The sequence below is a fragment of the Ostrinia furnacalis genome, unplaced genomic scaffold (genome assembly GCF_004193835.3).
Source record: "Ostrinia furnacalis isolate ACB-3 unplaced genomic scaffold, ASM419383v2 OfSCF4239, whole genome shotgun sequence".
In the NCBI taxonomy this organism is placed as follows: domain Eukaryota; kingdom Metazoa; phylum Arthropoda; class Insecta; order Lepidoptera; family Crambidae; genus Ostrinia; species Ostrinia furnacalis.
In genome coordinates, this window is record NW_021134478.1 from 496,950 (window position 1) to 569,038 (window position 72,089).

A 72,089-nucleotide genomic window follows, 5' to 3' on the forward strand; every position below is an offset into this window, starting at 1 on the left:
AGAGAATAGGTCCAAGGAACGTGACATTTTACAGGCTGTCGGGATGTCCATTTAGTAGGTATAAAGCGGGTTGCATTTGAAAATGATAAATCGGCTCGTTTCAAAACGCGATTCGTTCCGATCGGCGATATAGCGACAAAAGTCTATGACACCTTCACCCGACTTACTGCCTTCAAAGGTACGATAAAACTGGCATTTTCTGGCCAAACAATTTTAATAGCTACGGTTTTGGAAATATGTTCCATTTTTGAGTGAAAGGGCACCTAAGATTGCAGGATGCAGTAATAGGGCACCGTGAAATCGCGGTCTGTGTCGAATCGCAGAAAAATTCTGGTTTTTCGGTTATTTCTTAGGGATTTGTATGGGCTTTCTTCGCTGATTCGATTCGCTGTACGGGTGTCAGTATTACAAACACATGTCCTTTGATTTAACGTTGAGATCTATAGAAAAATCCGCAACGGCTTTTTCGATTTCGCGACGAATGTCACGCTGGATCCGCGTTACATTGATGTTGACTTACCTTCCGTCACAGCTGCTTGCCATGATTTTTATTGTCGCCAGAATTATGGCAAAGTCTGACGTGCCATTAGGGGATGATTAATATTCATAGGTATTTGTAAGTCTTCGAAGAAAACAGCTACTAAGATTTTCTTTGACGTCAATTGCTGTTATCTGATGAACGTCACCAGTCAAAATCACTTTCCGTGTATTTCACGTTGAATTCACTTATAAATCAGTACGTCACTATACATAAATTACCTATAAATACCATGCAACCTTGTAGGTGCAATCATGCAATCACCATAACCATTTCGTTATCAACGGAATAAGTACATTCATGATCAGATCAGCGACATCCTTTTGAAATTGTATATTCCATTTCGAAGGTATTTTAAAGCAACAAACTGATAACTGAGTTTATTGCGGAGCTTTTTTTCCAGTACCTACTTGGAAAGTTTTCCTCGAAGTGCTGGTAGCTATAATTATACCAATGCCGCCCTTAAACTATGACTAATGACAGTCATAACCCACTACCTACTTAGCTCATGCATGCTTCCAGTAAAACAATTACATTTCGATACCATACATAAGCTAACAAAACAAGCTGCCTATCTGTTTAATTAATAATACTCCAAAACAGCTCCTTGTGTTTTATCTACAGCTTAAGTCCACATCCTCTACAGCCTTAAGTAGGCACATACCAAAACCACCCAAGGATCGTTAGAGACCAGTTGACAAATACGTCCTCTGATATTATTTAAACCCCAACAATGCCGTTTGAAGTCACCGCCGGGTGCCTTTGAGATTAGCGCCCGCCAACTAAGTATGGTCAGCGTAAACGCGTTAGAATTTTCAGCCCAACTAAAATGGTAATAACATCTCAAAGATCATTGCAATGAGCTTCAAGTAATTGCTTGATTGCAGCAGATAATTATTAAATTGCTAGTAATTTTGTCACAGAAATAATTTGTTGAGATAAAGGCAGGTCACGTAGTTTGATATAGATTTGTATGTAGTTAGATTTACAACTTTTGCCTTATTTATGTGTTAAGCAATTATGATATTAGTTATAGCATTAATAACATGAATGTCAATTGAATTCTATTTTTTAGTTTAACTACTTTAAATATTTTGATACATTTTAGTAATAGGTAGTTAAAGGACATGAGAAAAGTTTAGGTTAATTAATTTGCGGAAAACTGAGAAAACTGGCAAGAAAGAAAGGTCAAGCCATCCTTCTGGCACAGTTGGGTAAAAAATGATATAACTATGCTTTTGCAAACGGTACCTACTTATTATTTGTACCCAAAAATTTACACCCCAAAGCCCAGCTTCCATCAAAATGAGACTGTCTTCAAACTCAGGGACCTGTGAAAATCATCAGGAACCCGCCACTTGCCTTGTTAAAATTCACAACTTAAATAGAGCCTTTTGTGTGGAACAGAGCAGCCGTAAGACAAACAAGTCTGCCGTGAAATTTTGATAATGTTGTTGGTACAACCTTATAAAACCAACGTTTATTTGTCACAAAAGTTCTAAATTTTGCTTCCTATACCGTCCTGATAGAGTCTACAAAAATTATATCAACGGTAAAACTATCTTTGCAGGACTAGTTCACGCTTCAGAAATGTTGCTATAGAGGTAACACTAAAAGTGGCGAGATCAACAGTTCTTAACTCAAGCCGTGATAAAGGCTGAAGAGTGCAAATAGTTTACGGGCCCTGACTTTGTAGAGTGATAATTTCAATTCATAGTTGTCAAATCTGGCGTAAACGTTGCCGATGTGGTTGTTAAAATAAGCCGGAGATTATAGATATTATGATTTACAACAGTTTTTGATTATAATAACGTGTGGCTCTATGTGTATTGTAGTGCTATTATACAACTTTTCTTTATGGTAATAGACTTTTGTGAATAGTTAATTGTTTATTTTGAAGTAAATTACGTAACTAGAGGATTACCTATGATTTTTCATTTTCAATCATAATCACTTCAAAAATTACAATATGGTCAAGTACAACCTTTCTTTTTGGGCATGACACAGAATTTCTTTCAAAAATTTCATGACTCATCGACTTAATTTTGGATTTAAAGAGTCAATTGTCAACCCCAAACTATTTTAAGGTAGTTTTGGAAAAAAGCCATATCAAAATAAATGCGTGTGAAATCGTAGACAGAAGCTAGTTATTGTGTGGACCTAAACAGCTGCTTAAAGACAATCAGTGTAACAATACAAAACAAGCCACAACACTAAGTTCTACAAAAAGGGCAATATAACTTCAATAAGTGCAAACCGTTTTGGGTATTAGGTTTGACGCTTTAAAGTTTTACAGCTTTTGTGCTTTTGTTCTAAGAGGGTTCTTAAGACTGGCAGTTTTTACAGCCTTTAAGTGACCACTTAACAGCATTGCACCTCATGCACCTTGCAAAGTGACATGAGAATTCTTTTAGGATTTTATGGAATGCGTTTTATGCATTTTTGTTTGATTATTTTTATTAAAGAAGGAAACTTTGTATTGCCTTGTATGTACATTACAAGAATAATCAGAAACAAAGCATAAATAGTTACGTGAGATTTTTTTTGAGTTTGCTACGTTATTAGATCCTCGTCTCTACATTTAATTACAAGCTTTTTATTACTTTCACATGTCTGGTGTCTGTCGTCAAATCTTGCAACTTAAAATTGACCCACTTCCCGGTTTCCTATTGAGCTGAAATTTTGCATACATGTGTAAGTCCGATGACAATGCAATATTATGGTACCATTGAGCTGGTCTGATGATGGAGTCGGGAGGTGGCCATAGGAACTCCTAAACAAAACGGCGGAAACTCATCGAGTTTGGGTTCGTTGGATTTGTCTTTTCGAGCACTTTAGTGTTAGATAACGTCCAGGGTCCTGAGATTAAGATATAACTAAAAAGTGTAAAATAAAATTATAATAAAAATAAACTTTTTTAAAAACAAGCTTTTATTCTGAATTTCGAAAGCTTGTAGCGCAAACAGAGAAAAAGAGGAATAAATTCCATGCGCGATACAAACTTTCGAAATTCAGAATAAAAGCTTGTTTTTAAAAAAGTTTATTTTTATTTTTTTACAATTACCCACGACCTTTCACGGGAAGCTGAAATGAAGTTCTTGTTTTTCGTTACTTACTCGTATAATTTGCTCTCCATTTAAGGGACTTAGGTAGGTACGAAGTTCACAACACATTATATTAAATAACGTCCTAAGTATTTACAAATTTTAATTAATAATGCGTATCTTATGTATGTTGGCAGATATCTGAAGCTGAACTGTCGGTTAGGTTAGGTTAGAAAAAAAAAAAAAAAAGGTGAGATACAGGCCAAGAGCTTCCTCGTTGTGGATAAAAAAAAAATTTGAAAAGCAAGCTTGGCTCCCAAAAATACTAAAATGTGCCAATACTCTCTCGTAAGTGGCACTTTGTTCTAGCATCTCAAGGAGACACAAGATTCCCATTAGCGTAACCACGTCTGCATGGGAAGTTACACTTCGTAAGGATTCCGTGCAAAGTGCCAGGAAGTCGTTACTGCACATAATTAGGTGCGGTTTTGTAACACTTAGCCGCTTCCGATTGGATATGGGGTGACAGCGAAATTTTAAGTGTTCTTGGCCCCGTGTTTTGTAACGATGCTAAAAACTTCAAGCACAGATTTAAATTGTGATTGTCCTTTCAAAGAATGGACCTTATACATACCTACATACAGACTTGTATCAACAACACATTAGAAAGATTCAGTCTTTTGGGACTCATGTCTTTAGAATCGAAGTTATCGCACTCGTTTAGATAGGTAAAACCATTAAGATCACATCACAATCATATTTAATTGATTGCTGGATATTTTTTTAAATATTTTATATTTTTTTTATCCAATAAACAGTTTACTTAACGTTATGATAGTAACACAATTAAATACCTATTTTCAATAAATAAAAGTCCACCCACAAGGTGGACCGACGACCTGATAAAAGTAGCAGGAAGGCGCTGGATGCAGGCCGCTACCAACCGTGCGATGTGGAAGTCATTGGGGGAGGCCTATGTTCAGCAGTGGACGTCCTGTGGCTGAAATGATGATGATGATGATGAATAAATAAAAAAACTTTCTGGTTCAATTAAAGACACAATTAAGGCGCTAACACTTGTCGCACAACACGAGCAAAAGGAAGTAAAGCGGACCCATTAACGCAAATCAAGCCCACGTGGGCCAAATATTTGCCGCCAAAACTATTTTTTACTTCCAAAAATGAAGTTGCAAGTGGAAAAAAAACATTTTGCTGCACGTGTATCGGCAATTTCGTGCGGTGTTAAATTACAGAGTAGTTTTTTACCGGAAACCGCGGATTTTTGGATTTCTTGGTGACGAAAAGGACGCGAGATTTTTCGACAGTTAGTTACTGGTGGCGAAATGTTTTTGCACTTCCTCTGTCTTTTTATAACAGTTATAGCGTTAGATGTGGCTGTGTCCCGCTCAGCACGTGTTCAAATAGGTTAACGCACATGTTATTAGGTTAATGGTTAATAGAATTTAGTTCAATAATTAAGAGTACATAAAATACTTACTTATATTGTGTTTCTGTAATTAATGTCAATGTATGACTGCACGTTTTGAGCCTAGTCTTTGAATAGGACTTATGTAGATGTCTAAGTACTCGTATATCGGCATTGAAACTCAGAGTTAACATCTACCTTCTACCCAATTTAAGAACATATCAATGAAATCACGATATGGAAAAGACACCGAACCATATTCTAGAGTTTCTAACTATGGCTGCTCTATGACAGTATTTTTCTGTCGCCGTTAAAAGTTCCCAAGTGGACAATGTAATATCAAGGAAGAAGGAAATAATAAATGCTGCTAAAAACATTTTTATCTCAACAAAGTAAGGGGCAGGTGCTGAATATCTTTTTACACAAAACTCGCGGCTACTTCATCTCACAGAAAACGCATCTATTCAACTGGAACCGAAAAAAATAAAAATCGCCATAGACCTTCTCAAAAAGCGGTATACCTCCAAAAAGTTTTGTCCCTAAAAAAATTGCGGACCCATTATCAAAGGTTTTAGTAACACAAACCCACTGGCCGTTGAAAAAACGTGCTTAAAAAGTTTAATTGTATCGCAAAAATTCGAAATTCAAAAAAATCTTGCTGGCCTAAGGGCACAGGAAATGATCAAGCGGTGACGTCCAATAAAGGCCCATAGCTGTCTCGGTGATGGATCGCCGAAACACAATAATTCGATGGAAACTCGGCCTTTAAGTGCCCCTTAAAAATCAAGTGATATTCTTCACTTTTATGCTTGTTATGGGCTAGCTTTGTAGTTATTGAATCCAATCTCCAAAAGATCTTCCCACCTTTACATAAGGTATACATTTCTGTAACTGTGTTCGATATTCTGTTACATTTTCACATGAGGAACTTTTAAGCTATTTCTTCTTTACCAAACGAAAGTGAGCTTTGATGTTATTACAAGTAGAGTTCCAAATCGTTTGAAAAACGTTTTAGAGATATGACGTTTGTTTTCAGTATACTACAATAACAATATACCCGAACACGTGTTGGATGGCCACTGGAGAGGCATAGAGCCTTGTTTATGGTTATCTGCCATAATAACTATGGTGCCACGTTAATGTTCAGGTAGCAGACAAGAATAGTCCTTAAAGTTTTCTAGGGTTTTGTTGAAGCTGGCCTTTTAAATATTCCAGATTATATTGAACTGATTCTTATAGAGTCTATGATATAAAGTTAGGTTTGACTACATAGGTATATTATAGGAAATTCAGCAACATTAAATGAATCAAAGTATGGAAATAATTACTTACATTATTTTTAAGAAGTAAAATAAAATATAAAGATTTTTGTAAATATGTATGTACCTAACTAAGATTAAAAGTATAAGTTGGCGCAACATGGCGACATGAGAAATATTATGCTGCTACAAGCGGAAAACCTTATAAAATCATAACATCGTACCTATTTACTACTTGTAATTTTTTCCAACTTCCAAAAGCCCCTGGCGATCGAGATTACGATCTACAGAATGGCAAGACGCGAATAAATGTTGCCTATAAATAATATTCCTCCAAAAAAAATAGTAACCTAACCTTATTCCATGATCTTTAAAAAGTTTTGAACGGTCCAAAAGAATTAAAAAGTGGGCGTAACTCTTACTGTCATTTCGGCGCACGTATAATGCGCTCGCGCCGGCCTATTATCTACTTTCGGAAAAAATAAAAATGGATGATACAATCTTGGGCCGCGTGAAACGAGGGACGCTGCGGGGTTCCGTTGCGTTGGATAAAAAGGGAAAACTGGATTATTTTTATATTTACACGATTCACTATTTCCTTTTTGTTTTTAAAACTTATTCTATGAAATATTTTAAACTATTATGTTGCATTTTTACTATAGAATTATCACTTCATGACCATGACTCGTGCAACCGAGCCGAAACGTCGGGAGGGTAAATATTTTATTTACCGTTAAAATAGATATTGTTGCAATAAATCCCGTGAAGTGATAATTTTATTCTATGAAGTACACACATGCAAATACAACAATCTTCTTCTTCTTCTTCTTTTCAGCCAAATGACGTCCACTGCTGGACAAAGGCCTCCCCCAAGGTTTTCCACAATGAACGGTCCTGCGCTGCCCGCATCCAGGCTCTTCCCGCGACCTTTACCAGATCGTCGGTCCACCTAGTAGGAGGCCTGCCCACGCTACGTCTTCCAGCCCGTGGTCGCCACTCGAGAACTTTCCTGCCCAACGGCCATCGTCTCTACGAGCTATGTGCCCCGCCCACTGCCACTTGATTTTAGCAATTCTGCGAGCTATGTCGGTTACTTTGGTTCTCCTGCGGATCTCCTACAAATAAATACAACAATATCTTAAAAAAATACTCCTTAAAGTGTAAGAGAAATGACATACTTAGGTATATTTATCTTTTAAAATAGAGGTATGTCCCTGAGAGGTAGATGAGAGATTGACGTTTAGTGTGTTAAAAAATATTTGAATTCTTATTGATATAATTTAGTTTATTAAATTTGTTGTTGTCATTGAAAGTCATAAAACTTTTTTCAGCGGCTAACTTTTGCGAGTCCAACGGAACCCTAAACAGAAAGAAAGACTGGCCTCACAATGAGATTTGAAAAGGAAGCGTGGCCTTGCGAATCCGGCCAATAAATCCTATTGATTAGTTTCGGCCCCATGCAGAGATACGGGCTCATTATATTGCCGGTAATTTCGTTTTTTGCATTTAACGTACATTTTGATTGCAAGAAAAACGCACCTATGTCCTATGTTTCAGAAATTTCAAGACATGCAATAAGACAAGAGGGGTAAAGGGAGAAAAAAAGTTCAGTAAAAGAAGATTATGTAAAATGGAATTTCAGGACAGAAAAGGAGTTATAAAATAGGTAAAAATAGGTGTATCATGTCAACTACCTGCAATTTAAGATGTTTTGAGAGGTAAAGTCAATACTTTATCTTAATCTTAGCTCAATAGCTAAAAGAAAATACTTACGCTTTTCTTTTGGGGCTTCTGGAGCGCCATTATCTTCATTTCTGGACACTAAAAATAAATCTCTAGTTTATAAGTAGGTAATGAGTAGGAGTAGTTGCAATACTTGCAATCAATCTATCAGTAAGCTAAAAAAAATCCTTTTACCTTGCCTCTATGAATCACTCATTCATTTCCAAGGAAAAAAGCTCATGAATGAATTGCGCGCGCGCACCGATTAGCCAACGGTCAGCGGTGAATGGCGGATGGCGCGTAAGGCTTCCCGCAGACTATGCGAAATTCGTTACACGTTTTATTAGCTTCTGTGTGAAATTCCGGCTTCCTTTACACTTGCACGTACAGTTGGAAGTATATTTTTTGGTATATTATTCAAAAGTCCATGTACATTTAATACTATTCTGCGGGCTCTATTTTGTACCTTAAGTTCGCTACTAGCGAACACTTAAAACATTTTTATGATCTATTTATTAATCATTGAACATTTTTAAATCTTACTTCTTCTTCTAAATATGGCGTTTTCAACAGACGGCTTAACGTACCTGCCAATCAGGTTGATATAAACAATGTCCAATCCAACATAGTAGAACAAAGTTATGGTCACATCGAGAGTAGGTTAATCCATGCAATGAGTCCCAAATTATCTTTTAACACGAAAAATACAGTCCAACTGTACTGTACCCACTGATATGTTCTAACCGTATCATCAGTTACTTGATACACTGTTTAACATGCCACTCATTGTGCCAAGTGTAAATTTGAATGAAAGGACATTTACTAAGGCTAGTTCATACATTTGACTGTTACCAATTTGGTACGCAAGGATCGCATCACTATACTTTTAAAGCTATTGTCACTGCCATTCAAGTGTCCTCAAGACATTTAAAGTGGGAATATATAGAAAAGTCGGTTTTCTTAAACGTATTGAGGATGGTTTTAATATACTACTTATGTTATTCATACTCATATGAGTAACAAAAGAAACACTAAAGTTTACAACATAAAAAGGTGTATTTGTTCTACTGGGTTGAAGCATAGGTATAGCATAAAATATGCTGCTATAGGAATTTGACATGACTCAACCAGAATGTCGGCTTAACGTGCTCTCAAAGCACGAAGCTAAGCCCGGTTTATCCAGATCAGACCCCTTATATGGTAAATCCAGAAGTAAATGTATGTCCTGGAGCCGTTGAGTAGGTGTTCCTTTTATCTTGACACTCATTGTACTACAAAGAAGGTACCTACACTTACTGAATGAACAGTTCGTACAGTTCATATTCATTGTCCATTCGTTCTGCTCGTAACTACTATCCAGATACTATTGTAGTGGATTGCAAATGAAGTGTCCTGCTATCACTTTTAAAGTGTGAATGAAATGCGTCTCTAAAAATGGGTGGTGTCGCCGTTTTATTTTGTGTTTTGGTCTTTTTGTGCCATTTGGAGTACAATAAGTTCGCGGTACTTGCGATTCAACTATTGTGTAGTTTATTGGAACTGCGAGTTTAATGTGTTGCACGTGTGCATTTCGTTGTAGGCATGGAATTTCTTTCTATGCTTATTGTACTGAGTAACGGAAAAATTGTTTCCAAACCAGGAAATGTTCTTAGAACACGTTGGATAAACGATAGAAAGGAAAGGAAGTACATACAGACTTAGTTAAGAGGCAACATTGCTTTAATATATGGAAATATTAAATACTTTAATTTAAAGTCTTCGTCGCAAGTGACCTGGAAAATAGTACTGTATTTACAAAAAAAAGAAATTAAGTCACGAATTAAGTACAAGTGATAGGTATTTAGAAAAGTAAATAATTTATCAGAAATAGATGTTTGCAAAGACCCCCAACTAGAACGCTATTCGCCAAAAGTCAAATCGCTCCGTTCATCAAAAAGCAATGTAATCAAAACACGCCTCAAAGCAATAGGCAGTAACGCAAACATTTGGAAATCCTAAAATACCTTGGGCCCAACATTTCTGCCCAATATACAAACATTGGCTCAAGCCTGTTTGCAATGATAACAACCCAGGCCCAGGCAAAACAAATATGTGCGAAGGTCTCAAGGACGAGCTCACTTGCATTGGAATTAGAGGATTTTGACCAACGTACGGCCTCTTACCACTCGTGTGGGCTGTAACTTGTTGAGAGAAGCTTTGAATTTAAATATCAGGACTGATAATATATTTGTCTTATGCCCGTTTTCACTATCAAACCCTAATTTTTATTCTTTTACATAGGGGTCACTTAAAAAATTAGGGATTTCATGGTGAAAATGGGCATAAGTCTGTATTATAAAGCTGTCCATTAACTTCTACTAAATAAAGTGTCTTTTTGGATTAGCACTATAAAATACATAGTTTATCTTATCACTTTGGATACTGTATTACTATAATGGGTTAAATAAAGTAAATAATATACTACAATTCATATAATTAGTAGAAACAGTGGTAAACAAAACTCCTTTACTTAACTGTCATAATTAAGTATTGTATCATCAGCACATGATAACCACAAATGGTGTAATTGCCTAACTATTTTCTCAAAAACAATTTGACTAATAGCAAGTTTTACTACATCATTATGTACACATAAAATACGATCTTGCGGTCTCGTAGACTATTAATTTCATGACTAACATTTGTTTCTATGAAAGGATCATTCTCAGAATGAATCTGACGAATTCCCAAAATCTCTTACTCTGTTTAATGTAGTGGTATTTCCTTATAATTTTTATAGTAAAAATTTTTCTTTACATAATGGATAGGTACTATATTAAATTCATATTATGCAACACTGTCTGTCTTTTCATTTCATAACACCAAAATATTTGTTAGTGGCAAGCCTACTGCAAAAGATACAAGAACACGTTGTGTACTTTACAATAAGAGCTACACTTAGGGGACAGGACTTATTACCTTTCAGACCTTTGGACTTGTATAAGTTTCATTATTGCCCTATATTTTTTATTATACCTAATTAAGTATCACATTATTATAAGAACACGTCACGTCATTAACCACACTTGACCTAACTTTACAAATATTATATTAACTGCCTAAGATCCATAATTACCAAATCGGATCACTGTCCCCGCATGCCCATAATTCAATTAACCGTCCCATGTTTGTGGCCCTTTGAACGCGCACGTGGGCCCACAATGCTAACCATCGCTGCGGGTAGTCGGGCCAAGTGAGAAACTTCACAATAGTGTCACAGCAATGGAGCAGGGCTGCCACGTAATAGTTTTGGTGGTTTGCTAAAATCTTGGCAAAATTGGTCTGGGATTATGGATACTGGATATCTACTATCAGTCGTAGTATTTTCTCGTAGCACCTATAAGTACTGCGTAAAAGAGCGTAGAATACTACGCTATTTTATTAAGAAATAGACCTAAAAATTTTTATCAATGTCCATATCAGGTCAAGTGCAAGAGTACGACCGTCACTCTAAGTTATTTGTAATTTCCATAGAGATAGTGTAGACCAGGGATGGCGAACCAATGGCACGCGCCACAATATTTAGGGCACGCCACCAATCACAAAATTTAACTTGTACTATCTATACCCCTCATTGATAGCATTAGGTGTTATTTGATGGCACGTCTATGACTACATCAAACATTTTTTTCGGAAAAGTGGCACGTTGAGACATAAAGGTTCGCCATCCCTGGTGTAGACTCTACCAATACTGTGCAGTGCTGGCAGGGTTATGGCGGTCTTTGTCGATTTTTGTGTCATATTTTCTTCCCTTCGCCTTTTACGACATCTATGGGAGAAGACAAGATGTTAATAAGTCAAAATAACATTTTTATGTCCTAATTATCTGTAAGGCTTGTAAATCCTACTTTGACTATCGATAGAAGACAATTATTGAAATATTAGTGGACTCAGTAAATTTTAATAATGAGGATTAATTTTCTTTGAATCTGCAAAATCGTCGACAGCCCTACACCCAAGATAGGTGTGACGGTTATACCTCACAATGGCACAGTGTGACGTCATTGCTCGTCTCTGATTAAAGAACCGCTTGTATTGGTTAGATCTATTTAGAGCATAAAAGAATTCTTGAGGCTGCTTAAAATTGTCTGGAGCGCTTTCAATTGAACTATAGATTGGCATGTCACTAAGAAGTGTTTGAAAAATTATTCTTAACACTTTTATACAGATGATCCTATAGAGCGTTGTCGATTAATTATTTTGAAACTTTAATAAACAACAGACAGATAGGTAAAGTTTTTTTAGCAACGTCTCAGTCATAACAATCAGTTACATGACTCAGTTATTAAATTAATTTTGAATCTTTAAAACAATTGTTGTAATTACAAGATTGATGAAATTGAAGACAAGATTAATGAGATTTATTCGTCATAACGTGTTTTACTTCAGAAATCTTTGAAAAGACTTTATGAAATTGTCTCTACATATTGAAATTAATTAACTTCTTGCAAACCGTTTATCAAGTTTTCATAAGTCGTGATGTAATAAAAAATGGTTTATATAGTCAATTTAATAGTATCTAAAATTCTAAATTCATGGTTAGAGACAAATAAAATTGAAACCCTAAAGGGAATTAATATTGAAAACATCCATTAATTCCTTTGAAAAAGCCAAGTATTAGCTATTAGCCAGTAAAGCCATAAAATAAATATCCACATTGACAACACCGTCAACAAAAACTTTACCAAGCAATGTCATTGCAGATCACGCTCGTGCTGTGGACGATCAATCGAAAAGAAAAACCAACACTTATGGCTTCGTGGTTCCGTACCAGTATTTTAAGCATCTATTTATGATGGAAGTAACTGTGAGTATGTCAATTTTAATAATATGCAGATAAACAAAATAAATATTCTAGTAAGCATAAAATAAAGTTGGTATTTTATTGATTTGTCTAACATTGTCATAGCCTGAGCCTGAGCCCATAGGGCTTTGACCAGCAGTGGACGTCGTTTGGATAAATGACCACCACGAGCGTCTTAGACCATAGGCAATTGAATGAGACTCATCTATAGACAGTTCATCATCATCATTTATTTGCTTTAAAATGTGTTACAAAAGTTAAGATAGTTACTCTGAACCCGAGGGATTTGATTTTTTTAACAGCTACATGAAGGCATTATAAAGATACAATCAAGAGTTATAATCTCTTCCTGCTGATCCCCGAAACTACCCAGAACGATATCAATAAATCTTTTGGACAAGAAGTGACTCTTCAATTGGAGGACGTGCGTGATTGAAAAGGCGCGGCGGTGGCCGAGCCTCCCGTAGGGTCCCGTGGACGTGCCAACATAAGCGCCAAAAGGTGCTTTTTCATGGGTGCGATTTCTACCCCCTTATTACAATAAGTTAGACTGGGTGGCAACATCTTACTTTGACTGTAACAAACGTCAAAAATCTGTCAAACTCCATACAAAAATCACCGGTTATCATTAGACTCTTGTAAACTCTGGTTTACATTTAGTATGAAATTGTAGATTTAAACCAGTGTTCGTCCTGGGTTTAATTTTTTTATAATAAGGAGGATAGAGTATGTTTTAGTTTGATTCAGTTTGTCCACCCAGGAAATGCTCGAATGGCACCTACATATCAGATCAGAAGCTCAAGGAAAAATAATTTTCCCATGAAACAAAAGTCTTTGTAAGATAAGTTTTTATTTTTATTTTATATCTTTACTGAGTTTATCAAACACGAACCACCAGATGAAATGCCTAATTTGTAAAATAAATTAACATGAGTCAATGAAATTGACGTTAAACAGCCAACTTAAACTTGCTACACGCCCATGGCCATAGCATTAATAAGCTTGATATCAATTAAAATATCACAGACCTTACGAATAAAGAAGAAATAGCGAGACAGTCGAGAACAGTCGAGTGTCGTTTAAAATTCGTGTCAACAAAACCACCCCTTACCATTATTGTCCTCGCTCTTCGCACGAAAAAGCTAACTGTCCCATAGGAGCCATTGTTTCTTTCAGACGTTGGCCAAATATTGGGCCAGGCTATTCAAGGCGTTTGCAAACATAGCGTACTGGGTGGCGTCCACAAAGCCCTTCCCGGAATATTCGTGATCGTGACAACACTTCAAATATAGTGATTATGCTCTAATTGTGAGCGCACCTGGCTTTTATTTAGTTTTTAGCGTGAACAACTATTTCGAGTATTGAGCTGTCGTCCGCAATTGATGGGAAGGAAGAAGTAACCAGCTCGCGAACATTGGAATCGTCGTTATTTTAACGCAGGTGCAGTTTGGACACCGCGGTGTTGGTGGCGGGAGGTCTCAAGATGTTTGCTAAACATAAGAATTTGATTACCGGATACTAAACATAGAAGTACAAAAAAGTCAATGTCGGAACTTACAGTACGTGCTTAAATTTAAAGAAATATGCCTGAGGCGATCCTAGAGAAAAAGTTCTAACGAATAGTTGTAACGACTTGAACAGTACAAAATCTTAATCTTTTTTTTATCCACAACGATCTTATGATCAATAATCTAATCAAGCTACAGATAATTATCCTACTTTTGTGTGAATTTACGCTATAGAATATCACAAATCTAAATAAATTATCTAAGAAGTGAGAAAAAGAAGAGTCCCCCTGAACCCATTTTAATTAACGTGGAATTTATATTTTATTGTACAGTAAAATAACCCGTGTTTATGGGATATTCTATTTTAAATAGCAAAGAATTTCCTGTTGTGATTATAGTTTTAGATACTAACATCTGGTTAATGTTATATTTGTGTTGTTAATATGTACCTTTACCAAGATAAGTCTTTAGAGGTATGAAACCTATTATTAATAGAATCAAGTTCGTTCGTTCGTTCGTTCGTTTCAGCCGAAAGACGTCCACTGCTGGACAATACAAAAGAATCAAGTACGAGTATATTAAAAAGATTTACAATAAGTAGTTTTTTATACGAAATTCTTAAGAATCGGGCTCATTTTATTGACCTCTCGATAAAAAAATATAAATTTCACTTAAGATTTCCAATCGATTTCGTTTTATATAAAAAATAACGATGCCTTATTATGTCTAGCTATTTATTGGAAAAGGGCCAACAGTTCCAAACATAAACGAGAGTTACGTCACTTGACTAACATTAAAAGAAATATTATCTCAATAAATATCATCATCAAGCCTATTTATTTATCCAATCCCACATAGCTAGTTGACTCTGGCAACGAATAATTCATATAATATTTGTTGGCAGCACAATAAACACAATCTTTTCTGTATCGTCCTTGTTACTTGAAAGATTTTTTGTATAATCTCCACAATGACAGCGAAGGATCTTTTCTGGCCAATGTTTGGTTAGCTGCGCATGCTTTGTCGTCTCGGAAATCAATTTACGATAATTGTCATTTATTATGAAATAAATATGATTCTTTATTCGTCGCCTTTTGTGATTTTCTAAAGGCGATCTCGTTCTTAGCCCTTCGCTCCATTCAGAAGGCATCATTGGGCGTAGATAATTTTTATATTTTGCACAGAAGTTCGCTGGGGCGTACAGGGATGTGAGTTTGACAATAATTATTGAAGAACTGCATGCCTTGGGAGATATTAGCCGAAACATGTAGGGTTTTGACGTGAAATGATGTCAAAGAATGTTTTCTCAGCTTTTGAGCAGATGTACGTTGGCATTTTCTTGATCGAATATGACCTGGTGTTACATACCCTTCAGGAAGTGTTAAACAAGTAGAATTGAAACACTTATGAGCTGCTGAACTATTAGGTTGAAAACGAACCAATTACGGACTATAAACTAGCCGGCCAATTATTCATCTGTGTAGGTATATTACAATAGTACATATTATATGGGCCTATCCTAATAAAGTTATGACCATCAAAATTCAGTCAGTCTAGTAGTTTTTGCGTGATGGAGTAACATCTAATACAAAACATACTTACCTAATTGAATAAAATGTCTTGAATGTCAAAAATTGTTACAAATTGTCGATATTCAAGACATTTTATTACTCCAAAACATAGTTACAAAGCAGAGCCTTATTTAAATGAAACTAATCATAATCTAAACAATTTCGAAATCTTTTCTCTTTCATAAAACTTCTTAGGCCCAGAACAGACGGTGAAACGCAACTGCAACGAAACTGCAACTTTTTGATGATTCTTATGAATGAAACTGAAACTGAAAGTTTCAAACTGGTCGCGTCATGTGGTCTCTCAACGGACGCTATGGCAGAAACTTAGATGCAACTCAAAAGTAACTAGCAGTTGCAGTTTCGTTGCAGTTGCGTTTCAACGTCTGTTCTGGGCCTTACCTACTCAAAATTTCGAGTATTATTATATTTATGAGAAGGTCGATCGATGCAGTCCGAATCGATTACAATATGACGTAAAATTTAATGCGTCGCCATTCGACGCGCAGGCGCGGACAATGGTTCGGTGATATTTTATTGGTCGGTTCTCTAAAGCGAATTTGTCTCGATTTCGACTGCATTATAAGGACTATTATACGGTCTTTTGTCAGCCATTGATTTGTAGTTGACTTGCGACGAGAAACGAAATGGTTGTATAGGGTGTTCCAATATTGGGAAACACCAAAATGTAATATTTTCGAACCAATAATTTGCGTAAACGATGGAGATTCAGTCCTTTCCCTAAGAATCTTATAATTCCCTTCATTGACTCAACCTCATATTTTAAAAAGAACACTTTATTTTAGTGTTTTGCAAAAAAATAATTAGATCTCTTCATCTATCAACTGAGGTCATAAAACTTGTGTCCGATAATATGGAAGAGTTAATGGTCAATCGATCTACGTGGTCTACTACATTACTGACATTAGTAAAATCCATTAATACTTACGCGTCTTTTCAAATTAACATTACAACAAAAATGGTTATCATTTAGCTATAACTTTTGGAACAGCCTGTACAACTAAAATCGTTTAGCGAAAACATCATGCGACTAAACATGACAAAGGACCTAATAACATCAATAATAGACGTCACAAAAAATTAAAAACGATTCGCGCTTCAGAGAATCCTTTTAGTTTATTACATTTACCGTGAATTTATCATATTAAAGATGTGTATTAGCTATAATGACACAACTAAGAACACCTTTAAGAGGTTACAATGAAGTTTTAAATGTCCCTTTATGAACGTCATTTGGGCGAAAGAAATTCAATAAAAATATGTCGTCACTTGGACACGTGTAAGGAATCAGTTGAGCAGAAACTTATTAAGAACTTCGTCTCAATTTTGAAACATCTGTATGTTATTCTATTCATACGAGTAATAGGTTCTCCGATAATAGTTTTGTAACTAGGCTATCAGTCAACTGCTGAACGTAATCGTACTCCCAAGGGTCATCACAAAGAGTCATCTCAGACTTTTGTACCCAGATACTCCTAATAAATTTTCTTCTTGATCTTCGGTCCTGCGAACAGGGGCGTCCTACACTATACGGTAGGTAGTATATTGTTTCAACACAATGTGTAAGCAGTTACCAAACAATTGAAACAGATTTTCTCAATCATTGTTGACGAAGTTTTGTCTATTATGAAAATATGCGAATAAAAAAAGATATTTTCCATATTCTTACAAAACTAAAGTAACAATACTTCAATTTTTTTTTATCACAATCCTTGTTAAAAATACACCCTAACCACGATAACATAACACTTCTTTATTACCCATCCATTTATCTCCACACTAAAAAGCAAAGACAATGCGCACTATCCATCACAAAAAATGAAACCATAATGCTCAATTTGTCTTTTGAATATAGGTCCACGTGTTCGTCTTTTGTTTGGGATACGGGCCCAGAGCTGGCCTCAGCTCTGATAAGATCTGGCCCTTTCAAACGGTTGTAGATGGGAAGATAAGTGCGGAGATCTTCCATTGTTTCGTACAAAGAACGAAAACTGAGTCGGGAAAAAATTGTGGCACTCGAATGTGCGAATGAGATTTAGGGTTGGCACTTAAAATACAACAGTATGTAAAGGACCATCAATAAAAAAATGTTGCCCTAAGATGTTTTGGCAATAAAAATATTGACGTCAAACTTTTACAGTACACAATTTGTTTTGTAAAAACTTATTGGGAAGACATTAAGTCATAACTAGGTACTGTACAGGTCTGTCTAATATAACAGCCTAATAAAATTGTAGAGGCCGCAAATGTACGACCAAACTCCTTTGCCGCTCGCCTGGCTGGCGAGAAACTTCTTTTTCTTTTATATAATTTTATTTTACACCACAAAGCCTTTCAATCAAATAATCTCTCGTAGTGTCGGTGACGTATTTCGGTCACTACATTAATATTGAAATGCATCGCATATTACAGGAACAAATACATTTATTAGTTTCATGTAGAAGTTTCTGTGGTTTGCACCTCATTCCTTAAGTGATTGCTACTTAGCAAAGATTTTATTTTCAGATTTTAGTTTCAAAGACATTGGGCAGTTGAAAAAAGGCGCCTCATAAAGGTAGCAGAAAGGCGCTGGATTCAGGCCAACCGGTCATTATGGAAATCATTGGGGGAGGCCGATGTTCAGCTGTGGACGTCCTATGGCTAAAATGAGGATGATGATGATGATGATGATGATGGTAGAATCTGTCAAGTTTCAGGTTATATTAAGCTTTAACCATCTACCGCCTGAAGTGCACAACCCTACCAATGATGGCTTCATGTCAATCACGTGTTTTTGTGTAACGGTATTTGTTGTCCCTGGCCAAACTGATGTCTGTCCCGCTGTTCGGCACAATACTGTCTGGCCGAGGCTTAACGTGCATATTAATACCTCGTCATGTACCTAGGTGTAATCAATAATACTTACAGAGATCAAAGATAAAATTTACGAGTGTTTTACAAAAAATGTTCTTTGCAATCTTGGATAATTTGATCTGATTTCAGTACATGCACAAATTTTATTATTCATATCTAAGACTAAGGCTGAGTTGCACCATCTTACTTTAACTTTGACAAACGTCAAAAATCTGTCAAACTCCATACAAAAGTCATCGTTAAAGTTACGACCAAAGTTAGGCGGTGTAACTCAGCCTAAGAAATTCCTCTAAACCACAATGTAATTCCTGCTAACCCGTCATCCTAAGGTAAATAGGGAATTAATCGGCAGTATGATATCGAAACTTTTAGGTTGTAGCCGCCTATGACAAATATAAGGCACTCAAGGCAGCGTCACTTGACAATAGGTGTGATTGTGATGAAATTCCAGTTTCAAAAGGTAAGATTCCACGAGATCATTGATATTGACCAAACAATTTAAATGTCAGTTATTTGGTTCCGCCTACGGATGGAGGCGCGAAGGGCGGAGCTCAAGCGTGTTGCACGAAAGTTCTGGGGCGGTATGCCTCTTCACTTACAAATATTATTAATGCTACAGAGTATTTTTTTTTATTAATTACTTAATTACTAGTGTTAAAGCTTATTCCTGTATTAAACTAAAATAGTTAGTAGGTACATCTGCATTTTTGTGTGTGGTTGTGATGTATTCTATTTTATTTAAAGTTTGTATAATGTGTTCATTGATACTCCAAAACTGTTATAGTGCCCATAATAAGGAAATCTGCAGCATAATAGTTTTTATATTAAATCCGATGCCCAATAGTCAACGTTTTTTACGTTGGCAACATTACCCGATTGACATGTTTTTATCAAACATTAAAACAATTTATTAATATACAATTCGAACCAAGAAAAATTGGTGAACAATAAGTAGGTATTATTGTAAACAAAAGAACCGTTAATCACACAATCGAACCTTATTTTTACTTTTATTAGTTTATTCAGTCAGCTATTATTGGATGATAAATCTTATAAAACGATTAAGATTAATTAATGTTACACCACTCTGAACACTCTACTTTGAAACATTTAAACTTGATAGAAAAAAGACAGAATTAACAAAGAAACCCAATCTTGGCCAAACAATTTACATGTCAGTCCTATAACGTGGATCCGCCCACGGCATAGAGCGCTAAGGGCGGGGCGCGCCTTGAGGGCGGGGAGGCATAAATACCTTCAGAATCGTGGCAATTTGTAGCGTGATGCAGCTTGTTTATTTAATTTTTAATTTCTAGGCGTCACTTGAAAAAGGTACTACAGAATTATTTATGATCTGCAGGTTATTGCCAATTCTTAGGGCGGCGAAAGCCTTTTTGAGATTATAATATCCTTATTTACTCGTAGATACAAGTTTAGTACATATTCTATTTTATAGAATCGAATGCTAATTATACATAAGTAGTTACATAGGTTCGTCTATCTTAGTTTATCTAGCACGCTATTAAGTTTCACTTAACTCTAGTCTGTTTGACATCTAAAAATGTATTAACCACTTAATTAAGTAAGGTACTAAGGTTTTTATTATCTAATTAAATTGTTTCGTTTATCTCATTCAACCTCTTGTTATTCTTTTTTAAATATTATATGAAGATACATGGAAGTCCTTCAGTTATGTGTGTTCGAAGAAAATAAAATAAAATACATAGCTGCTTAAGTACTAGCTTATCACCTAATTATCATTATACCTAACCCACATTTAAATAGGTGTCAAGTATCACGTCTTTTTGCTACCTTCGAGTGGTGCACAACATCCTTCAATAGAAATGAGTAAAGGCGCCGACTATAGCACCGGGCGGGGCGGGGCCCACGAGCTAGGGCGGGAACTGCTCATAACTAGCCGACAACAAATTCCACGAATCTGTTAACGAATTCACGACATGAATGGTGCCGACTGTTATGTTAGATTGTTGCTCGTTTGCCTATTCTAAATTGGCACTTGGACAGTTAAATGGACAGTATGAGTAGCCGCCAAGAGTACGGTATGCTATGAATAGAGTTTGTTCGCAATTAACAGAAGTTCCTTGAAGTGGTAAATACACTGCAGCTTGAGTAAATCCAGCTTATGTCACGTCACTGTAGATAGCTATCCAGATTGAAAAAGAGGTATCTAAATATACCCCTTTCGGACCGCTCCAATACAATTGTGCGGGTTACAAAATCGAGATTATCTCATTAGTTTTACATCGGAAGTGGATGGGCTCAATATCGTACGATTGTGCGGGATGCGTTCTTTCACCTCCCGTGCAAATTTTGTCCGAAGCGCAGTTGGTGAGCCGGTTACAACCTGTACAGTTCATGACTGATTGTGCTCCCCGACTTGGTGAAAGAAAGTACCTACTATGGTTTTATTTTGTAATTGTAGTAATATTACAAGTTATTGATTAGACAAATACTTAAAAATAGCATCTTTTTGTGATAACAGTGACTACTTGCAAGCAAAGGCTTTGGCGTAACGGCTTAACGAACTTTACTGACACAATTGTATCGACGTGGGCCCTACAATACCTTATGCGTATTTTAAGTTTCTCGTAATTATTAATTTTTCATGGTTTCCGCACCATGTTTCCGATTTTAAACGACGCTACTATCGCAGAGATGCTCAATGCATCTGGGGATGAGAGCGATGACAACGACAAAAGCTAGTTTCGACTACTTCAGATGAACTACTCCTCTTCTTCTGATGAAGGCTCAGACATTCATGACGATACATACTTCTGATTATGCAAGCGGCATAGCAGACGAAGCCCTTCAATCGTCAACATCTTCCAGGAGATGCTGTTCATGATTCAGGAGATATTAAAACTCCATAGGAATATTTCAAGCGCTATATTTACTGTTGAGCTCATGGAACAGATGGTTTTGCCCACAAATCAACATTAAATGGCAAATACTGGTATAAAATTTAAACCTGTTTATTCCTTACTGGTTATATACGTTTTTCGGAATACATGCTATTGATAAAATTTCCAAAACCCTTACAATTTTGACCCTCACAATTGTACGTAGGAAGTGAAGGGCCCAGTTTGATACAATTGTTGGTATATGAATTTTCCAAGATGGCGGCGGAAAATCTGGAAAAGTATAGCAGATTCGTAATCTGCGGCCCCAAATTACCTAAAATTCATGTTCAAAATTACTAATTTCTTTCTAGTTTAAGCGCGGGTCCGAAAGGGATACAACAATCTCACAAAATGTTATTCATATTTAGCCTAAAAGTATGCTTTGCACAAAGCGACTTTCCAAACCAAAACCCAAATATTTTAAACGATGAAAACAATTAAATCAGGTTTCTCGTCAACTACCCTATCCCATCACGTGGTAAAATTTTATGACGCCAATTAAGAAAATCGTTTTATCAACCAACTGAAAACGATAAATCTCGTTTAAGAAGTACCTCAACTTCCCTTAATGTGTTTCTTCAATTCTCCAGGCGTAGTCTTTGGGCGGGGTCCATCATCGGCTCATTGATTCCACACATCTGCGTGTGCGCATGATTCTCGAAATTTGCGATAATTAATTATAGAAGGGCGTGTCTAAGCAACGGAGAGTTTTAATTGAAAACTGGTTCTTTTAAACAAACTGCACAAAAACCTTTGGCGATTAATTTTGAATCGAGCGGGATGACTTTCAATTAATGTTTTCTGAACTTTTATTATAATGAGTTGTAAGTAAAACTTGAGGTTTCTACATAGTACATGTATAAAATGTTTAACACTTTCCGCGACAGTAACCCAGACTCAATAGAAGTTTAATCTCATATATTGACTTGGCCATCGCATGAAAACACGTGTAAATTAAATTATTTAGTGCGATGGCCAAGTCAATAATTTATGTAAAACGTTAAAGATTTCCTGGCCTGGACTTGGTATTACATGGATCTCACAACTTTTTACCGTAGAACAACTGAGTTGCGAGACTTGGTTTTTTTGACAAGTATTGTTTTTGATGGGTTGTTATGACTGCTAATAGCAGTTCACTGTCGAAGAAAGTGTTAATGATCAATGTCTCTCCCGTCCTTTCTCCTCTGCAACTATGATAATTGACGTTAATATTTTTTGAAAAAATTTCATAGTTGACCATATACTTAAATTATAAGAGGATTGCGGAATAAAACCAACTGTTGAAATATTCCAATTATATTACAAAGGCTCTCCTATATCAGTCCTTATTTAATTACCAACTGAGTTTACCAAGCATCTTAAGATACTAATACCTTATTATGATAGCAAAATTTGCTTGAGCACCCTCAAAACTGATCGTCTAAATATTGAAACAGAATTAAATGCATTATTTTCATACAATAACATCGGAACAAAATAAAAACATCACACAATATCCCCTATTTACCGTAACTCATATTATGAATGTGTAAAACCATTTAGAATAGCGAAACTTGAATAGATGAATGTTGCATTGTGTTGGTGAACCAACTTGGTCGTGATGGTTCACGCACATTTTATTTTACAAACAATTTTCTGAGATTTGATCTTACAACGTAAAATCATTCCTATTTATCAACATTTACAGTTGAAACTGCAATGGTGTTTACAAAAACCTACACGAAAACTTCGTCATTGAATATACGACTTCATTCTTAAAGCATCACAGTTCAGTATCGGCTCTACATTTCTGGATTTAAAGCGTTTTTCTAGTGTTGAATAAGAAGGCTTTCATAGGGCAGCTAAAGGTCTCAGCATTGTCGATAATCATTGAAGCAAACACTTGTTATTTTAAGAGATCATCCACCCTAAAGCTTTACATTGAGCTTGCAACAATGAGCGCATAATGTATTATTTATAGGCACACTTGGTAGGCGATGTCGGGGCCGCAGCTAGTATTGTTGCGAGAGGTGAGAGAGCCAAATCGTGCCTTCGGTATCATCAATCAGAGGCATTTCTTAACAATTGAACTAGTATAAAGAATAATGTCTTGGGTGTGGATATTGTCATCTACGCGGAAACATTTTGTATTTCGGTTGCAGTTTTGACCAAAAAAATACAGAAAATATGGTTCATGTGTAGACATCAAGACATTATATGTGTAACCGTTGAAATACATTAGCGAAGCTCTCATGTATCAAGCTCTATGATCACATTAAACGTTCTTACACCCATATTGAACAAAAATGCTCTTAAAAAATGGAATTTAATAAAAAAATATTTCAACATGTCTCTGGGGCAGACGGTCGCCAAATAGAAATATTAATAACAAATCAGTTTCTTGCGCGTCCGCCTTATAATACATTTGATATTTATTAATGTCGCTGTCATGTATGCAACAAAAAACACCTTGGTCCTCAAAAAATGGCTGACAATGCACCCTCGCTAATCTTTTCTGGGCCACAGTGGTGCATGTCAAACGAAAAAGGGTCCAATTCTTCAACTTAGTAACCATTAAATAAATTCAGGGCACGGACAAAAAAGTATTTTTTTTAACAAAAACGGCCGTGGGGCTACCGCTTTTAAATATTTGTGCGCATATGGTTTCCGGCTATTTGGAGTGGGTTATGCTAAAAAATACACAAAAATCCTTTTCTAACAATGCATATTCAATGTGACTTATGAAATATGACCGGATTAAATGCAAGCGATAGATTACATTTTAATAAAATGGAAAGGAAGTCGTAACTTCAAGGGGACAAGGATCATTAGGAGAAGTGACTATGTGCGGGTATTGTGAAAAAGGTTACAATCGGATATAGATGAAAAGAACTTTAGCTAAAGTTATCTGATTCTGAAATGACCGTAATTACCATAATCACAACCGTTATGGCTACCAGGTTTTACTGATTCTTATTCAGATTATTTAACCTGTTAACTATAACGTTACCTGATAACTGTAACTTTTTTACATAAATTCTTCTTTTATTTGATTTCAATGTACCTACCTCCTTACGCATTTCAAAATAAAATCCTCTGAGTTTATTAGCACTTGCCTCTACTCAAACACATATTATATGTATTACATATTATTTTCATCCAATTTAGCACGCTAAGTTCAATTATTGCATAAGTGCAAAATACATCACAGGAGTGTTTTAGGTAGCTTTAGCAAGGTCATGAGATATTTAGCTGGAGTGTACTAATGGCCTAATAATGACTGCTCAAGCGAAGTCAGGTGAAAAGTTGCATCCATATGCGAAAAACTACCTGAGATACTCGCTCATCGGGGCCTTCTTTGTAAAACTTACGTAGTGGTGCCAATTAAATAATATTACCTACCTACATAGTGTGATTAATATACCTGCAAAATGCATTATGTACATATTATTTTTCGAAGGGACTTTTGCAATACAATCCAAGACGTTACTGAGTGGGTGACCTTTTTGACAATATATTTTTCTTTTTTTCTTTCCCTCTTTCTCCTTTTGATGTAATGTTTGTCATTTATTAAAATGGTATGAATATATTTATTATTTATGTTGTCTAATAAAGATTTTCTTTCTTTCTTTCTTTAATACAATTAGTACTTTTACACTGAAGTCTAAAATCTTCAATTTCCCACGTTACATTCTTCTAATATTAGTACGTGCCCGTCGAAATTTGGAAAAACCAATTTGCAGTTTTCTACAGTCGAAAACACCAATTAAAACAACATAAAATGCCACAGGATTTAGCTTGATGCGCCGTCTTTTGTACTTTATAAATCACATCTAAACACGCCGCCAAGCGTTTGTACTTCAAGGAGCCCTCTTTCAACCCTCCTTTGACAAACCAGGCGTCACTATTGACTAAGGTCCGTGAAACAGAAATTCTTCTATTCAGGAGCACGTCCCAAGAACCATTCAAGAACCATGAAATGGTTACCTAACTACTCCACAATGTGCTATTTCTCGATATTCCGTAATTCCGCCACCGACAAAGGGTTTTCGATTCCGTAAGCTGTAAAAACAAACCGGGATAGTGTTGTGATCGAGTCATATCGATCTTATCGATAATCTTACGCAAATGTCATCTGTCTACCTACAATAGTTTTATTGCCATTTAGTTTTAGGACGAGTTTCTTAAGACAAATACATGCAGAAAATGCATAGCTGAATTCGATAATTTTATAAAATAAAGTGACTAAAGACCCTTTATGTCTGTCTAGTTTACTATTGTCTTTGCTTTATCTTTAATTTATCTTTATGCTCGAATTGAAATGGTTTTTATAAGGATTCTTTAATTGCTAACACATTAGGTACATTAGTTCTATTGATAATCGTTGTATCGATTGACTAGTAATCGACTATTACACATCACTAATCTGAATAAAGGCTGCTGAGGAACTACAGTAAGATAATCCTTCCTTAAGAGAGCGGCATGCTATTTTGAAAACAGTAGAGAATCCCTTTCGATACCAATTTGCCGTTCGGATCACCCCGTTTGTTCCGTACGATTGTAGTGTTTTTTATACAGCCCTTTTAACACCAAAGTGTTTTGTAATCTTTGGCAGCTATTTAAAAGCTGCAAAATTCTTAGCAATTTGCGAAAAAACTGTTTCTGTACCTTATTTTTGCTATTAGGTGTGGGCTTTTTTCTAATGGTGTTTCTGCATTGATCAACACGAGTACCTAATACCTATAGCTAAATATAACATCCTTAGCTAAATATTTTAACAAATCGAAGATCAAAACCTATAACGTTACATAGATAAGACTAGAATACCGAGTAAGTAATTGTATTCAAACTTAGCGTCACAATTTTATGGAAGACATTAAATCCAGCTACCTCCAACTTTTCTTTGAAAAACCTGGCCTGAATAACGCAATTCGATTTTCAAATTGCCCTCACGTGTGAAATATAAACGCGTAACTACAAAAACTTCCGACTGAAAAGAACAATACGCACCTAAGCCCTTAAACTAGGACAAAGGTCTTTATAACTGTGCCGGCATCGGATGGTAGAGATGCACAATCCGACCACGCCTACAAGTGAAGTATTGAATCCTAACAATCCAAGGAATTTCGCATCTGGTGTTTGACAATACGCTTCCTGTTGGATTACGAGATACGATATCGCCTCAGGACACGGCCTTTATACAATTTATTTATCAGCAACATCGGATCCGAATTCGCGTGATTGATGAACGTTATGCCTTTTGATAGCGAATGTTGTACGTAGTATGAAGTGTAAGGTTTTTGAAGAATGATCATAACAATGTAAAGTATTCTATTTTGGTAACTCTAGTATCAAAGAAATTGGGTGTCGTTTCGCACTAGTATTTTATGTTGAGCAGGAACTGAAATATTTAAAGACAGTACCTATTAATAACTAATATTGATGCTTTTATGTTACTTTCTGTAAATATTTACCACCCAACAATGACAGTTAATTACATAATATTATGATGACTAATCGAGATCGACCACCAAATTACAGAAACGCAAATTATCGGAGCGAAAACTATCGAATAAAACTTAGTTTACATTAATTACAAGTAGTTGCTTTTGTAAGAAGTCGCCGCCTCCTTAATTATCTATAACTTACATTGAAATGTTGTCCAATGAATTTACTAATTTGCAGTTCACAGGAATAGGCGTGCTATGCATAATGCAATTAATAAGCGCCTACCTAACAAACGTTGTTTATAAGCAAGATCACACCGTTACGATTAGAAATAATGTACCTTCAGTCTACTTTGTAACAAAAGTATTGCACTCCACTGGCCACAAGTGGTTCAGTCAGCATCAAGTACATGGTTCATGACACCCAAAGTAGCCGAAAAGTTCGCAACACGTTTGTGATGTCAACTTTTCCGCCACTTTGGGTGTCACGTACTATTTGACGCGGACTGTTCAAGTACCATATCATTTTAAACCAGTATCGGCAACACTTTAATGCACACTTAACGATTCGGTAGTAGGCGTTATTAACCGGACATTAAACTATCACTGCGGGTTTTATTACGCTGTCAAGATTAAATAAGTGTGTTTCCCGCTGATAATATATTAATATTGAATATTTAATTTTATCAGTTTGTTTATTGAAAGCTTTTACCACCTTCACATTAAGGAGCTGTGTTAAAGTTATAGTTCACTAAAGATAATTCTAGCGATAGCATGATAACTTTTATTAGAAAAAAATCTGAATTAGGTTATGTGATTTTCTATCACATTCTTTAGCTATCAGTAAAAATTAACTATTATTACCATTTACTACCACTATTATCAGTAGGTACCTACATAATTTATTATTTTCTGTAGTATAATTTCATTTTTTATGATTTTTATAAAATTAATTTGCATAAAAGTTATGTTCTACTTGGACCACCCCGATTTGTTCCGCTTTCGAAATGTTCCGAACACAAAATGGCACTTCCTCAAAACTTCACGGGCTAATTATGAGAAATAAGACATAGTTCACGATCCGCATACTCTTAGTTAACACGTGCTGAGCTATTTTTTCTCTAGAATTCCACTAAATATTAATTTCGTACGGAATATCCAAAAAAACGCTAATTGCTTTTTGTGAAGCCATCGTTTTTGCGGGTCTGTCTGTGACGAGCAAATGTGGGCTTTGTCAGCGAAAAGTGTCAAATTACGTGGCACGAGATGGAAGATAAGCAATAGGGCTGGCGCAGGAAAGCCTTTAAGACAAAATTTCGCAAAATGTAAATGCATTAAAAATTAATACATTTTCATATTACATACATTTTACGGTAAATCTAAATTAATAGCCTCCCCATAAACTTATGCTAATTATTTACAATATTACCTTAAAATTAAGAACCACCCATGAAAAGTATAAAAAATGAAAACGGATGCAAGATTACATTGAATATTAATGATATGCAAAGGTAACTGTATCATAAGCTCATAAATTATTAATACAAATAAAAACCATACGATAAAAAACGACCTAATACCGATGAAGGTAAATTAGTAAATTAACAATATTATTAAATCAGGATTTATGCCAACCCTAATCACATGGGGATCGTGCCTTTTTGTGCGTATCCATTTTTAGATTTTCTTAAAGATTTCACTGTTAGATAATCAACATTTTCTAATGACCAAAAGTCTTAACCGCCCTTAACATCCAACCTAAATAGAGCTCTAACTAACAGTAACAAAGTGGAATATACCTTGTGATTTTTGGGATTTATGTCGTAGAATTTTTTGAGGGTAGTCAAAACGCAATAGTCAACTAAACGGAAAGAAGCGGTAGATAAAATGCCGACAAGTTGGAGAAATATTTCCAAAATATTTGTTAGTGAAGCCGCGCGACCGCCCCCGGGCGGGATGCGCGCGCGCTTGTCCGGAATTCGAAGCGTCTTTGATGAATTTGAAGCTCGCAAAAAGCATTTTATTTTAGAACTAGATTTATTTTTGCAAAAATATTACTATACCATAACTTTATTTTAAGTTATTTATGCAATAAGACATGTTTTTGCTAGAAAGGTTAAATAATACTTTTTTCCCATTAATGAGAATAGTGGGCATATTTAATTAATTGCAAGTAACCCTAATTGTTATAAAAATAATGACTCATAAAAATTAGTAATCTTATATCTAAAAGATTTCAAACCTTCATAAATATGTAGGTAGTTACTCGGTTTTATCTAGTACTCGTAGATACAGTTACATTTCCACGTAAAATAGACTCGCCACGTACCTACCTACTGTGATTGCATTTGACGATAATGGTGCGCAAGGCTTACCAGAACCACATGTGAACGTGGTTTTACTGATATGAATTTGATATTGAGATATCTCTACATTTTTTCTAATTTTGCATGAATTTAGACGTAAAAAGTGAATTCTAAACATCCATCCAAGCGTCGCATGACAACATAAACTTATAACTAAATACTTTTACAAAACTGTTAAAAAAACATTTTATTATTAAAACATCAGTAGTGAACCCCCGATTATTATATCCAGGGTTGCCACAAAGGATTTTTTGCGAGAACTGTTAATTGAAATGAGTTGATGCGTAAATTTTCCTTTGGGTCAAATAGAGGTGGGATAAAGCTCACATACAATTCCTTTTCTGGTAGTTTGTAGTTATTGTAACTCTACACCGCGGCCGAGATTGTCTGAGATAAGGAAGGATTTAAGGCTCGCCCAGTTTGGAAATGTGAACAGATTTACACCGTTCTTTATTGGGCATTATACATCGGGAAAGGTATAAATGTTTACATTACACATTAGGGATAAGACGAACAGATGTTTTAGGCTTTGTATGGGCATGTAGGGAAATCTCTGAGGATGGTATACCTAGTCTAGTAGATTTGTGTTTGAATTTTAGAAATTATTTACTCGGATATATTTGGTAGTGTATGTAAACAGATAGAAAGTAGAATTTATAAGTATGCAAATTGGATCTTGAAAGGATCTATGGATGTGCATACACTATAAAGCCTACTGGCTGGCTTACAGTGTTTGCTGAATTGTACAATCTACCCTTCTACTAGGTACGTTTGAAAAGATCTATCAAGAATGAAATCTAAATGAAGGTTGATAATGTTACATATTTAGAAATCACTCTCATCATCAAGTGACATTAACAACAATATTTTTCATGTGACTTGGGATTATAACTCAACTAAACACGTGTATGAAACGCAACTTATCTATATTTACATTAGCAACATTCTCCGAAGCCAACGCAATACTAAACAAGCTCGCGTTTTGTACAAACTCATAATCCAGTCACGGTACACTTGACACCAATAAGAGCATTGATCAAGGATTAACCGATGTTTATCAATATTTCCTTACAAATATTTAACGAAATCCGCAGGACAATGCACTGCGAACATCTTGCGTGACAATGACATAATATTTGTGTAAAGATCCACCGATAAAATCCCCGGATTGTGCAACGTCTTAATGCAAAATAATTTCGCATGACATTCGATTTTGATGGCATTGTTAACATGAAAACTCATGTATCTTGCACGATGTATATTTGTGCTTGTTCCTTTGAGTTTCTGAAATAATTTCTTACAAAAATTACAAACTTACATACTCTGAGATTCACATTAGTAAGAAAATTATCTGTCTTAAGTCATCAGTAGTATCAAACTCATCATAAAATAAGAAATTGACAAAATATGTCCGCTCTATTTACCTTTATAACTAAACCAAAGATGCAGTTGGTTTAACCGCCTTGAGTTCATTAAACTGCCTAACATATTAAGTAAGTACTTCCCAAAGTATTTACCACAACCCGCCGTCAAATTAAATACAAACCAGTAACTCATTTCCATTTCATTGAGTTTCGAAGTCTCATTACGCCGTATAGGTTACGCCCACTTTTTGTTCAGTCCAGTTTTAATGCAATCAAACCGATTCTAACTGCTCCATACAGTTCAATGAAGCAGAAATTACCCTTAGATATTAGATAAGGTGTACTAAAACCCATTCCAAATCAGATAAACGTAATGTCTTCGAAACTTCGCTTATTGCCTTACCCTGGTGTAACTAACACCGCAGATCGGAGATAGGACTTTTACAGATTTAAGATAAAGGAAAAAAGTGTGGTTTACTGAGTTAGATTGAAGAGATCTAACAAGTAATCTTGTTGTTGACGTAAGTGAGAATGAGACCACACTGAAAAACTTCTCGTAAATTATGGCCAAACAATAGGTTTATTCACTTTTTTTACGAAAAAATCGACGATGGGTGCAAAATAAAAACAAAGAGCAATCTTTAGTAAGCGAAATAGAGCTTATTGGCTGGTATTTAACCAGAAATTAAAATATGGTTAAAGCATTTCTGAAACAAATTAATTAGGTACTCTTGATACCATAGCAGTTTAAACCATTTTTAAACAATATTAATCTTCTTAGATTAATATTATTTACACAATTTTTACAACACGAGATATTACAACCTACAAAAAGAAACAAGCCATCGCCATCGTTAACTAAATTAAATTAATTAACGTCCTTCCAAATAACATCAATCATTGCTTCTAAACAAAATATTCCCTGCGGATTAGTTTTGTTCTCCTCCGCGCGTGTATCTGTCAACGGGACGGGATTCGATTCCCGACGGTGATGTATCATCAGGCAACAGGATGCACGGGATACGCGGACGTGACTAAATTGTTATTAATTTTCGTTAAACGACATGGACTGATGACTGATACGTTGATCCTAAACGAGCATGTTCTTTAATATGTTGGGAGATGTGAGAATTAATGACACGTTATGAGGCATCGTTAGGAGAAGCTTGCGTTAAAGTAATTTATATAATTTATATTCTTTACCAAGAATAGAGTAACTTTGATTTTCTACTCAGCAAGCGAAAATTGGATTTTAAAGATTTAAGCCAAAGTGAGCCACTTTGTTGTGCTTATATTGTAGAAAATAAATATCACATTCCGATTACAAAACATTGTATATCATATATCTACATTTTTTTTTAATATGCAGTCTATGATGTACGGCATTGTCACATTAATCATAGTTGTAAACAAACAAACCCACGTGCCGATGAGCCGGTAGATAACAACGTCTATCGTTCATAGCACCCATAGTTTCTTAGGAATTAGTGTAGTGAAAACAAATTTTCGATAGTCAATATCTATTAGGCATGCCATGTGAGTAAAGTAGAGTCGTTTATGTATTGTATAGGTAATTCCACGTGCGACATATCATATTTTTTGATGCCACACCGTTTTTTTTCGTGACTGCACTAGTATTTCCAGGAGTTCAGGGCCTGTAAAGCAAAACTTGTGCAAATAATATCGGAAAAATTGCATTTGTACTCGTACTTCTTTCTTAATAATTACCAAGCATTCAAAACCATTCGATGACAAGCCTTCGAAAAGGGGTAAATTACTGAATCTGCTAACGACACAATTACGTTAAATTAATTTCACTCAAAAAAAAATCTGCCATTTTCCTGTATTTCGAAATGATAAATATTATCGAGAATTGATCCCCTTGGCCATCTCCCATCTGTATCTCAGCGGAAACGATAAATACTTACATACTGAGTCATATTATTAGGTCAATAAAAATCACGATAAACACAGATCTATCGACCCTATTTTCGATATCAAGGACTTTCTTTACTAAGCGGGCCTACAAGAATATTTTTTTTCTTATTGTTATGGCATTAGCATTCTTATGCGAGCCCGTGACACGAATTTGAAAACAATGTGTAGTTTACTCCCAGAATTTGTTATTAGGTTTTTGTGCCACTTCGGCTTTTACAAATGTGTTGATTGTGAAGAGAGGTTTTGTTATTTTCTTATGAATGGGTTATTAAAATTCTTAACTTTGATGTCCAATTGATGTAATGTCTTCTTTGAATCAATTTAACTAAGTATCTTCTTAACTTTTAATTTATTTTTTGTCATTGCTTATACATTTCCTTTTGGCAAACATGACACTTCTGCATCGTTACGATTATTTATCATTAAAGTTTACGAGTACGCATGTAGAGTCAGCATAATTTGTTTTTACAAAAAAAAAGTTCAGCAGTTCCGAAAAGCGATCTGATACCCTTTTATCTAACGATATCACCAAGTTGGTAAATCTAACGACGTTAACTTACAAAAGTCAGAAATCAAATTATCTAACACGCTATATCTAAGCAGTATTATCTTAACCGAAGGAGTCCTGGTAAAAAATGGTTGAGGACCCCAGGACCCACTATTATCTCTGAACACCGAAGTCATTTTAGCTATAATAAGATAACATTAAAGGAAGACGGAGCAGGGGTGCTCAAACTTCTAACGGGGAAGATGATTCTGAAGAAAACAATGACTATACCTACCAAAAGTGTAATTGCTTTAAGCGACTTGAAAATATAAGATTCAGTATGAAAGAATTTTAAGATTAAAGATTAATTAATTCAAAAATTATAACTAGTTTGTATGTAGTAAAATGCGTTGCGTTGATAAACGTGTATTTTTTTTAATAATAGGAGCGGTATGTACTCCATTACCAATTTTAAATGACTTTATTTTGGTCTACAGCCTTCAGCTGATGGTTTAGCTGATATACTCGTATCACACTATAAAAGGATATAGATTAAAAATTTTAATCAAAATTAATGAAACATCAAAGTTTGGGAAGGATCCCCCCCTCAGAGCGTGTCAGCGGACCTGCGCTCTCGAAACAGGTATAGTTTTTTCCTTTTCGTTTTTGCGCGCGCGCACGTGTGCGGAGATTCCTTAATTACCGACGCATACCATAAACAGATCTTTACGCTCCCTTAAATAAATCTTCGAAACCGTTTTTTTTTGTTTTCTTAGGCAGTAATTTCGTAGCATGGTTTTCGGTTTACCAAGACGCGAACGGACCGATTCTACTTGATCGATGATGATGCTTTGTTTTTACAGGTTTAAAAGATTTGCTGCACGAGATGCGCCTTACGCCCTATTTGGTTAAGGGCGGTTATGGGATTGAGGATCTAAATCGATTAGAGCTTACAGTTACGCACGCGTAATTGGAAGCTTGCGCAAAATTTACGAAAAAATGAAGAACTCCAAGTCATTATAGAGGTTTTATTTTAAATATTGATGAAACAATTCACTGATTTCACGCTATCATCAAAGGGATTCTTATTGAAAGCATTCATTTATTGTCATAAAAAAGCGCTTCATCACGCGCCGCTTTATTGTAGTTATTCTAAACCCAAAGGTTTAATTTGAAATCCCAACTAATATTATAAATGCGAAAGTAACTCTGTCTGTCTGTCTGTCTGTCTGTCTGTCTGTCTGTCTGTCTGTCTGTTACGCTTTCCCGCTTAAACCTCGCAACCGATTTTGATGAAATTTGGCATAGAGATAGTTTGAGTCCCGGGAAAGANTCTGTCTGTCTGTCTGTCTGTCTGTCTGTCTGTCTGTTACGCTTTCCCGCTTAAACCTCGCAACCGATTTTGATGAAATTTGGCATAGAGATAGTTTGAGTCCCGGGAAAGAACATAGGATAGTTTTTATCCCGGTTTTTGAAACAGGGACGCGCGCGATAAAGTTTTTCTGTGACAGACAAAATTCCACGCGGGCGAAGCCGCGGGCGGAAAGCTAGTACATAATAAAGAGAACTTGTATTTATCGTACATAATATATGCATAAGAACTAAGAGCGCTTTCACATTAGAGCGTTAGTAGCGCGACTGCAGCGCGACAACGGCGTTTTTATAATGTGAAGGCATGCATTTGCTGTCACATAGTATGATTTTTTTGGCAGCACGTCAGTCGCGCGTTTGTCGCGCTGCTAAATCACCTAAATGTAAAAGCACTCTTAGGTTTAGTCAAGGGAGTTATCTCAAATGCGTATTTAAATACCGAGGAGGATATAATCGCGATTTGATAGTCAAGGGCATGGCCGCGCCCCGTCAGATAAGATGCCTGTTTTTATAGTTGTGCTAAGCGATATTTTATTATCAAAAGCGATAAAACGCATCCTTGGTCAGGGCTGCCGTCTTTCGAAGAATAATTTTAATCGTTTTTGTCAATTAAACTCAGCTAATTCTAATAAAATTGCCATTGGACGGAATCAAATGTTTTACAATTTGGTTTTTCACGAATGATCAGTCCAAGTTGTGTGAATAATCGAACTTGAAGTGCACTTGCGTTTTCAGTCTCAACAGATATTTTTAATTTTTTGGAAAGAAAAAGCTACATTGAGCTTGGTTTGTATCCGATTACACTTACCTAAATGATAATCATTGCATTCATAAGGTACTATAGCTTAAGATCTATAATAAGTAATTGGGGACAGCCCTGTGTTGATCCTAAAATTTATCTCGATGAATCTTTTTTACTTGGCACTTTATCACTATTATTTAGGGTCGCGATAAAGGCTGCGCCCGCGCCGAGAGGGTTAACATTTCGTAGGTTGAGAGGTTAATTTAGTGGTGACATTAGAAGGATTATATTGGAGTTAAGAATTTAATTTGAGCACAGAGAAGATTTTACCAGAACAAATATTACTTTATTCGATATCCAAGAAGAAAATAAGAAGGAATAAAAATTCAAAGGACTACTTTCGCTATAATAACACGTTAATATTTTAAATTAGCGTCATGTAATAATTTAAAATAATTAAAATTAGAAACATTTACACAGCCAATCACGTTTACTGTTTAAGTGTAGGTATATAAAAGTAATAAATAGTAAAATTAATGAACGGCAATAAGTAAGGCTCTCCATAAGTGGACCCGCACATAATTGTAGAGACCGCACGGGCCGAAACTTTTTAGAGATCGGCAAAAAAGTAAGCTCATTTTCCAAAAAAAATATTTAACTATTAGAATGCTTACAATGCGATATTGCTAACTTAGTTAACGAAAGAAAATTAAGTACATATTTGAAAATATTAAAAATATTTATTTTGTCTCAAGTGCCTCCAAATTCTATCCTAAAATTGTACGTAGCAAATGGACTTAACTTCTTACAATCGAAGCCATCCATTAATTGAGATCAAACGTCAATTTTTTTCTTGTTTCTACTTTACTTTTTGTGCCGAGATCAAGCTAGTTTACCTTGTAAAATAATGACAATAAAGAATAAAGAACCATCTCCACAAGGAAGTGCACACACTTGCCTCTTTTTTCACTCGGCCGCCATAATTTACTGTCATTAGGCCAAATCAACGCGAACGATGCCAATCATCGATAATTAGGTGTTCCGGGCTACGTTAGCGCAAAAAGGTGTTATATTCGGTGCGCAGACCACTTGCTTTATAGACGTCTAATATAGCCTTATAAAGGCTGAATTACCGCCATTGGTAATTCAGTAGAAATAAGGTTCGTTCGTTTCAGCCAAATGACGTCCACTGCTGGACAAAGGCCTCCTCCAAGGTTTTCCACAATGCCCGCATCCAGGCTCTTCCCGCGACCTTTAACAGATTGTCGGTCCACCTAGTAGGAGGCCTGCCCACGCTACGTCTTCCGTCTTTTACGACTTAAGAATTACTTTCTTATTAGTAAATATTCAGTTCCTATTGTCAGTAGAAAACGGGCTTTTCATACCTAACCAAATATCTAACAGTTGTTAAATACCTAGCTTGTATCAAAGAAATATTGTTTCAATGTCGCTTGAAACATTTTTTTCTATAAAGGAAAAAGAAAATATTATTCCGAGCGAAGTTGAAAGCTAAGAATTTTATAGGGAAAGCTTTTCCTTGGAAGATTTTCTATTTTAGTACAGCGATGATATATTTCAGTAAATCAAGCGAAGTCTATACGACAAATTTTTCTGCAATGCAGGATTTAAACACTTTTGAGTACTAAAGTCTCATGAGGAATCATTTGCGGAGGACATTACTTAATGGCCCTCCTCAAAGGGCTAACGAGGGCATTACCTTGGCTTCCTGTTCACGAAATATAGTGTCGTGATGAAAACATCACTCTTTTCAGGTTGCGGTGTGGCAACAATTTACAAACTAAGAATTAAATCTTTTGCAAATTGCTATTATTATACAAGCTCCATTTAGGAGTAAAATGAGCCTTATAATCAGCGGGTTTCATGTCATTATCTTTAAAAATACATTTTAAGTGTGACCCTAAATACACCTACCTCGTACGAGTGTCTATCATATTGAACTTAACAAGTGCTTACAAATAATACTTAAGTACATACTAGTAAATTGCTTGTTTTTGCACAAAAACTTAACTTGTACTTCAAACTGTTTTAGTAACTAAGTTCAGTGCTAACTTAATAATAAAAATAACTAACAAAAATGAAATCTTTTTTGCATTATTAACCGGGTGGTTATTTCGGTTAATCGTTAACCCATTTCAACCGATTGATTGTCAGTTAACTGGTGGTTAAAGCGAAATTTCGACCATCACAACAAAAGGGTTGTTTCACTAAATCACCCTTAACTGATGTGTTAATTTTGGGCCCAACGATTTTGTGGTTAACGACTTTTGAATTTTGAATACCTATAAAAAAGTAATCGTAGGAACTGCTTTGTAACAAATTTGTAGCCATTTAGTGACCTAATTATGTAAAGTAAAACGATTAGAGTTACCTTATGGTCATTAAGTCAAAACCACATAATGAGGAAGATNAGGCCCTTAAGGTGTCAAGGCGTTCGAGTCCCCTATAGTACAAGCGTGTTAGAATTTTTATCACCACTGATTTCGATATCGCAGTAACTGTTACGGCACTGAATTCGTTCGTAAAAATGTTTAGTTTTTTTTATTTATGTAATGTAGGTCTTCTTATTATCAAAATAATGAAGGTAATTCAACATTTTAAAATGTATCTGCCATTTTCTACACTGCTCCGTAGCTGACCTACATACATATTTCTCAGTGGCGACAAAGGAACTTACGTGTGCATTTACGATGCCTATCGGGAAAATAAAGGAGTTTGATGTGCATAAGGACGATTGGAAACTGTATATCGAACGAGTGGAACAATATTTTGTGGTAAATGAAGTGTCGGACGTGCCTACGTTAATAACGGTCATGGGGACAGAAAGTTACGAGTTGTTAGTGAACTTGTGTACGCCAGTGAAACCTAAAGATAAAACTTTTGGTGAAATCGTGGACATTATGGAGAAACATTTACAACCAAAACCTAGTGAATTGGCGGAAAGATACAAATTTAGACATCGTACACAAAAAAAGGGCGAGGGTATTTCGGAATACGTAGCAGTGCTGAAAAAAATGTCTAAATCGTGTGACTTCGGCAGCTGGCTTCAAGAAAGTTTACGGGATCAGCTCGTATGTGGTATCAGCAGTGAAAGCATTCGACAACGACTATTCGCAGAGTCCAAACTAGATTTCGCGAAGGCGTACAGTATTGCCGTTAGCATGGAAGCGGCAGAAAAAGACGCGGCCGCAGTAGAAGGTCATAGGTCACCGAGCGAAACCACCGTGGAATGCCAGGCGATGTCGGCGGGAACGAGATGGCGCGGCGCAACGGCGGCGGCCACTCCGGGACGCGACTACGGCGGGTCGGCACGGCAGGGCGGCGGCGGCGCGCAGCGCTTCAGGGGCGCGCGCGCAGCGACCGCGCCCGGGCCCACCCGGTCGGGTGAGCGGGCGCAGCGAGGCCAATCGTGCGGTGTGTGTGGAGGCTCACATGACGCTTCGAGTTGCAAATTTCGGCGTTACGTCTGTCGTGTTTGTAATCGACCTGGGCATTTGAAACGCATGTGCCCTAAGATAACGGACCAACACTGTTTGCAGACCGACCGTAATGAAGATAGTAGTGAAAGTGACAATAGTGAAGAGGTAATTTTTATAGACTTTAATAAAATAACCTTAAATGATTGCAAACCAATATTAATTTCACTCATAATCGATAATAGGTCAGTTAACATGGAATGTGATACAGGGAGTGCCGTATCTTGCATTAGCCAGGAAATGTATTTTAAAAAATTTAGCCATTTAAAAATAAAACCTTGTAATTTAGTTTTGAGATATTACACGGGGGAAACAGTAAAACCAATCGGAATGTTACAGCCATGTGTAAAGTATAAAAACTGTACAAAAAAATTAGATTTGTATGTAATTAAAAATGGCAAAACGGCTTTAGTGGGAAGACAATGGCTCGCTGAATTAAATATTCAGTTGCCCAAATTTGAATATAGTGCCTTGAATGTATTGAGCGGGGAGTCATTGTTGTCCGATCTCAGTTCCAGATTCTGTGACGTGTTTGCGGACGGCCTGGGCCGGTACACGGGCGGGCCGGTGCGCATCCACGTGCGCGAGGGCGCGCGGCCCGTGTTCCTGCGCGCGCGGCCGCTGGCGTACGCGCTGCGCGCGCCGGTGGAGCGCGCGCTGGAACAGCACGTGCGGGACGGCATCCTCACCCCCGTCGAGCGCTCCGACTGGGCGACTCCCATCGTCCCAGTTGTGAAGAAGGACGGTAATATCAGGATTTGCGCCGATTACAAAACAACGTTAAATAAAGTCATAGAAATTGACCGTTATCCATTACCGAGGGTGGAAGACTTATTAGTGCGATTGCATGGGGGTCAGCGCTTTAGTAAAATAGATTTATCCCAAGCGTATGCGCAATTAGAGCTAGATGATTCTAAGAAATACACTGTTATTAACACACATAAGGGCCTATTTGTATACAATCGTTTGGTATACGGCTTAGCGTCGAGTCCGGGCATATTTCAAAGACGGTTAGAGGAAATGTTTGCAGACTTACCTTGTGTGGGGGTATTCTTAGACGATATAATAATAACGGGTAAAACCACAGTCGAGCATACAGATAATTTATTTAAAGTATTTGAGCGTTTGCAAAAATATGGTCTTAGAGTAAAGAAAGAGAAATGTGAGTTTTTCACTGAATCTATTAGCTATCTCGGTCATGTCATAAGCAAGGACGGAGTGCATACTTGTCCAAACAAGATAAAAGCGATTTTAAAAGCGATGATGATAGACGGTGCAGGTGTATTACATACACCTGCACCGTCTAATGTGTCCGAATTGCGATCGTTTATAGGAATGATCATGTACTATGCCAAATTTGTACCCAATGTAAGCACATTACTAGCACCATTATATAATTTACTAAAAATCGGTGTTAAATACGTATGGGGTGAGCAGTGTCAAAGAGCATTCGAGGAGCTCAAGAGTAGGTTGGTCAGCAGCGAAGTGTTGTGCCACTACTCGGCGGAGCTGCCGCTGGTGCTGACGGCGGACGCGAGCAGCGTGGGCGTGGGCGCCGTGCTGGCGCACGCCACGCCGACCGGCGAGCGGCCCGTCGCCTACGCCTCGCGCTCGCTCACGGCCGCGGAGCGCCACTACGCGCAGATCGACAGGGAGGCACTCGCTATAGTATTTGCTGTACGTAAATTTCACCAGTATTTGTATGGAAGGCGCTTTGTACTGAGAACTGATCACAAACCGTTAACTTATATATATATTGGGAGATAAAGTAGGTATACCGGTGATGGCGGCATCGCGTCTACAACGCTGGGCTGTTCTTCTATCAGGGTATCAGTACGATATGGAATATGTTCCCTCTAAGAAAAATTGCGCCGACGCGTTATCGCGATTACCACCGAATTTAGGTAAACGAAACACGAATAATATTTCCGTTGAAGAAATTACTTATAGTAATTTTGTAGAAATTTTTTTGCCAGTAACTAATGAGGACGTCAGGAAAGCTACCGCCACAGATAAAACACTGGCTAGGGTTAAGGTTTACATTGAGTCTGGTTGGCCATCGTCTTGTCCAGAGGAAACAATTAATCCGTATACAAGACGTAACGAATTATATTTAGACAATGGATGTGTAATGTGGGGATATAGAATGATAATTCCCGAGTCGTTAAAATTAATTGTACTAAAACAACTTCACATTAGAGTCACATCAGTCACATGGGTATTGTCAAAACGAAAGGTTTAGCTAGGAGTTACGTCTGGTGGCCGGGCATCGACCGCGACGTGGAGGAGGCCTGCCGCGCCTGCGACACGTGCGCGCGGGAGGCGGCGGCGCCGGCGCGCGCCTCTCCGAGCCCGTGGCCGTACGCGCCCCAGCCGTGGACACGTCTTCATATCGACTTTTTAGGGCCATATAGAGGGTTGTCGTACTTAGTATTGATCGATTCGAGTTCGAAGTGGCACGAAGCTTTCGAAATGAAACAGAAAACGGCGGCCAGTGTCATTAAAACGCTTCGAAGTACTTTTGCCCGATTCGGTCTACCTGTTGAACTGGTGTCAGACCAAGGTCCACCGTTCACTAGCCTTGAGTATGAAGTATTTTTGAAAAATAATGGGATCAGACAATCATTTTCACCCGCTTATCATCCGTCATCAAACGGGGCGGCTGAAAATGCGGTTAAATTGTGCAAGCGGGCAATAAAGAAAGCATTACGAGATAATGTCGATGTTGATGCTGCTCTTCAAACGTTTTTGTTAACATATAGGAATTCCATACATAGTACTACTGGTGAAACTCCCGCTAAATTATTGCAAAAACGTCAATTACGCTCGAGGTTCGACATATTACGCGGTCATTACGATGTAGAAGACCGAGTAAGACGAGCACAAGAGAATCAAATAAAATTTTCAGGGGGTAGGGAGCGAAGTTTTCAAAACGGCGAAACCGTATGGGCCAGGGGTTTTGGAACGCAGGATAAATGGATCAAGGGAAAAATAGTTAACAGTGAAGGGTCGCGTAGGTACGTAGTGGGAAATGGAAATGGTCAATTTAAAAGGCACATAGATCAGATTCGGCGCAGGTCTCGATTATCGGACGTCCCATTCCATGAAGAGCCGGCTGAAAATCGCCAGAAAGGCGTGGAGGGGGATGCCGTCATGGCCGAAGCTGCGGTGGTGGATGGGAATAGAGATACTGTAGTAATAACGCGCGAAGAGGAAAAAGAGGTTGTTCAGTCATCGCAAACTCTTTCCCCGAAACCTGCACCCGCACCTACCGCAGAGTTTGCGGAGCCAGTCGCTTCCCAAACACCCCCGCAGACCGAGTCTAGATACTCTAAAAGAGTGCGCAAACCCGTGGTACGTTGGGGTTTTGAAATAGATTGATAAGTAGTTTACTCATAAAATAATTAAGCTGATCTTTTATTTATGTATGTTATTGGATATGTTTATATAAATGTAATATGTTTATAGTTATATATACAGGGTGTTAGGTAAATGGGTATATGAGCCGACACTAGCCCATGTTAACATGGCCATATAAATGGTATGGTGAAGTCAGAAATTTGATATCATCATTTTAATTTTTTAAATTTTCATACAAATCGGATTTTATAAAAGTTATTTTGTATGAAAATTACAAAAATTAAAATGATGATATCAAATTTCTGACTTCACCATACCATTTATATGACCATGTTAACATGGGCTAGTGTCGGCTCATANCGACACTAGCCCATGTTAACATGGCCATATAAATGGTATGGTGAAGTCAGAAATTTGATATCATCATTTTAATTTTTTAAATTTTCATACAAATCGGATTTTATAAAAGTTATTTTGTATGAAAATTACAAAAATTAAAATGATGATATCAAATTTCTGACTTCACCATACCATTTATATGACCATGTTAACATGGGCTAGTGTCGGCTCATATACCCATTTACCTAACACCCTGTATAGTCTATAGTTCCAACCTGTAAAATTCATTTAAATGTGTGTGAGCTCTATTTAGAGTGGAGGTGTAATGTAGGTCTTCTTATTATCAAAATAATGAAGGTAATTCAACATTTTAAAATGTATCTGCCATTTTCTACACTGCTCCGTAGCTGACCTACATACATATTTCTCAATTTATAAGCAAAATACCAATGGATTTGCAATACTTACATGTAGTAAATGACTCCATTGTTCCTGTAGTTCTTCGTTTCACTTGTTTTATTGCACGTAACGACGCATTATCCAAAATATCGGAGAACATTTCCTTAGTATCGGAGAACATTTCCTTAGTACGACTGAATCGCGACTAACCTAGCTACGCGGCCGATGTTCGTTTCTGGGCATATCGCGGAGACACGCGCCACGCCCCCGTTTCACATCTATTCCCTTCTAAGATCTGAGGCAGCAAGCAATGGAGAATGCAAACATACAATGGCATTCATTGGTTTTAAGGTTATATAGACGTAGTGAAGATCCCGCTTGTACCGAAGTAGCGTGCTATTGGAGGAAACCAAAACTGTTGCAAGTTGGATCTCAGCTAAAATTTATTAAAGTCAAAGATGTGAACTATACAAGGCAGTATCAAAAATATATGTGTCAGTAGTACTACCACCATAACCATCTGACACAAATTTGATCAGTCCATCGGGCTTGATGATTTTTTTGTTCACTTTAAAAAGTTATTTGTATACACTTTGTAACTTTCTATGGCATCAGTGTACGATGATGAATAGGAAGTACAGTCTATTTTGTCACAGTTAAAACTGGTTTCTAACTCTATCGAGGGTCGACAACGTTTTTCCTGATTTTTATAGTTTGAGTCTGTTACGTCTTTCTTTTTCTGTTCTACTTGAATCTTCGTATCTCTCGTCTTTATTTCTATTGCAGATAACTCTATTCGGCGTACTACGCTACGTGCCCTGCCCATTGCCATTTCAGCTTGCTAATCCGTCGGGCTATGTCAGCGACTTTAGTTCTTTTACGAATCTCCTCATTTCTGATTTGATCTTGTAAAGAAAAACCGAGCATAACCATTTCCTTAGCACGCTGTGCAATTTTTAACTTCTTTATGAGGCCTATAGTGAGAAGCCACGTTTAATTTTTTATTTTTTTATTTTATTTTTTAGACAGTCGAAGCCATATGTCATCACTGGTGACACACATAGATTTATAGACTTTCGTCTTAAGGCATTGAGGTATTTTAGACGAAAAGATGATAATGTAGCTGCCCAGCCGAGTTGACCGTTTTCTCCAAATTGGATCTACCTATATTACCTATATTGGATACCTGGCATTAAGTCCGCCACTGTACAGTTGTATGTGCAAAAGTATAAATAAATAAAAAAAATAGCTGAATCGTTTGTCTAAGGTAGACAATACTTGTCAACAATCTCGAGAATCAAGCTCCTAAACGAAACTGAGTAGGGCGCAGTTCGACATAAGCTTCGTTTTGTTCGTATTCATCCCAATGCCTACTTGTTCCGAAATTCGATTAAGGACTTTGAGCATTGTGCCGAGGTCTTCCAGCGACTCTGCCATGACCACAATATCGTCAGCAACGGTAGCGATAATTAATATGGCACCGCTGGAGAGACTGCATCACTGCCCAAGTTTCGATCGAATCGAAGGCCTTCTTCTCATATTCCACGAACGTCAAGCATAGTGGCAAGTTATACTCCTTCCTTAGTCTTCTGTATAACCTGCGGCAGCTCTGCCCCAGGCAGCAAGGTTCTGGAGTGGAGGCCACGTACCGGAAAACACAGCGTTGGACGTAAGGTGAACCGACGACCTGATAAAGATAGCAGGGAGGCGCTGGATGCAGGCCTCTATCAACTTTGCGATATTATGTGGAAGTTATTGAAGGAGGCTATGTTCAGCAGTGGACGTCCTGTGGCTGAAATGATGATGATGATGATGATGATGACGCTAACTCTATTCTAGAGTATTATCGTTGATATTGTATTATCTCTTTGACTTCCACAAGCGGGTTATCACAAGAATGAGAAGTATGTGTTAATACATTTGTTCGTATAGATTTTTATCGTTAACTCGATGAAGCGACAACATTATTTTACCACCATAAAACATAGTCAATAACAAGGGATAAAGTAGGTAGAGAGTTTTTAGTATTGTCTTATTGTCTTTAAAGTTTCAAAGGATTTAATTTACTTTAAGGAACCCATCTGCGTGCGTACCTCGTGTTTTATTTCTCTATTTATTGTCCACTGTTTCAAATAAAATGTCACTAAAATACTTTATAAAAAATTTGAAATGAAAAATATACAATGGTAGGTGTTTTGTCTTTAGGTAGGTACTCGCATTAAAATGATCTTTGCAATAATATCGACTGGTTTTTGTAGATAACGCTTTCTCCCTTTTCGTTAACTTACCATTTATGTATTTCTCAACTTTTCTTAGCTTTAAAAGTATTTTTCTGGGGCACTAACCATTGTATTAGTATAAAAGGGTTATAGCCTGACCAGGAACATAAAAACCCTGGCATAGAGGCGCGTCAATTGCATTTGATAGTGCAACACTGAGTACAGTCGTACCTGTGTTAAATTAATAGGCTAACTTTATGTATCAGGATTACGGGCTAATTTGATATTTTCATAAATTAACGAAAAAATATTATTATAGGTANATTACGGACGAAAAAGTGCTATTAATTCCTATGTATTTCATTATTAAAATCATTTAATTTGATTGTAAAATTGGGACTCAGATCTTAGTAATTCATAATGTACTTTATATTAATAGTTAAATATGCGTGTAAATTGACTATTTATAAGAGCAATTTTAATATCCTAGATAACTTTAACGAAACAAGTTAGTGATATCTACAAACATTTTTCGCAAAAGTCCCACCTAAATAAACATTTTTGCACTTAGCAGCAGATTTTTTATGATTCAAATAAAAATGTCCTGTGTGGCAGTTTCTTGTCGAACACCCATTGAATGTTATGTCCCTTAATGACGGTGATTACTTCTAAATTTATTGAAAATGTCCAACTGCATGTAAAAAGTAGGCGCCTTACGCTGCGTAATGAAGGTATAATAATTGGTCTACGACGCGGCTGTTCAAAGAAAATGGAATGTAGTTTTTGCTGGATAACGATTTTCAAACGAAAGTTGTAATGAGATTTTTATAAGGACTTAAGAGTAATACTTTTACTGAAGAAATGAAATGCAGATACAAAAGCGAACTAAGTCAGACTTAAAAGAATGTAGATTACCTATAGGTGTAGGTAGGTACTTCATTAATTACATTTAATTTGGACTATAAAAAATACTTGTTTTACTTTTATGAGAATAAACTGGCTTTTTAGCGTTTTCTGCTGAAACAATATTATTTATATTGTTTCAGCAGAAAACGCTAAAAAGCCAGTTTATTCTCATAAAAGCAAAACCATTACAACGGAAATCAAATGCTTTTTAAATTGTAAATAGACTCAATAATGAAGACCTACGAATTAAATAATAATCTATTTATCATTGTATAATATACATGTAGAGTCTACATCGCTGTAGAGTTGTAGATGCATGTACAGTCTACGTTTAAAAATGGTGGTTTTATATTAGCTGTGTTGTGTTGGTGTTAGAGCTTAATGAATTGCATCGGCTCGTCGTGGCAACCATTAGCGCTGTAAATAAATTGTTAAGTGCAATGAACGAGTAATTTGAACAATTTGTGGGAGTTCTCATGGGTATGGCACAAAATAACGCGTGTGGCGGAAAACTTAAGAAAAGAAAGGAATATAAAATATAAAACAGGTATATAATAATGCAAACGAACTTAAGTTTATATTATGTATCACATTCGTATACTTATTAGTAAGAGAAAAGTTTCTTGACTTCAACCTAGAGATTATGTTCATGTGTTAACGACTGAATAAGTTTCTTGATGTTGAAGAGCAAGGCCGTGAAATGCTCGTAGGCGTAAGATATGGTCAATTAAATACCTCAATATATTAATAATACCTTTACACGTTACTCATATCGAAATCCCGTGGAAACATTATTTTTCTGACAGTGTCATTCTAGACCCTTTTTCAAATCATTCTATTACTGACGGGACGGGACTTTACTAAGAGTGCTTAGGTTTTTGATTGACTTTCACACTACAAACTTATTAAAAATAGTAAAGCTATAGACGCTAATCGCTTGTAACTTACATGTCGCATAGCATGCGCGGGCGCAATAGTTGTCGCGCGCCGGTCGTTAGCCGCGCAGGCCCGCCGCTCTGCGTCATACTAATCAGTACTCATAGATCATTGTTTACTAAACAAGAAGGCACAGAAGTTAAATGCAGTGGGATTATTCTACTGTAAATTATTTTCTTTCTAAGACTTGACTGTGACCATGACTTGACTGAAAATTCCTATTTCACTCCAGAACTTGACAAAGGTCTCCCCTAGATTTATCTTTGTGACTTAGTCTTTTCAATTCATTCGCATGATCTTCCAATTCGAAAAAATAACTTTATCTTAAAATAAGATGTAAATTAATAGCTCCACCCTTATAAGACTCAAGGAATACCATGTTCATTTTAAAAGAAGAAAAAGTGTTAAGCTTATTACCGGATTCCAAGCTCCATGACCATTACAGGAGTACAAGCAATAAAAATCCAAAAATATTGCTTCAAAATGACAGCTGGAGAGCAGTACTAGAAAAAGAACAAATTCTTATTAGAATTTGGTTTCGAGCGGCGTGTCCGATCCTTAATTACAATTTCTAAGTAATAACTAAACTTTTTGGAATCCTTAAAGATATTGTGCTTTTACACCTACCGACTTACTTACAGATATTTTACAATTCAATGAAAATGTTCATTTATTTGTTTCAGGCCCTGTTTTCACCAATGTAGAGGATAGAAGACGAAAGGAGATTCTCAGTATTTATAAAACCTATATAAAAAAATCTATAAAGACGTAAATTATTACCGAAAGTTATTGTACCTACTTTATTCATTTTGTCTTTGAAAAGAACTGAGTTTTATTTTCTTTTAGAAAAGTATTCAGTTTTATTTTCTTTTATTTGACCATCAACTTTATGTACGTATTGTGTAAATGCCTCTTCAAGTCACTCCTCTGCATCCTTCAAACCTCCTACCTCTACCATTAAACCAAACCGAAGTTATTCAAAATAAACCACGATGTTAACGAGAGGCTCACAAATGAGAGTGATTATCACCTCCCTCTTGAATGGCTCCCTCCTCATTAGAGGGCTTCGGAGGGCTTATAACAAAAACTTGATAGAACTATCTCCTTTATGGGAGATGCACAGATAAAGTTTTTTTAGAAATAAGTTTTCATGTCATTAGCTTCGACAAAGAAGAGTAACATTTTGATCCTTTTCACTCTCAGTTTGGTCCTACCAAAAGCCTACGTACAAGTTTGTAAGGAAATAAAACGAGAAATTCAGTAACAAACATATAATAAACTTAACAATAATTTAAAAAAGTAGGTATTCTATCACGTTATAAAATATTACTTACGATTTAATCACATCTCGTATTACAATGCAAAATTCACCTGATCTCTTTTTTCACCACATTCAAAATGAGTTTACCTGCTATTCGGTTAATTGTTCACAACCCCTAAAATTATACGCCCCTACGTTCTCTCTCCCTTAACACTTCAAAAAGTTCCCCTTAAAAATCCCTTTCCCTGCTATATTCAACCTTACCTCTCAAGCAATAAGAGTTACAGTAACAATAAAGGTGTTCTACAACTGCAAGTTCTATATTGGTTTTAAATCATACAGTTTGGTGATGCAACAAGTGTAAAAGCAACAAAAGGGGCGATTAGGGGTGATTTATACATGGCTTTTATTTCCACCCCCAATTTCTATTTGGAGACGTCGTAACTGAATTTCCCACACTTCGGATTGTGAAGGTGGCTGAGATTACGCAACCGGTGAGGGGTATGAAAAGGTGTTTTGTAATCAACCATGAACATTGATTTATGTTTGTCATGCGAAAATAGCTCAATAGACTTTGGTTTTTAATTTGAAGCTTTTTTCATAAAGCTTAAGAACACAATTTAAAAACTATCGTAAATTCTATATTTATGGATACACTTCTGGTGTGCAATAATAAATCGCAAATAACTTAACAGTGTATGTATCTATAATTATAAATCGGTTCATAATTGGCGGAGTTATTGCGTAACAAACATAGAAAAAAAAAAAAAACATACGGGTCGAATTGAGAACCTCCTCCTTTTTTGAAGTCGGTTGAAAATACATAATATATCTGCATAAAGAATAACAAAATGCGGTTTAGTATTACAAACTATTAATATTATACAATATTCAATTATGTTCATACAAATACCTACAATTAAAATAAACTTCAGCAGTCATAGTAGATAACAGTCCCTAAAATTATTCAAAAACTAAATACTTTTCACAATAATAAGGCACGCCAAGGTACAGGTAAGCTGACGTTTTTAAACCAATTTTTCAAAATCACCTGACATGTGATCAATAGGCAAAAAAATCAAAGCCGTTTGACCCCAAATTCCCGTAGCAAGTGCAGTCACAAACAATAGTACCCCTCGTACCCCTGGCTAGGGTCCCATCAACCCCAGGGCAATCTCTCCCACGCACACTTGTCACGCCATGGGGCACAAAGCTTCACTTTTTAAATGACGCAATCTTCCTCAGGTGGATCCTATTGACCAGCCATTGTTGCAGTTTTTGCATCTTCAAATCGTGGGAACAGTCTTCAAGGCGGTGACAAACGATCCTGAAAAAAGCCAAATATAGTTGAGGGTTTATGTTAAAGAGGCTGTGGAAAATCACAAGGTATTGTTATCGAAAAGTCCTTTTTAAATATTTTACACAAATATTACTTCGGACGTAAGCAGAATATGGAAGTAATCAATCTTATAAACGAACCTTTTGGTAATATCCATCCTTTTTCCATATTAATTCTAATTGCTTAGTAATTAACAGTAAAAACTCATTGCATGGGTGCCTCAGGCTAGGCGAAATTACGAAGTAATTATGCCTGCATCAAATAACTGTAAAAAAAACAAAACCTATTGTAAGCCCAACAGGCCATTATTCAAACCACCAATTAACCAAATTCACTGCCCACCGCTACTTTCCCAAATCCAACTCATTCAAACGCTCGATTGCAGTCATCATTACCCCAAAATGAAAATTCAACCCCTAACAATGCTCCCTAATAACCCCAAAATGGCTCTAATAGACATTTAATTATAGACCTGGTCGAGTTCCACTGACCCCTTTTACACTTGTTTACATCTTCATCCCCACCCCTCAACACGGTGAGCCATCAAAACGGAATGTTTAATTCCAATACTCCATACGATTTATTGTAACAACGGGAAAGATTCACGGTTGCCATCTGTCGCCGTTCCGAATCTCGCGTCGCAGAAAAAACTCAATGTGCGAGCAACCCTGGGAACCTAGGAACGGAGAGCATTCCCACGATCAACCCCTCGATTTTCAATAACCAAATTAGCCTTTGCGTTACCCTATTTCGGATATGAGGGAGTCGTGAATCTATTCATATCGATAAAAAATATCGCGCGTCTCTTTCCTTTTGGTGCGCGATTCATATGTTCATCCCCTTCGAATGCACGTGTTCAGTGGTCGTATATTCGGTGCGCGCGTGTGCGTGCGAGAGCCTTCGGATCGCAACACCTGCCGGCGCGCGCGCACCCCATTGGCCGAGACCCGCTATCACCGCTACACTGATTTCTTTTAAACTTAATTTTTTTTAATACTCTCTTCGGACATATGATGAAAAAATCCTACAAGTTTGGACCGGTATGAGCTGGATATTTCGTGTGTAGGTGGCATTTCATTTTGTTTTATAATTCTTTTTGTAAACACTATGCTAATGAACTCGGATGTGAATTATTCAAATAGTTATTGGGAGATAGAGAGAGATAGGGTTACGTTGTTGTGGTATCAGATCTGATTTTTAAGCTTCCCAAACTACAGTCAGATTCCAGACTATCTTGCAAAATAATTATCTATCGGAATTTCATAGAGACAAAATGGCACAATATAACTAATAATGACACTCGGTACAACTTTACAAATCAACTAGGTCACGCGACATGCGCGCGCGCCACACGGGTCACGCGGGGTCGAATTCACCCCACCGCTTGACTTAGTGACCCCGTAGGGACGATAACAATCGTATTGTCCCATTACTAGGGGTAATGAACAACATGTGGTGTGTTTACCCACAGGCGTGTGGACGGCACGTGGACTGTGTTCCCATGAAACACAAATACACACTTGTTGAGATAAACCACTGATCTAGATAGAAAGGCGTACCTGTAAGCTCAAAATACAAACTTAAACAGCCCATTACAGTTATTCTGTACTTTCTAGCGTTTAACTGTTCCATTAATTGGCATCAATTGATAAAGCCTTATCGAGTATAGCCGAGCCATTAAAATCTATAATGAAAGCACATTTATTTTAAAGCGTCCATAGCACTCATTTCAAAGCAATGCAATATCGTACCAATAAAATTATAGTTTGCGGATTAATACGATTTTGCAAATAGATTAAATTAATTGATACGAGCTACACAGCTATCAATATCTTACAATTTATCTATCAACCTCTTTCAGTAATTATTAAGTCCTACCTACCTAATGGGTCAAAATTATTATGATGAAAAGTTCTAAGTGGAACTGTTTTCCCAACTCTTTACAATGTTGACAAAACATCCAAGTTATTGTCGTCCGCTAAAAGCTTTGGGGTATCGAATAATCCACTCGTACACCCACGCACACTAAGGGACTTTTTACGCGCTCTTTTGTGCCGGGGGCGGCGCGCCGGGTATAAAACCCAGCCCGGCCGAGCAGCCCCACATTCCCGCCTGTGATCTCACTTGCGACACACGCTCTCTACACTCTCAAACATGTCTTACTACGCCAACAACGAGTACATCATCGCCACAAACAACTCCATCAACGAGAACAAATACAACACCGAAAAGATGAAGAACAGCGGCATCAAGGCTCTGTTGAAGCCGCTAATGAAGATGATCAAAAAGACGACGAAGCGCGTTCCCGCCAAAACCTGCGACACGTGTTACGAGGACGAGCAAAACTCGAACAACGAGTTGTTGGAGCGCAAGATCTACTCCGAAATGGAAGCGTGCCAGCCCGGCGCCGCTTTCCTGGTCTACAACCAAGATGAAAGCTGCGACATCGTGCCAGTGAACCCGGACAACTTCTACGTGCCCGTCCACTTCGCCAGAACCGATGCTGGTACCTTCTTCTGGACCACAGTCGCCAAACAAGACGAGTTCGCCGCCGCCCACTGCTACACGGAGTGCCAAACCGCGGAACAGCAGTACCCCGCCTTCCAAGACCGCTGGGTGCAAGCCTAATCATCTGATCCAAACAACAACCCATGTCTTCCAAACTGTGTCTTCCGTGAAACCGTGCTTCCGTTGGTTTCAGCAACCGTCTGTGATGTTAGCTTTAATCTTTTGTGCCATTTAGGATAGGTTTAGCTTAGGGACTTGCTATCCTCGTGATAACTCCACGAAAGCTTTAATGTATTTTTCGAAACATGTGATATTTTGAAAATGTTGAATTGTATAAAATAAAAAGTTAGGATTAGATGTTAGTGAGCTTTATTGTGATCTTATTGTAAGCTTTAATTTTGTTAGGGATGATAAATTATGAATATTTATGAAAAGAACATTGACAAATAAAAAACCTTTTTAAAATATTTCTCTCTTTCCTTTGACATGCCCTTAGTTAAGTTACACTTACACACACACACATAGAAAGCAAGCCTTAATGAGGTTTAAACTTTAAATGCATACAAATGCATATACAGTAGTTAAACTTAAATGCCAATAAGACAAGTCGAGGTTAAATCTGACGTTGTAAAATGGCTCGGTGTTTCTGTTTAAAAAGCGGTCTGACAGGCGACGGCGCGAGCGACCGGCGCGAGCCATCCCTACCGGTTCTGGACCGGGCGAGCCGCATTCGAGTCCGCACGTGCACTGCCCACGGCGGATCTCGCTACTGGACTTTTAATTGTCGCTTTTAACCGCGCCGTTTCGATCCTCTCTTTTGATAATTACGTTTTATTTGTTCTACTGAATTGGACAGGGATTGTTATCTGATTGCCGGGGCCTAATTTGGAGTGGAATCCAGCCTCAATCAACGTTTAATCAGTTAGTCGCAAATCAGGAACGCGTGCGGAAAGTTAATACAGAATTAATGATTGCTATGTTAGCGGTTTCAAACTTGAAATAATTTAGTGTACATGCTCATGCAGTTAGAATAATCAATGTAGAGATGTTAATAATTATGATAAATGTTAGTCAGATCTAATATCAAGAATCTCAAACTAGATATTTTGGATTCCTCCCAAAAGTAAAGCTACATTTAGTTGTAATTTTGATGTTACATGCAGTTAGATCTACACTACGTTAGTTAGTAACATATTAGGCTAGGTTATTTAAGTAAGCTCGTAAAATCAGCCTTTTCCAATCAAACATAACTACCTCAAGTATGAGGTACCTATTTTCTGTAATGAATTATTTATGTACTATTTTCATTTTTGACAAATAAGCGTGTAATTTATTGACATAAAATTTCCTCCTTAATCTTACAGAAAATAATTCATGCCAAAACTAGCAACATCGAGTCATGCATAGTAGTTATTTGTTTTATTAGTCCATTAAATTTTCCAATCACCACCAATGTGAAAATCCTGAAAATCATCCCAAGGTTTTCCTCATCTTTATCTCAAAACTAAATTACTACAATGGTAAACAGTAGAGACATACCAATTATGCAATTTTAAATTAGGCGTTAGTAATTTTCATTTTCACAAAAAAGAAAAAGAGAATCCGAATAAAGACTCTACATGCAATCCGCCTTAAGATGCACTGATAAAAAACCACCTTTACGCAAACGTAAAACCACCACACCACCCCGAACAAGTCTCAACCTGTTGCCGCTACCTTCTCCAGAATCATGTCTCAACATGCTTAAAACCTTCAAGAAAAAATACATAAAGAATCGATCTCCTACGCAATGACAATAAAAATTGCCCATTCAATTATGCACGTGCATCGCTTTCTCTGCGCCACAAAATCTTTGGACATAATAGGTTTGCCTACGAACAATACCATAGTGTTACAATAAATTAAAATCATGCATTGTTAGTAGAGCTTGCAAAATACGCACAAAAGCGCGTGGAAACAATACCTGAATGTGACAAAAGTAATCATAGAAAAAATCGTGAGGATAGTGGAAAAATTTGTAGGAATACTCTTAGTACTAGCAATACGTATACGTCTCAATACTCAATACTCAATACTCAATTCTTTATTGCATCCATAATGTTACAGAGGTGGTATGTCTATACGAGATATTGAAATATAAGTTTTAAATTTAACATAAGCGAATTATTTAATTTCAGCACAAAAAATGTACCTATTTCACAAATTGTAAAAAACACATGCGCAATCAAGTTATTGTAACAAAAACATTCTACAACTGTTTTACCATAGCTCTAATTGTAACAAACCCTTTCCAATTAAAAAATCGTAAAACAGTCATATTGCATTCAACTAAAGAACCGCAAGCAAACATAAAACTGCTCTACGCAGCGTCGCCAAACCAAAACAAGATATGCTAATAAAGCGCCATTGATTAAAAATTATATCCTCGCAAGTCCCGCTAGGCTGCAATTATCGGCAGCTATAATGCGCGGGTACTAGCAAATTCGCTCGGCGTTAACCATACTCGTAGTCGTCGATCCGACCCGTGAGAAATTTCGGCAGATGTACAATTCTTGACGGCACGACGAGTGTACGCTTATGTTTTTTTTTCTCAGCCAGTAATAATACTCGGCGTATCGCCGCGACTCGCTCTTCGTGACTCATCGACGTATTGTTACCTGCACGTGTACTCGGACTTTCGGGTTAGAAAAGAGTTTTTGCAACCCTTATTTCGGATTCCGCAACTCTTGCAAATTCACAACTTTTTTTTGGACTAATTTCGTGCAATTCCTATTGTCCGAACACGTGCATGGGACCAACGGCCAGGTAGAGTTAAGCGCACGCACATGATCTATGGCTAATTGAAGTTACGGCGTGATTTAATTAGTTTTCTTAAATTGAGGGTAGGTACCGATCGATGGTGCGCTCGATAAAAGTCATTACGGCTGTATCGAGCGGTTCACGCGTTTATCTCTGGAAGCGTTTATTGCGCAATTATTACTCGGATTAATAACTGACCACTGTCCGGTTACGAAATAGATAGTAATTGATTGCCTTAATCTTCGGTTAATTTAATTATGTTGGAAATAATTACCAACGCGTGATTAGTAGTTATTATTGTTGTTATTAATAAAAAGTCGATTATCAAGTCTTGTTGCTGTGACCATGACTAAATTAAATGTGCATTATAATTTGATGAAGTAAATCGGAGCAAGATTTTGGTAATAATTAGGTATTTTCGCATATCATAGTAAATATTATAATTCACACATTACTATCCGTTTACTACCTCAAATGAAATAATTTGGTGTGTATTATAAATCTAGTAATTATTATTTTATGACCCTCTTTCAATAAGTACTACTTGCAATGGAATGTTAATTTAGTCTTATCTTCTATTTCACCTTTGTATTATTAGTTGGTATAATTTTATTCAATAAAAGGCAGCGTGCTGCGATAAAAGCGTTAAAACAATTCAACAAGCCTTTCCAAGCATCGCCTCTACCACTGATTGTCTTTGCTCGAACCCAGCGACACTCGTCCTTGCTTGCAACCCTAACGAGGTCGTATAGAGCATAGACAACTCGACACCGCCGACACCTGTGCAAGCGATGAGTTCGGCGGTGATATCATGTGTTTGATCAGTTGACTCGAGTCAACACGCAACTTGCGTCAAACGGTGAGCTGGCTGGAGTGTTAAGGGTAAGGACGAGTGGTAGTTGAAAACAATTGAAAAGCGCGATTAGCCAGGTAAATAATTAGAATGTTACATTTAAAAGTTTACTTCTATAGATAACGCCACACATCACTTAATAAGTAATTTGAAGCATAAAGGGGCTGAAATATTACATCTGAAGTCGTGACAATTGTGTGCATTTTTTATAGGAAACATTATTTATTAATAGTAGATTTTCTCCCATCGTAGGCATCGCTCATCGCTCAGTTTATTAATTAAAAAGTATAAATGTCTTTCACCCCCTTATTACAAAAAGTTAGACTCTAGTTGAACTCTAGTTTAACGTCTCTTTAGTTGACATTTAGCATGGAAATTACATTTTATTCCATTGGTTATTCGGGGTGTAATTTTTTACCAAAATCCATATAATTAAACGGTCAACATGTTTCCACAACTTCAAGGGCATGGAAATCATTATTATAAATATTTTATACAATTCTTGTTAAATGACATAAATAAACACACATTTGTATTCTTTCATATATCATATTGAGATTATTTTTAAATAAGCATTTTAATAGGAACAACTTTTGTATCAGTACTGACAATTTAAATAAACATTACACCGGCAACTTGACTGACAGGTAAATTGTAAAACGTTGTAAGTACAAACATAATTACGTATTTTTAATTCCGAAACGAATTCTTTGACGCGCTGTTAATTCGCCTTAATTAAAATAAACTTTAGCATGAGTCATATTAAGAATAGTTGTTGACGATGGGTTCTCATTGTAAGCGATAAATTTTGTTTTAATATCAACAACACCGAATACATATGGAATGACTGTTTCTGACATTTTTGGTATGTTTGCAATGGTACTTTTAAATTAATACTGGCATAGGTTAACACTTATTTTAGCTACAGTTTTTGATAAACATATTTAACAAAGACAAATTTTGAGTTAACATTTAACTGTAACCACGAACTTTTGCTTGCGGGGTGACTGTTCTGAACACTTATCTTATCTGTTATAAATAAGATACTAATTAATTTATTAGTATCTATTTTTGTTAAATTCATTTAACATCATGTACAAAATACTTCTTGAATTTGAAACAACACTTATTTCACTATGTTGAAGCCTAGAAATCTCACAAGTTATTAGTATACTTAAAAATATTTATCAGCACTGGTACTAATTTACGACATGGAAAAATGTTAGTCCACACATTCCTTTCAAATACAATTTAACATCATCACACAAAACTTTTAAGTGTGAAATTTTCACACTCCACCGCGAGACACAATTTTGGAACACTCAAAACTTTTTATTGTCACTTAAAATACTTCACAGCACTGATTTACAAAATATGTAAGTTATTTCGTAGAACTCCCGTTACTTCCTGTTCCACTTCCCGAATGTAACTGAACTTTAAAGATAATGTGCCAAAATTTATAGATAATTCACCCTCCTATATTCCTGTCTTTCCCACGTACAATACTTACACTTTGACCTTATTGGGGCCTATTGTCTGGCAATGCATTGTATTGCTAATTCTTCCTTGTCCCCTACCTATCTCTTGCAAAGAATCTGTACGAGTAAAAGTGCAGTGATTTTTCGATAGATGGCGCTAAGGCGCTGTGTAGAGCTCTTGTAGAGTTTTAGTTTTGTTTTATTCAAAGAAGTACAAAACTTATATTTTCAGTTTATTATGATACTTACTTGTAGTTGAATCAAATAGTATAGCCGTTTACGTTTGCCAAAATTGCATAAATTTTATAATGTTTTGTAATCATGCAATCATTACGTCTACTTTGAAATAGTAAGGAAATATTGAGTGCAATCTTATAATAAAATCTGAAATCTTAAAAATAATGTAAATTAAGCAACAAAAACTACTTTCAACAGACGAGTACTTGGTCAAATATCATCACAAACAATGATAAGACTGTTCACAAACACTTCAACTTTAATCAAAAGCCCCAAATGTATTACTCAGCGCAAACAAGCGCACGCGCCGCACACGTTTTCCTAATTACCGTACAATGCCATAGTTACAACAGTGAACAATAGCAAACACTCAATACTCTATCTAAACTATTTTGACTGTTAGAGCGTGTATACTCGTACTTGTTTAGGCATAGTGCCTTTTAAAAGTTCACAGAAAATTAGTCCATTTAATTTTAGAACGCTGAAAGTTCCTTTTAGAATTTAATTTACATGATACTGGCCATTAAAACTGTTTTAAAATAAAAAGAAAACTCATGTTCTCCATTTAAATAATAACAAAAAGGTTGTAAAAATAATTGTGTAGTCCCATTAGCTACGGCGCTGATTATGCATTGCTACGAAAACCGTAGACGCTACGAACGGGAAATCTATTTTGCTACCGTAGATAAGAGCACATCTTCTTATAAAAGTGAAACAATAACAAAAATATACATTTATATGTAAAGTAATGAAAAAAAAGTCTTTCTGTGGTGTAGAGTGCAATTTTGTATCATTTTTATAGATCAAGGTTGCTGTTTTATGATATGTACCTATTTTTTTTAAATAAGAGCCAATAAAAATGTAACAATATTTTTCCTCATAAGATGCATATTAATTAATATTGCATCAGCCATCACTCCAAAAAAAAAATCAACCACATCACATCTCGGTTTTAAAAGCTATAAAAATATTATCTTATCATACAACATTCTAAAAATGGAACAGTTTTCGTTAATTTAGTAATTGGCAATCGCGACATGGTCTCACAGACGGCCGGTGTTCGAGCCGTGGGAACGGGCGACAGTTGCTCGCGCCACCTGCCTCCCGCTAAAAAACTACACATTCAAATTTGGATTCGGAACGATTGCTTGACCTTGCTAGAGTTTTTTTCTTATTTTCTAACGTGTGATCGATGTGGTAATTTGGTTTTGGCATCAAAAAATACATTATGGAAATGAGGCGGAATCAAATTATGCTAGTTCTTCATCGCGGATTCATCCAATTTAAATCAGACTGAGATAATGATAGGATAGCAAATTGATTACACGCTATTTAATTCGATAGAAAACGGTAATTAGATTTTATTTATAGCAAAGTTCTAATAAGCTGTACCTATCCTAAATGGCTGATAACAGTAATTAGTAAAAACTATTTCAGAAACGGAAAGCTTTGCCCTACTTTTTAAACTAGTCATCGTAGACACAAGCTGCGGTCCATTTGTCTCAAGTACATTAACAAACAGTCTTATCTTCCAAACGTGGTCTAAAAAACGTATTGTACCGGTGCTTATCGCTATTACGGGAGAGCATCATGCGGTAGATCCGCTAAGTCCGAACGTTTTTTGTACACGCGTCAACCGTTGATCGCACCCGAGCCATATGTCGCGTGGATCGTGGGAACGGACTTGGGATAAACGCAAGTGTGCTCCAACTCTCAACTGGCAGGCGACGCCTGTCTATCCCCCACGCGTTCCAATTTCAAATTCAAACCCCACACCATAGAGTTCCATTTTCGAATGCACCCCCAACCTTATTTTAATTTTAATACCAAGTAAAAATCGATCTTATTTCCAGCCAGTTACAATATAAATTGGAAAACTACAGCGTTATCTGTAGTAAGAACTTTTTATGCACATGCCCTTTATTGATTGACTGTATATTGTGATTACACTAAGGCTAAGTACGCGTGAAAACGTTGTTAGTGTGCGTTATGAAGTGTTTGTTTTAATTAATTACGAAAATAGACGCAACTCTTTCCCATACTTTGTTGGAAAAGTAAATTTAAACGAGTTTGCTTAGATTAAATTGAGCTTAGAGCTTTTTCTAATACCTACTTTACATGATTGCAAACGAAAACTAACTTAATCATTTTAAGTGTTTAAAGTTGCAAGAAATAGCAGAAAATAAATTAAAAATAATAATTAACATGCAAAAAAACTATCAGTCGACGTCACACAAATATCGCCTCTCAAATGACGGTAAAAAAATAATAATACAAGATCGAGGGGAAGACGCCCGCAACTGGCGCGAGCGATCGTGGGAACGCGACGAGTTTCAAATATAGAACGCCTTAGAAAAGGTGCAATTCATTTTTTTCTCCGATAAGTTTTTATAACTAATGGCGTGCGTACTGGCGAGTAGAATTTGAAATTGGAACCAATGGAATTTTGTTTGGAGATATTCGAAATGTGTTCAGCAAAAAGGTTGAGCGCATCTTGAACGGTAAATCTAAATAGTTTTTTTTGCGCGGGTTTTTAGGATGTTGCATTTTTTCAGATTCTTTCGACTAGTAAGTAGTAGCATTTTTTCAAATTAATGCATTGGTATTGGTAAACTATTATCTGCGAAAGATTTAACACATTTAGTTACTTCATTCATAGCATTAGCGTGAATTTTCTTTGTTATGAAAACTCTGACTAGGTCTAATGAGAGTTATTGAAATAGAATACATTAATCTAGATTACAATTCAAGTTAATCATCAAGTAAATTTTATAGAGCTTCATATTGTCTATGCATGCGTAATGTCGCGTAAAGGTTAAACCATTAACTATATTTACGTAACTTGAAAAAGTTACCATGAAACGTCCACGTGTAAATGAAATTAGTGACGAAAAAAAGCTGTGACGTCAATCAACTCACTTTTCACGATTCCACACTTAACCCTAGACTCGTACATCTGCCGCTAAAGAAACCCTCGCATAATGCGGGCACGTATTTTTTCTTGACCTCGATCGGCCTTTATGCAGGGGGCGAACCGTGGGAACGATCTCGCTTCCTTGGCCATATGCGACAGAAAAAAGTGCAATTATTTATTCCCCCTCGAAGAAAAGGGGAGTTGTGAGAACGTGACCTAACAATACGCTTCCTGACTTACGATACACAATCTGCGCCCGCGCCGATGCGTGTTCGCCTCTAATGTGATCGCCGAAGATGCTACATTCCGATAACCTGTGATGTTCAGCAAATAATCTCTACTGTAACTTCGGCAGCTGCAAAACCTTTCAATTTTAACTTTATTTTTACGATCACAAAGTTGATATTAGCTTGGGTGTTTGTTGAGAAATTCATGGATAGTTTCTTCAATATAGATTAATGCACGGCTTGTGTATACTGAATGGCATTACGCGTGACCTTTAAGATGGGCGATTGTATGAAAATGATAATCAATATCGGTCCGTTAGGCGCGATTCTTTGTGAGAGCACACGCACAGTTTTCTCAACGCGTCTATCATTAAGTGCGTCTACTTTTTATTGTTTGCATGTAAATTATAGAGTCTGTGAGTAAACGGGCCTGTCGGAAAGTTACTGTAAGTTGAGTTACAATGGGATAAGTATGCCGCGTAAAACATGGTGTTTTGAAAATATGTATTTTGTAAAATTATTCGACCTTTTTACTTGGATACTAACTGGTAAAGAAAGAAGAACTCGTTAATTTTACAATTATGACTTCTCACTTCTGTGTGTGATTATTTAACAAAACTCAAATTACCAATTTGCACCGGCTCTATTAAATTATATTGTACAATAGACACGCAATTTTAAATCGAAACTTCAATGAGGTATAATTTAGATGTAATTATTCAGTCACACATTATAGCAACCATCGCAAATTGCACTATTTATAATGAGGTATGAATAATGATAATTTTAGTGGTACGAAGTAACAAATTAATAAAAAAAGTTGTAGCGTGACCTTTCGTAGCATAGTCTTTTGTCACATTTGCTACGGAGCTACAATAGTTCGTAGCAAAGCGATGAAATTGCTTTTTTATTGAGTTATAATAATATTTTCTAGTTGCTTACAGCTTTTATAGAAACAGAACCCTTATAAGATCACTCGTATGTATATGTACTTCTTGGTTCATACAAAATTAACATCTAAATGGATAAAAGCGAATGGTCACTGACTGACTCACTCATCACGAAATCTCAGAAACTATAAGTGCTACGATTGTCAAATTTTGCGTGACCTTTTAGATTGTAGGTGCTCACTAAGATGGCATTTTGCAAAACAACCCCTAAGGAGATAAAACGGGATCCACGCGTACGAAGTCGCGGGCGGCCGCTAGTACAAATTGTAAGTTGTAGGTATATTGCAAATTAACATTTTAATATTACATACGGACTAAGGTGTGAAATCGTTAGAATAAATCTATCTATATAAATAAAAATGAACTGATGTTCGTTAGTCTGATTAAAACTCGAGAACGGCTGGGCCGATTGAGCTGATTTTGGTTTTAAAATGTTTGTCGTGGTCCAGGGTAGGTCTAAACGGTGAGCAAATACGCGCGCGATATTGTTTTTCTGTGAAAGACAAAATTCCACGAGGGCGAAGCCGCGGGCGGAAAGCTAGTTTGTAATAATAAATAAATAAATTAGTCTACAACACCGCTAGCTCTTTCCCTTTGCCCCACTCGGCGGTGGTCACGTCGCAGCACGAGCGCGAGGTCATACGCGCTTACACTGATACCACTCATTAGGAGGCTTCCAGAAGTCTCACAGCCAATAAAGATCAATATTGCAGATGATTTCACAAATTATTTAAGCAATTATAGCCTTTGTTTAATACGTAAGTCCTCTTTTAGAAGTTATGTTTCGGTAAAACATATTAATAAGTAACTAGAGCAAGAACTCGGTTACTTTAGTCTTTAGGTCCGTATACAATGACGTTCTAAACTCGATTTCATTACCCGACTTCGCCAGAAGGAGGATTATGTGCTTTCTAAAATAGACTGAGGCTTTTAATTGGTTTAATTTTCACAGGACAGAATCTATGACTGAGATTAGTCAGCTAAAGAAAAAGTACTACTATTAGGTAGGTATATTTACTTGACTTTCATTTTTGTGTGACAAATGTTATGTGAAAAAAACACAATCCTTTTTCAAATCTTGCCTAACTACAATCTAACTGTTGAGCTACTTATGAGTCACAATGATACTTATGGATGTTACTCCAAAATAATGGCAGTATAATTGCTAATGGTCATCTAAATGGGCACCGACACGCGAGCGGGGTCGCACGCGCTTGCGTTGCGTCAGTAGAGTTCAGGTTTGAATAGCTGAAAAAGTGAATATTCATGCATGACTAATATAAGGTCGATTGTACTGAAATGACGAACAAATACCTCCAGTTTAAGTTTCAGAATTTCGATAAATCTTCAATGCGGTTTGACATACAATACGTATTAGTCATAGAATTATAATGTAGAGCTTCTGGTCATTTAACCTAAATTAATGTACCGTTTTGATAAAGCAACTGGTGAAAAAAGAGCTGAGAATCATATAAAACTGACTACAAAAATAGTTTCTTTCGCTCCAATTTCAGCGCTAAAACTGTAAGCTGTGCATCAAAACAAATGAAATTCTTTATTCTCTTCTATACTCATGCGCACAAGAAAATCTATTTGGCATTAAAATATCCACCATGACCGTTTCTATTCATATTTCGAATTCAAATTCGAAAATAGAACGACAAGTACAAAGTTAAGTTAGTCGCCGGCGCTTACGCGCTTGCGCCGACCTCACGAGCACCGCACGCGCTGATTGCGCATGTCTCGTCGCGCACGCTACGAGTATACGTACTCGTGCGCTATTTGCGCAAAGGATTTACGTGCTTTTACGCTTTTGGTTTGTTTTATAAAATGTATTCTATTTTCTGCTTTCATACATAAAAATACGTTTTATGTATTGCAGCGTCAAGTAGGTCAGTTATCAATGTTATATTCATAGTTCCTTAAGAACTGTCTCAGAATATAATAAAAGAGCTAAGCGTGGCAAATTATGCTATTGTAATCATTGTCATTGTCCACAATAAAAGCTTAAAGTTCAGAAATAGGTATCACACAATGAAACTCTTTTTGCATGCGCGCCTATTACCCAACCGGACGAGAAAGAGGTGCCATTTCTGGCACTTTCGAGCTATCTGAGTATTTTGCAATTGGAACGTGCTGTGCGGTCACTTTATTCCGTTGGCACGAGTATACACAGTCGAATCACGCGCAGCGGGCTGCGGGGAGCGGGGGCCGTCTGCCCGACCGTGGGAACGCTCTGCCTTTAACGCGCACGTGCTCAACTACTGCTCCTAAGAGCGAGAAAGACACACCTCTACAACGAAAAGAGACACCGCAACATTCTACATTCAAATGAAAGCAAAAAATAATGCGACAATAAAATAACGTGCACCAACAATTTGTGAGCGTTCGAAAGAAGCTCGATCTTCCGGAGCGTGAAAGGGACCTTATTCGAAAGTAAGAATAAAACAGTAATGGAGCTGTTGATTTATCGGCGCCCGCGCCGCGGCTACTGTGTTTAAGAGCCGTTTGTTATTTTGAAATCGCAAGGCCCATGATTACAATGGAATAAATTGAGGCAGCGTTATTAATACGCCCTGGCTACTGCAGCTAGTGACTCATAAGTGACTTTAGCCAGTGAGGACATAACTTAAGTGTTCCGTATTATCTCTGGTGACGTTGTTTATGGTCCAACGAGGGTATTGCGTCTGGATATTGTTCAGATAATTTAAATCCACACGCTTTAGTTTCTTACTCATTGACAGTTTTATCGTTTTATTAGTCACAAAATGGGTTTATGGATCCGTGGCTGGTTGACTCTACAATTATGCTCATCTGAAAATAGACCATATGTGAGTCACATGCACTTAACTTTATTTCCTTAGTAGATAGTAAACTGACATCGAATTGATCATTTTAACCCACTTGGTAACATTTATTACAAAATCGATTAAATTTATCAGTGACTAATTGGACTTCCGTATGCTATGAGCTGAAGATCCGGAATACATGTAGGTACTTTCATTTCTTTCCGCCTCACAGAAAGAAGTTGACGACGAAATCGATCATGAGAACATCCTTCAAGCACTTTCCATCGGAAACGTCAATAAAACCTGATTCAGAAAACCTGGGACCTAACTCGGTCACCATCGCACCATGTGGCGTGTGCTCACAATGTTGCTTGGGTGGCGATCGCGACATGCGCTGTTCGCGCGACTAAACGTGACATCAACAAGGAACCTGAAAAAAGCGACCTTTAGCACATATGCTGCAATCTCAGCACTCGGGTTACAGAACATTTGGCGTCCAGGCTGTCCACATGGCAAAAACCACCATTGATGTCTGCCCATTCGAGTGACACTGACGGCTTGGGTGACCTGACCTTTTATTGCGCATGAGACAAGGAACACATTGTTCAATTCTTTTACAAAGGATTCTACTCGCGCCAGCGGGTGGTTTATTCGCACTTTAAAAGTGTTGCATGTGTGACATGAAACCTCAATTTAGTTTTTAACCGACTTCAAAAAAGGCGGAGGTTATGGCATAAAATAATACTCTACTTCTACACTACAAATGTTTTTATTTAGTTTCGAGGACCTTTACCTACTCTTGGCCTTTATATTTTTTATACCAAAGATAAATCTTAGAATCAAAACTATGAAATTCTTCAAATACCCCATGACTACGATATCTTCCATCATAACCGTGTAAGATCTCATAACTAACGACAATTATTCGATAAGATCTCTTAAGACGCTTTGGAATGAAGAAGGCATCTGTAATATTTGGTTAAACGTGCCTAAACTTACCAAAATAAACTATATCTTTAACTCAGCGGGCGTTCTCCTATCCCTTTATTAAATGGATTTTGATAGCCATAAGATCTTACACGTATTTGTTTTTGTAAGCCTTTTATCATTTTATTATTTTTTTCTATTACATTATACTAGACTTTCTTCATTGTTTTGCTAATAATTCATTAGAAAAACGCCGAAATCTTTTCTTTTTTCCACCACATGTGACATAACTCAAGCCATGTCATAAAATCACAAAACCACCCTCGAAGCAAAAGGATAAGGTGACGTAACATAAGCGTTGTTTTTGTCAAAATCACTGAAACACGATCATCCCATCCGGTCGGTGGCCACCCGATTTAATAGACTGACCTACGTGGACGAGCCCCATGCAAAATGTATTGACCAAATCAAAGAGTTACCACATTCTAAAGTGAAGTTTTATCTCTAGGTTTAAGGTAGAGATTTGGTTGAAGATGCGAGGTAAAGAGTGTATTGTCGAAGGCACGGGATGAGCAATTTTTATTGTTAATTCAGCTATACATGCATTCATTGGGCTGAACGAAACCAAATTGCGCACATCCGGGGTGCCTATTCAAGAGTGGCTATTCGCAGTTGTATTATCTATTGATGGTATAACAGGAAAATTGCTTCGTCTTCAACGAGGAAGTGCAGCTCTTGATCTGGAGACGACAATGAAGAGTAACTTGATACTTTATCTGTTGCCGCATCTTCAATGCACCTCAAAATCAAAGAATTTTCGCAATACATTGTGATTGATAGTACCCCGAATGATGTAGGCAAGTACAGCTAAAATCGCAGCAAGTAATTGAAATGAGTATTCATTCAGTATATGTTTATTGATACTGCAAAACATTTGTCTTTGAGCACACACTAGAACACGAGAAATTTTCTTTATGTTACGAATCAAGGTGAAATAAAAACTAATATAACAGATGTTTTAATCAGTTGTCCACCTTCATACACCACATCATTTGTACAGCATTTCGTAACTGAATAGCGGGCGACTACATAGTCGTTACTACAGCTTCCAAATTAAGTAATCAAGTTGCCAACCGAGTCTACCCCAAACCTTTATTGCCAGAGGCTCGGGCGATACTATTAAAACTCATTTGCATAATAAATTGCCTACGCGATATTTTTACAGTATCTGAGATGCAACTTTTGCTTTTTTATAGGCCTTGAAACACCATTTCTTTATAAGGAATCGTAGCGGTAATTATTTTTTACTACAGACTCTTGACAAATTGCAACAGTTTGATTAATTTCGTGTGCCGATAACTCTTGAATAGGAGAAACAACTTACAACCGTCAATACTCAAAGAATTATTTATTACAATATTTAATCGAGTAAAAATACAGTTAGTTATTACAGTGTATTCTACAACATGTTAAATGGATGCAATATTAAATTCGCCTTTAAGTTATAGCTCCCATTTGCATATCAAAATCTTATTTAGCGCGGTATTGATCAATTTATAACGAGTCGGAGCCATCCTTAAACGTCTCATAACTTACAATGTTTTCAATTAACTCAAAACATTGACGAGTGACAACCAACATACGCTGTCGTTAATTTCTTCTGAGTAGTTGCGCTTTTTTTCAGCGCTACAATGCTACGCGCTACGCTATCTATCCCTGTCGCCGTCCCGCTCGCACGCGCTATCGTCGCGCTCGTCCCGCGCGTGCAGTGCACGCGAGCGCGCGTCCCTCTCGCACTCGCACACTTCCTGCGCTCGCGTCACCCGAGCTGACTGTGGGAAAAGACGGCAGGTGTTTAGCGGGATCGTGAACAACCACGCATTACCATTCACATTATTCAACAATAAATAATAATAATAAGAAGCCGTGGAGCGAGTGGCAAGCACGCGCAACCTCCTCGCCTCACATACTAATGACGCGCGCGTGTGTGCGTGCGTTTTAGACCGTGTGTGGACGAGCTTTTTTATTCAGCTTCGTGTGGGCGGGCGCGCGTCATGGACTTAACTTCGGATTAACTTTCGTTAATTGTTTTTGGATACCTTTTATGCTCCGATGGCTGATTGATTTTTGTTTGGCCACATATTTGTTTTTTGTCTGTTAATACTTTCATCTCATTACGGCGTCCGATTGTGTGCTCTTCCTGTGTTTAGCTATTTCGTTCCATAAAATTACAAACTGGAAATTTATTTGAATTATGACTATTTTATTACTTACAAGAAACGTATGATGTAAAATCAGGTGATATTTTAATCAGAGCCTCCATGACTAAAGCTGTTTTTGTTACTTGACCGCATTTTCTCCGAGAATTTGTACATATTCAGTGTTTTCCTCGTGTCGCGGGGTCATTCAGTCACGTAGCGGCTTCTGTGCAATTATGGACGTGCGTATGCGCGTAATACGGACGCGTAATAGTGCGGTGATAACATTTTATCCCGGGATCCAAATAATTATAGCTTTGAATCTTCCGGGGTTTTATTGGGTCAATTATATCTCGATAGAGTTACGGTTATGCGCTTACCTGTCGCCGTAGATTTATATTACGATAAAAGGCAGTAAATATTAAATTACGGAGCCAGTAATTTTCATTTTATCTTTGTACTCATATAATAAAAGTAAAGCATTTTTAGTTGAGCTTTTACTGAAATAGAGTGGAGACAAAATATGAATGTATGTAGAGAGCGATAACTTGTCGTCCACTTCAGTGGAAGCTCATGTAATTAAAATACATGAAAAATATTTATATCGTCAGAGTATCTATTAAAAATACGCGGGATTTCATACTCACGGGGCATATAAGTGGATCCGCGGGATTACATTCAGCTGCCCTGCCTACTCCATTCATGTATCCAACTGTGCATTTATTTCCCGCCAATAACCTGGTCAATTAAGCGCCTCCATAATTTATTTACATGTGTGTGCTTCAAGGCCTACACTAGTGAAATGAGTTGCTTCAATTGGCTCTACTATTTGCTTTCTGTTTTGGTTCGCATTTGCATTTTAAATCTTAATATTTAGGTATGCACTTGTAATTGGTTGTTAATTAGAAACAGAAAGGTATAAAATGCGGTTTAAAAACCCCTGTTAGGATTTTTTAACCGGAGAATGGAGAATACCACAGCAGGCTACAGTAATTTAGCTTAACTTGGGAATGCCTACACTACACCCAGCAGTAGAACGTAATTGTTCATCTCTGATGATAATGATGGCAAGAACTATCTCTGGCTTATAAATATCAATTAGTAAACAATAAAATACAAAAACTCATTAGTGCACATATTTATAATTGTTGCAAAAATACGTAGGAAGAATTTAAACAAAAGGAAAATCAAGCAAATCACAGGTCCTTATTATCAAGCTATCAACGTGTAGGCGTCGTAAATAGCTATTATTTTTTAATTAATGCAAACTTAATTTTACAACAGACCAAAGTTCTTTGCTTAGCTAAAATTAATTGGGTATTTTATGATGTCGAGAAACAAATTTTAGCTAAATTGGGCCACATCTAATTAGATGAAATTGGATTTTTATGATTCTTTTGAGTTCCAATTATAGCTTTACGGCTAAATAAAGTTTGTTTGGTTTCTTTTATGACGTTGTATTTGCTAATTATGTATTTTTTATTAATAAAATTAGTACCTATGTACCAAATCAGACAATGGATTAAATGTTATCGTATAAAGAGAAAAAAATCGGACTTTAAGTGCAATGGAATTGGTGCCAAAGTAAACTTGCGGATTCATCACTTTCAACCATTTTTATTTTACGTATTCAGTAAGGATCTTCAATACTTTTATTTTTCTCAACAAACATTTAAAATAAATTGGTATTCATTTAAGTTTACTCTTCTCAGGACTTGTTTCACAAACGAACCTTTTAATCATCGACTCCCGCGCATCAATACCTGTCATTCAATCATTGAAAATGTATCAAGTATTGCACATTTAATATTGAACTTTATGTCAATTTCTTTAGACTTCTATTGGGTTAACGGATAGTAAATATAACACATACAAATTGAATTTTTGCTGATGAATGTAAATGCAAACTTTGCATTTACAAGTGGTTTAATGACTTTGATCAGTCACGCATTAAAAGTGTTATTATTTTAAAATTGTTGTTAAAATTTGCTTGTTTGAATTTAATGTAGAGTTTGTAAAATGACTGATTTCTTCTTTCATTGGGACGGAGAACTAAAATATAATTATATTAAAAACAAAATATTCTTGGAAATTTTACACTGCGCCATCAAGTCCCAAACTAAGCAAAGCTTGTACTATGGGTACCAGAATACTATCAAATTTGAATTGTAATTTACTTTGTTGGATATTTCCTAATTCTGTATAAGATTTAGGTTGTGTTAATTAAAAAGCTCAGATTTAATTAATCGGTATCTAAGCACATTATTTACTTAAAATTTTCAATTACCGTGATAGTATCAAAGTGAAAATGAACTCTACCTGTAATCTCACTCGTATCTTTAATAAATTACAAACAATTAAAAGGGGTAATTTTACTGAATCGTAGAGGAAATGAAAACGACTGTAATGACCAATCAAAGGTTGCCACATGGTAAGCGTATAATGTTTCATAAAGTTTGTAATAAACATTTAAAGTATAAAACGATCATCTGATTACCTAAGACTCTACTAAATGGTACTTTACTTCCAGTGAATAAAATCTGATAGAATAGAATAGGATTTATTTGCATTAAAAGTGGTACAAGAAATGGATACAAATATACAGTTACTAGCTTTCCGCCCGCGGCTTTGCCCGCGTGGAATTTTGTCTGTCACAGAAAAACTTTATTGCGCGCGTCCCTGTTTCAAAAACCGGGATAAAAACTATCCTATGTCCTTTCCCGGACTAAAACTATATACCAAATTTCATCAAAATCGCTTCTGTAGGCGTGAAAGCAAGACATACAAACAGACAGACAGAGTTACTTTCGCATTTATAATATTAGTATAGAATAGAATCAGAAGTGTCTTATAAAATGAACTAAACATAAGGAGGATATCACATGATGATGTGAAAGAGATGTGTTTTCATATTATTTACTGCAAGAAAATCGAGTAAAAAAATTTTACCGTCGGAATAGTATTAATGCTGTTTTCGTTACCTTCCTTTTATTGCTATTAAGAAGGCAATTTATAGATCTTATCCATTCTATAGGTGTAAAGTTCTTTATTAGGCTTAGAGACTGCTCAAAGATTCAATAACATAATGTCAGCTTTAAATACCGGTAACGCATGTTCTGATAATACCGGTACCATTGCATCACTAGCAGCGGTGGGTGTGCTGACTACTGACCACTCGTCAGCAAAATTATGATCTGGACTAAGGTACTTGATACAAATAAGGCCTACGTTCTAATAAGGCCTATACATCAGAAAACACAGATAAACAAATCCAACCGGGATAATACTTCAAGGACACGTACTCATATGCCCTACAACCCGGTAGAGTGCAAAAGTGTCCCGATCCACGATCCCAGCACCAATTGGCACGCGTTCTTCTAAGGTGGTGGGTGATTTCGTGCTCTCTTATAAAAATCTGGCGATTTCATCTTAAATTTTCGGTAAAATAACGCTTTTTTAGATTAAGCTTTTCTTAGTAATCGTTTCTAAATATTTCTTACTAGCTAATAATTACCTTAATTTGTACTACTGGCTATAGATGCATTATTTGTAAATTTTTAAAGACAACAAGAGCGAAATATCTAATAAGGCCTAGGCCTTATTTCAGCATGGTAGGCCATATTGGATACTTATGTCAACACCTGATTACGGACAAATTCATTAAACTAAATGAGTCAAAGAGTAACTAAATATTTATTTAATAAGAATGTTACTAACAGCACAGAAAATAAAAAGAAAANCGCGCTAAACGGTCAAGTGCGAGTTGATTTTTAAAACATCCAACTTTGAATGCCCATAGAAAATTCAGTTTTTGAGATATCGAAAAAATTATTTCACTAATATTTTTTATATTTTATGTTTGACCTTTTTACATTATAAAATAATTACACTCATCTTCCTCAATATACGTGAAATAATTATTTGGTTCTATAACCACAAAAATTGATCTAATTGGTTCCAGAGGTGAGCATTGGCTTTTTTCAAGTCACATTTTCCTCCCTGCAGCAGACTGCAGAGTTTTAGTCGGCCGAAAATTAGGCCTGATTCTAATTTTTATGAAGAATCGGCCAATATCAATGTGCGCACTTTCATACATGTCCAATGTCCATACTGATAAAACAGCTCGACCCAACCATCGGCCGACAAAAAGTTTGTAGTCTACGGCTAGGCTTATGGTACCTGGAAATTTTTAATAAAAAAATCACTTTATTTATTGGTCTTTCAAATAAAACCACCAATTGGAGCACCATAATTGTGTCAGAAGAAAATCTTAAAGTTATTGTTGCGGGAGGTGCAATTTCTTTGACGCCGAGTGTATTAAAACAAAATTAATTAGGTAACTTACCACTGACATGTTTTCCAATTTAATTATTATGATCGAAGCATTCATATGAACTGGTGTTTGAGATCTAAAATTAAAGTAGAATATGATTCGATGAACTAGCTATGAGTCAGATTCTGAGCTTAGACAAATTAATCCGTGATTCATTGTTCATAATCACCTTAACATGATGATGTTGAGTAGTGTAGAGATCCTTCTGCTCCGAGTGTACCAG

The 72,089-nt window shown here is 36.6% G+C and overlaps 2 protein-coding genes across 2 annotated transcripts; both read left to right on the top strand.

Moving 5' to 3' along the window:
• The first annotated feature begins 38,108 nt into the window (after positions 1 to 38,108).
• On the top strand, positions 38,109 to 42,275 carry LOC114359144 (uncharacterized). The gene is made up of 3 exons (XM_028313408.1): positions 38,109 to 40,571; positions 41,094 to 41,254; positions 41,972 to 42,275. Exons 1-3 carry the CDS (start codon positions 38,109 to 38,111, stop codon positions 42,273 to 42,275), a joined length of 2,928 nt encoding a protein of 975 aa, XP_028169209.1.
• Positions 42,276 to 51,533: 9,258 nt separating this feature from the next.
• E(spl)malpha (enhancer of split malpha) lies at positions 51,534 to 52,628 on the top strand. Its single transcript, XM_028313421.1, has one exon. It carries the CDS (start codon positions 51,808 to 51,810, stop codon positions 52,279 to 52,281), a length of 474 nt encoding a protein of 157 aa, XP_028169222.1. The 5' UTR covers positions 51,534 to 51,807; the 3' UTR covers positions 52,282 to 52,628.
• The last annotated feature ends 19,461 nt before the right edge of the window (positions 52,629 to 72,089 follow it).

Bases quoted from the DNA above. Each gene is read 5' to 3' on its own strand.
- LOC114359144 (XM_028313408.1), top strand. From the start codon at position 38,109: ATGCCTATCGGGAAAATAAAGGAGTTTGATGTGCATAAGGACGATTGG. The intron at 40,572-41,093 runs GTACGTAAATTT...ACTTCACATTAG, and splicing joins CACTCGCTATAGTATTTGCT to AGTCACATCAGTCACATGGG. The intron at 41,255-41,971 runs GTACGCGCCCCA...GATTCGGCGCAG, and splicing joins GCCTCTCCGAGCCCGTGGCC to GTCTCGATTATCGGACGTCC.